This window comes from Chlamydotis macqueenii, unplaced genomic scaffold, assembly GCF_036417535.1.
Source record: "Chlamydotis macqueenii isolate bChlMac1 unplaced genomic scaffold, bChlMac1.mat HAP1_SCAFFOLD_176, whole genome shotgun sequence".
NCBI lineage: Eukaryota > Metazoa > Chordata > Aves > Otidiformes > Otididae > Chlamydotis > Chlamydotis macqueenii.
In genome coordinates this window covers 229,596-301,513 of record NW_028239071.1, presented here as the reverse complement: position 1 = coordinate 301,513, position 71,918 = coordinate 229,596, and the positions used below count along the sequence as shown (strand labels likewise).

Genomic DNA, 71,918 nt, shown 5'->3' with positions numbered 1-71,918 from the left:
ACCTGGGCGCCCACTGAAATAAAACCCCGAAAAATAACAAACGTCGGACGATTCCTCCCACACCGAAAGTGCCAGCAACTCAAGCTCTTGCTGCCTGTCACCAGACTTTGGCAGTGCATCTACAGCACCACAGACATCGGGGTTCTGAGCTTTCTTTGACCAACAGGGCTTCGACGTTTACCACCAGCTGAACCTGGGCACCCGCTGAGAAAAATAAAAGAAAAATCACGAACATCGGACAATTGCTCCCACACTGAAAGTGCCAGTCAGTCAAGCTCTTGCTGGTCCTCACCGGCCATTCCCAGCGCATCTACAACACCACAGACATCGGGGCTCCGGGCTTTCCCTGACCAACAGGGCTTCGACGTTTACCACCAGCTGCACCTGGGCGCCCACTGAAATAAAACCCCGAAAAATCACGAACGTCGAACGATTGCTCCAACACCAAAAGTGCCAGCAACTCAAGCCCTTGCTGCTCCTCCCCGGCCATTGGCAGCGCATCTACAGCACCACAGATATCGGGGCTCCGGGCTTTCCCTGACCAACAGGGCTTCGAAGTTTACCACCAGCTGCACCTGGGCGCCCACTGAAATAAAACCCCGAAAAATCACGAACGTCGAACGATTGCTCCAACACCAAAAGTGCCAGCAACTCAAGCCCTTGCTGCTCCTCCCCGGCCATTGGCAGCGCATCTACAGCACCACAGATATCGGGGCTCCAAGCTTTCCCTGACCAACAGGGCTTCGACGTTTACCACCAGCTGAACCTGGGCGCCCAGTGAATAAAAACCCTGAAAAAATCACAAACGTCCGACGATTGCTCCCACACCCAACGTTCCAGCCATTCAAGCTCTTGCTGCTACTCACCTCCCATTCCCAGCGCATCTACAGCACCACAGACATCGGGGCTCTGGGCTTTCCCTGACCAACAGGGCTTCGACATTTACCACCAGCTGAACCTGGGCGCCCACTGAAAAAAATAAACGAAAAATCATGAACATCGGACGATTGCTCCCACACCGAAAGTGCCAGCAACTCAAGCTCTTGCTGCTACTCACCGGACTTTGGCAGTGCATCTACAGCACCACAGACATCGGGGTTCTGCGCTTTCCCTGACCAACAGGGCTTCGACGTTTACCACCAGCTGCACCGGGGCGCCCACTGAAAAAAATAAACGAAAAATCACGAACATCGGACGATTGCACCCACACCGAAAGTGCCAGCAACTCAAGCTCATGCTGCTCCTCACCGGCCATTCCCAGCGCATCTACAGCACCACAGACATCGGGGCTCCGGGCTTTCCCTGACCAACAGGGCTTTGACGTTTACCACCAGCTGCACCTGGGCGCCCACTGAAAAAAAATCCCGAAAAATCACGAACGTCGGACGATTGCTCCCACACCGAAAGTGTCAGCCTGTGAAGCTCTTGCTGCTCCTCACCAGCCATTCCCAGCGCATCTACAGCACCACAGACATCGGGGCTCCGGGCTTTCCCTGACGAACAGGGCTTCGACGATTACCACCAGCTGCACCTGGGCGCCCACTGAAAAAAATAAACGAAATATCACGAACATCAGACGATTGCTCCCACACCGAAAGTGCCAGCCAGTCAAGCTCTTGTTGCTCCTCCCCGGGCATTCCCAGCACATCTACAGAACCACAGACATCGGGGCTCCGGGCTTTCCCTGACCAACAGGGCTTCGACATTTACCATCAGCTGCACCTGGGCGCCCACTGAAAAAAATAAACGAAAAATCACGAACATCAGACGATTGTTCCACACCAAAAGTGCCAGCCAGTCAAGCTCTTGCTGCTTCTCAGCGGCCGTTGCCAGCGCATCTACAGCACCACAGACATCGGGGCTCCGGGCTTTCCCTGACCAACAGGGCTTAGAAGTTTACCACCAGCTGCACCTGGGCGCCCACTGAAATAAAACCCCGAAAAATCACGAACGTCGGACGATTGCTCCCACACCAAAAGTGCCAGCAACTCAAGCTCTTGCTGCTCCTCACCGGCCATTCCCAGCGCATCTACAGCACCACAGATATCGGTGCTCCGAGCTTTCCCTGACAAACAGGGCTTCGACATTTACCACCAGCTGAACCTGGGCGCCCACTGAAAAAAATAAACGAAAAATCATGAACATCGGACGATTGCTCCCACACCGAAAGTGCCAGCAACTCAAGCTCTTGCTGCTACTCACCGGACTTTGGCAGTGCATCTACAGCACCACAGACATCGGGGCTCCGGGCTTTCCCTGACCAACAGGGCTTTGACGTTTACCACCAGCTGCACCTGGGCGCCCACTGAAAAAAAATCCCGAAAAATCACGAACGTCGGACGATTGCTCCCACACCGAAAGTGCCAGCCTGTGAAGCTCTTGCTGCTCCTCACCGGCCATTCCCAGGGCATCTACAGCACCACAGACATCGGGGCTCCGGGCTTTCCCTGATGAACAGGGCTTCGACGATTACCACCAGCAGCACCTGGGCGCCCACTGAAAAAATAAACGAAAAATCACGAACATCAGACGATTGCTCCCACACCAAAAGTGCCAGCCAGTCAAGCTCTTGCTGCTCCTCCCCGGCCGTTGCCAGCGCATCTACAGCACCACAGACATCGGGGCTCCGGGTGTTCCCTGACCAACAGGGCTTAGAAGTTTACCACCAGCTGCACCTGGGCGCCCACTGAAATAAAACCCCGAAAAATCACGAACGTCGGACGATTGCTCCCACACCCAAAGTGCCAGCAACTCAAGCTCTTGCTGCTCCTCACCGGCCATTCCCAGCGCATCTACAGCACCACAGATATCGAGGCTCCGGGCTTTCCCTGACCAACAGGGCTTCGACGTTTACCACCAGCTGAACCTGGGCGCCCACTGAAATAAAACCCCGAAAAATAACAAACGTCGGACGATTCCTCCCACACCGAAAGTGCCAGCAACTCAAGCTCTTGCTGCCTGTCACCAGACTTTGGCAGTGCATCTACAGCACCACAGACATCGGGGCTCCGGGCTTTCTCTGACCAACAGGGCTTCGACGTTTACCACCAGCTGAACCTGGGCACCCGCTGAGAAAAATAAAAGAAAAATCACGAACATCGGACAATTGCTCCCACACTGAAAGTGCCAGTCAGTCAAGCTCTTGCTGCTCCTCACCGGCCATTCCCAGCGCATCTACAACACCACAGACATCGGGGCTCCGGGCTTTCCCTGACCAACAGGGCTTCGACGTTTACCACCAGCTGCACCTGGGCGCCCACTGAAATAAAACCCCGAAAAATCACGAACGTCGAACGATTGCTCCAACACCAAAAGTGCCAGCAACTCAAGCCCTTGCTGCTCCTCCCCGGCCATTGGCAGCGCATCTACAGCACCACAGATATCGGGGCTCCGGGCTTTCCCTGACCAACAGGGCTTCGAAGTTTACCACCAGCTGCACCTGGGCGCCCACTGAAATAAAACCCCGAAAAATCACGAACGTCGAACGATTGCTCCAACACCAAAAGTGCCAGCAACTCAAGCCCTTGCTGCTCCTCCCCGGCCATTGGCAGCGCATCTACAGCACCACAGATATCGGGGCTCCAAGCTTTCCCTGACCAACAGGGCTTCGACGTTTACCACCAGCTGAACCTGGGCGCCCACTGAAATAAAACCCCGAAAAATAACAAACGTCGGACGATTCCTCCCACACCGAAAGTGCCAGCAACTCAAGCTCTTGCTGCTACTCACCGGACTTTGGCAGTGCATCTACAGCACCACAGACATCGGGGCTCCGGGCTTTCCCTGACCAACAGGGCTTCGATGTTTACCACCAGCTGCACCTGATTGCCCACTGAAAAAAAACCCTGAAAAATCAAAAACGTCGGACGATTGATCCCACACCGAAAGTGCCAGCAACTCAAGCTCTTGCTGCTCCTCACCGGCCAATGGCAGCGCGTCTACAGCACCACAGACATCGGGGCTCTGGGCTTTCCCTGACCAACAGGGCTTCGACTTTTAACACCAGGTGAACCTGTGCGCCCCCTGAAAAAAAAACCCCAAAAATCACAAATGTCGGACGATTCCTGCCACACCTTAAATGCCAGCCTGTCAAGCTCTTGCTGCTCCTCACCGCACATTCCCAGCGCATCTACAGCACCACAGATATCGGGGCTCCGGGCTTTCCCTGACCAACAGGGCTTCGACGTTTACACCCAGCTGCACCTGGGAGCCCACTGAAAAAAACCCCGAAAAATCACGAACGTCGGACGATTCCTCCCACACCGAAAGTGCCAGCAACTCAAGCTCTTGCTGCTCCTAAGCGGCCATTGGCAGTTCATCTACAGCACCACAGACATCGGGGTTCTGCGCTTTCCCTGAACAACAGGGCTTCGACGTTTACCACCAGCTGCACCTGGGCGCCCACTGAAAAAAATAAACGAAAAATCACGAACATCGGACGATTGCTCCCACACCGAAAGTGCCAGCCAGTCAAGCTCTTGCTGCTCCTCACCGGCCATTCCCAGCGCACCTACAGCACCACAGACATCAGGGCTCCGGGCTTTCCCTGACCAACAGGGCTTCGACGTTTACAACTAGCTAAACCTGGGCTCCCACTAAAAAAAAATCCCGAAAAATCAGAAACGTTCGACGATTCCTCGCACACCGAAAGTGCCAGCCTGTCAAGCTCTTGCTGCTCCTCCCCGGCCATTGGCAGCGCATCTACAGCACCACAGATATCAGGGCTCCGGGCTTTCCCTGACCAACAGGGCTTCGACGATTACCACCAGCTGCACGTGGCCGCCCACTGAAAAAAATAAATGAAAATTCACGAACATCGGACGATTACTCCCACACCGAAAGTGCCAGACAGTCAAGCTCTAGCTGCTCCTCACCGGCCATTCCCAGCGCATCTACAGCACCACAGATATCGGGGCTCCGGGCTTTCCCTGACCAACAGGGCTTCGACGTTTACCACCCGCTGCACCAGGGCTCCCACTGAAATAAAACCCCGAAAAATCACGAACATCGGACGATTCCTCCCACACCGAAAGTGCCAGCAACTCAAGCTCTTGCTGTTCCTCACCAGCCATTGGCAGCGCATCTACAGCACCACAGACATCGGGGCTCTGGGCTTTCCCTACCCAACAGGGCTTCGACGTTTACCACCAGGTGAACCTGGGCGCCCAGTGAATAAAAACCCTGAAAAAATCACAAACGTCCGACGATTGCTGCCACACCCAACGTTCCAGCCATTCAAGCTCTTGCTGCTACTCACCTCCCATTCCCAGCGCATCTACAGCACCACAGACATCGGGGCTCTGGGCTTTCCCTGACCAACAGGGCTTCGACATTTACCACCAGCTGAACCTGGGCGCCCACTGAAAAAAATAAACGAAAAATCATGAACATCGGACGATTGCTCCCACACCGAAAGTGCCAGCAACTCAAGCTCTTGCTGCTACTCACCGGACTTTGGCAGTGCATCTACAGCACCACAGACATCGGGGCTCCGGGCTTTCCCTGACCAACAGGGCTTTGACGTTTACCACCAGCTGCACCTGGGCGCCCACTGAAAAAAAATCCCAAAAAATCACGAACGTCGGACGATTGCTCCCACACCGAAAGTGCCAGCCTGTGAAGCTCTTGCTGCTCCTCACCGGCCATTCCCAGCGCATCTACAGCACCACAGACATCGGGGCTCCGGGCTTTCCCTGACCAACAGGGCTTCGACGTTTACCACTCGCTGAACCTGGGCTCCCACTGAAAAGAACCCCGAAAAATCACTAACATCGGACGATTGCTCCCACACCCAACGTTCCAGCCAGTCAAGCTCTTGCTGCTCCTCCCCGGCCACTGGCAGCGCATCTACAGCACCGCAGATATCGGGGCTCCGGGCTTTCCCTGACCAACAGGGCTTCGACGTTTACCACCAGCTGCACCTGGGCGCCCCCTGAAAAAAAATCCCGAAATATCACGAACGTCGGACGATTCCTCCGACACCGAAAGTGCCAGCAACTCAAGCTCTTGCTGCTACTCACCGGACTTTGGCAGTGCATCTACAGCACCACAGACATCGGGGCTCCGGGCTTTCCCTGACCAACAGGGCTTCGACATTTACCACCAGCTGCACCTGCGTGCCCACTGAACAAAATAAACGAAAAATCACGAACATCGGACGATTGCTCCCACACCGAAAGTGCCAGCAACTCAAGCTCTTGCTGCTACTCACCAGACTTTGGCAGTGCATCTACAGCACCACAGACATCGGGGTTCTGCGCTTTCCCTGACCAACAGGGCTTCGACGTTTACCACCAGCTGAACCTCGGCGCCCACTGAAAAAAATTAAAGAAAAATCACGAACGTCGTACAATTGCTCCCACAGCAAAAGTGCCAGCCAGTCAAGCTCTTGGTGCTCCTCACCGGCCACTGGCAGCGAATCTACAGCACCACAGACATCGGGACTCTGGGCTTTCCCTGACGAACCGGGCTTCGACATTTACCACCAGCTGCACCTGGGTGCCCACTGAAAAAAAAACCCCCGAAATCACAAACATCGGACGATTCCTGCCACACATTAAATGCCAGCCTGTCAACCTCTTGCTGCTCCTCCCCGGCCATTCCCAGCGCATGTACAATACCACAGACATCAGGGCTCCGGGCTTTCCCTGACCAACAGGGCTTCGACGTTTACCACTCGCTGAACCTGGGCTCCCACTGAAAATAACCCCGAAAAATCACGAACGTCGGACGATTGCTCCCACACCAAAAGTGCCAGCCAGTCAAGCTGTTGCTGCTCCTCACCGGCCACTGGCAGCGAATCTACAGCACCACAGACATCGGGGCTCCGGGCTTTCCCTGACCAACAGGGCTTCGACGTTTACCACCAGCTGCACCTGGTTGCCCACTGAAAAAAAACCCTGAAAAGTCAAAAACGTCGGACGATTGCTCCCACACCGAAAGTGCCAGCCAGTCAAGCTCATGCTGCTCCTCACCGGCCATTCCCAGCGCATCTACAGCACCACAGACATCGGGGCTCCGGGCTTTCCCTGACCAACAGGGCTTCGACGTTTACCACCAGCTGAACCTGGGCGCCCACTGAAATAAAACCCGAAAAATCACGAACGTCGGACGATTGCTCCCACACCGAAAGTGCCAGCCAGCCAAGCTCTTGCTGCTCCTCACCGGCCATTGGCAGCGCATCTACAGCACCACAGACATCGGGGCTCTGCGCTTTCCCTGACCAACAGGGCTTCGACATTTACCACCAGCTGCACCTGGGCGCCCACTGAAAAAAACCCCGAAAAATCACGAACGTCGGACAATTGCACCCACATCGAAAGTGCCAGCATGTCAGCCTCTTGCTGCTCCTCACCGGCCATTGGCAGCGCATCTACAGCACCACAGACATCGGGGCTCGGGGCTTTCCCTGACCAACAGGGCTTCGACGTTTACCACCAGCTGAACCTCGGCACCCACTGAAAAAAATAAACGAAAAATCACGAAGATCAGACGATTGCTCCCACACCGAAAGAGCCAGCAACTCAAGCTCATGCTGCTACTCACCGGACTTTGGCAGTGCATCTACAGCACCACAGACATCGGGGCTCCGAGCTTTCCCTGACCAACAGGGCTTCAACGTTTACCACCAGCTGAACCTGGGCGCCCAGTGAAAAAAACCCCGAAAAATCACGAACGTCAGACGATTGCACACACATCGAAAGTGCCAGCATGTCAGACTCTTGCTACTCCTCAGATCCCATTCCCAGCGCATCTACAGCACCACAGACATCGGGGTTCTGCGCTTTCCCTGAACAACAGGGCTTCGACATTTACCAACAGCTGCACCTGGGCGCCCACTGAAATAAAACCCCGAAAAATCACGAACGTCGGACGATTGCTCCCACAACCAAAGTGCCAGCAACTCAAGCTCTTGCTGCTACTCACCGGACTTTGGCAGTGCATCTACAGCACCACAGACATTGGGGTTCTGCGCTTTCCCTGACGAACAGGGCTTCGACGTTTACCACCAGCTGAACCTGGGCGCCCACTGAAAGTAAAACCCCGAAAAATCACGAACGTCGAACGATTGCTCCCACACCAAAAGTCCCAGCCAGTCAAGCTCTTGCTGCTCATTACCGGCCATTGGCAGCGCATCTACAGCACCACAGACATCGGGGCTCCGGGCTTTCCCTGACCAACAGGGCTTCGACGTTTACCACCAGCTGAACCTGGGCGCCAACTGAAATAAAACCCCGAAAAATCACGAACGTCAAACGATTGCTCCCACACCAAAAGTGCCAGCCAGTCAAGCTCTTGCAGCTACTCACCGGACTTTGGCAGTGCATCTACAGCACCACAGACATCGGGGTTCTGCGCTTTCCCTGAACATCAGGGCTTCGAAGTTTACCACCAGCTGCACCTGGTTGCGCACTGAAAAAAAACCCTGAAAAATGACGAACGTCGGACGATTGCTCCCACACCGAAAGTGCCAGCTAGTCAAGCTCTTGCTGCTCCTCACCGGACAGTGGCAGCGCATCTACAGCACCACAGACATCGGGGCTCCGGGCTTTCCCTGACCAACAGGGGTTCGACGTTTACCACCAGCTGCACCTGGGTGCCCCCTGAAAAAAAAACCCCCAAAATCACAAATGTCAGACGATTCCTGCCACACCTTAAATGCCAGCCTGTCAAGCTCTTGCTGCTCCTCACCGCCCATTCCCAGCGCATCTACAGCACCACAGACGTCGGGGCTGTGGACTTTCCTTGACCAACAGGGCTTCAACGTTTACCACCAGCTGAACCTGGGCGCCCAGTGAAAAAAATAAAAGAAAAATCACGAACATCGGACGATTGCTCCCACACCGAAAGTGCCAGCAACACAAGCTCTTGCTGCTCCTCACCGCCCATTCCCAGCGCATCTACAGCACCACAGACATCGCGGCTCTGGGCTTTCCCTGACCAACAGGGCTTCAACGTTTACCACCAGTTGCACCTGGGGGCCCACTGAAAAAAAACCCCGAAAAATCACGAACGTCGGACGATTGCTCCCACACTGAAAGTGCCAGCCTATCAAGCTCTAGCTGCTCCTCACCAGCCATTCCCAGCGCATCTACAGCACCACAGACATCGGGGCTCTGGGCTTTCCCTGACCAACAGGGCTTAGAAGTTTACTACCAGCTGAACTTGGGCGCCCACTGGAAAAAAAATCCCCAAATATCACAAACGTCGGACGACTGCTCCCACACCAAAAGTGCCAGCCAGTCAAGCTCTTGCTGCTACTCACGGGAGTTTGGCATTGCATCTACAGCACCACAGACATCGGGGTTCTGCGCTTTCCCTGACGAACAGGGCTTTGACGTTGACCACTCACTGAACCTGGGCTCCCACTGAAAAGAACCCCGAAAAATCACGAACGTCGGACGATTGCACCCACATCGAAAGTGCCAGCATGTCAGCCTCTTGCTGCTCCTCACCGGCCACTGGCAGCGCATCTACAGCACCACAGACATCGGGGCTCTGGGCTTTCCCTGACCAACAGGGCTTCGACGTTTACCACCAGCTGGACCTGGGTACCCCCTGAAAAAAATAAACGAAAAATCACGAAGATCAGACGATTGCTCCCACACCGGAAGTGCCAGCCAGTCAAGCTCTTGCTGCTCCTCACCGGCCATTCCCAGCGCATCTACAGCACCACAGACATCGGGGCTCTGGGCTTTCCCTGACCAACAGGGCTTCGACATTTACCACTAGCTGCACCTGGGCGCCCACTGAAAGTAAAACCCCGAAAAATCACGAACGTCGGACGATTGCTCCCACATCAAAAGTGCCAGCAACTCAAGCTCTGGCTGCTGCTCACCGGCCATTGCCAGCGCATCTACAGCACCACAGACATCGGGGCTCCGGGCTTTCCCTGACCAACAGGGCTTCGACGTTTACCACCAGCTGAACCTGGGCGCCCAGTGAATAAAAATCCCCAAAAATCACAAACGTCCGACGATTGCTCCCACACCCAACGTGCCAGACAGTCAAGCTCTTGCTGCTCCTCACCAGCCATTGGCAGCGCATCTACAGCACCACAGAGATCGGGGCTCCAGGCATTCCCTGACCAACAGGGCTTCGACGTTTACCACCAGCTGCACCTGGGCTCCCACTGAAATAAAACCCCGAAAAATCACGAATGTCGGATGATTGCTCCCACACCAAAAGTGCCAGCAACTCAAGCTCTTGCTGCTCCTCACCTCCCATTCCCAGCGCATCTACAGCACCACAGACATCGGGGCTCTGGGCTTTCCCTGACAAACAGGGCTTCGACGTTTACCACCAGCTGCACCTGGGCGCCCACTGAAATAAAAGCTCGAAAAATCACGAACATCGGACGATTACTCCCACACCAAAAGTGCCAGCAACTCAAACTCTTGCTGCTCTTCACCGGAGTTTGGCAGTGCATCTACAGCACCACAGACATCGGGGTTCTGCGCTTTCCCTGACCAACAGGGCTTCGACGTTTACCACCAGCTGAACCTGGGCGCCCGCTGAAAAAAATAAAAGAAAAATCACGAACGTCGGACGATTGCTCCCACAGCAAAAGTGCCAGCCAGTCAAGCTCTTGCTGCTCCTCACCAGCCATTCCCAGCGCATCTACAGCACCACAGACATCGGGGCTCCGGGCTTTCCCTGACCAACAGGGCTTCGACGTTTACCACCAGCTGCACCTGGTTGCCCACTGAAAAAAAAACCCTGAAAAATCAAAAACGTCGGACGATTGATCCCACACCGAAAGTGCCAGCCAGTCAAGCTCTTGCTGTTCCTCACCGGCCATTGGCAGCGCATGTACAGCACCACAGACATCGGGGCTCTGGGCTTTCCCTGACGATCAGGGCTTCGACGTTTACCATCAGCTGCACCTGGGCGCCCACTGAAAAGAACCCCGAAAAATCACGAACATCGGACGATTGCTCCCACACCGAAAGTGCCAGCAACTCAAGCTCTTGCTGCTCCTCACCGGCCACTGGCAGCGCATCTACAGCACCACAGACATCGGGGCTCCGGGCTTTCCCTGACGAACCGGGCTTCGACATTTACCACCAGCTGCACCTGGGTGCCCCCTGAAAAAAAAACCCCCAAAATCACAAACGTCGGACGATTCCTGCAACACCTTAAATGCCAGCCTGTCAAGCTCTTGCTGCTCCTCACCGGCCATTCCCAGCGCATCTACAACACCGCAGACATCGGGGCTCCGGGCTTTCCCTGACCAACAGGGCTTCGACGTTTACCACTCGCTGAACCTGGGCTCCCACTGAAAAGAACCCCGAAAAATCACGAACATTGGACGATTGCTCCCACACCGAAAGTTCCAGCCAGTCAAGCTCTTGCTGCTCCTCCCCGGCCACTGGCAGCGCATCTACAACACCACAGACATCGGGGCTCCGAGCTTTCCCTGACGAACAGGGCTTCGACGTTTACCACTCGCTGCACCTGGGCTCCCACTGAAAAGAACCCCGAAAAATCACGAACATCGGACGATTGCTCCCACACCGAAAGTGCCAGCCAGTCAAGCTCTTGCTGCTCCTCCCCGGCCACTGGCAGCGCATCTACAGCACCACAGACATCGGGGCTCCGAGCTTTCCCTGACCAACAGGGCTTCGACGTTTACCACCAGCTGCACCTGGGCGCCCACTGAAATAAAACCCCGAAAAATCACAAACGTCGGACGATTCCTCCCCCACAGAAAGTGCCAGCAACTCAAGCTCTTGCTGTTCCTCACCGGACTTTGGCAGTGCATCTACAGCACCACAGACATCACGGCTCCGGGCTTTCCCTGACCAACAGGGCTTCGACGTTTACCACCAGCTGCACCTGGGCGCCCACTGAAATAAAACCCCGAAAAATCACGAACGTCGGACGATTGCTCCCACAACGAAAGTGCCAGCCAGTCAAGCCCTTGCTGCTCCTCCCCGGCCATTGGCAGCGCATCTACAGCACCACAGACATCGTGGCTCCGGGCTTTCCCTGACCAACAGGCCTTCGATATTTACCACCAGCTGCACCTGGTTGCCCAGTGAAAATAAACCCTGAAAAATGACGAACGTCGGACGATTGCTCCCACACCAAAAGTGCCAGCCAGTCAAGCTCATGCTGCTCCTCACCGGACAGCGGCAGTGCATCTACAACACCACAGACATCGGGGCTCCGGGCATTCCCTGACGAACAGGGCTTCGACGTTTACCACTCGCTGCACCTGGGCTCCCACTGAAAAGAACACCGAAAAATCACGAACGTCGGACGATTGCTCTCACACCAAAAGTGCCAGACAGTCAAGCTCTTGCTGCTGCTCACCGGCCATTGCCAGCCCATCTACAGCACGACAGACATCGGGGCTCCGGGCTTTCCCTGACGAACAGGGCTTCGACGTTTACCACCCGCTGCAGCTGGGCGCCGACTGAAATAAAACCCCGAAAAATCACGAACGTCGGACGATTGCTCCCACAACAAAAGTGCCAGCCAGTCAAGCTCTTGCTGCTCCTCACCAGCCATTGGAGGCGCATCTACAGCACCACAGACATCGGGGCTCCGGGCATTCCCTGACCAACAGGGCTTCGACATTTACCACCAGCTGCACCTGGGCGCCCACTGAAATAAAACCCCGAAAAATCACGAACGTCGGACGATTCCTCCCACACCGAAAGTGCCAGCCAGTCAAGCTCATGCTGCGACTCACCTCCCATTCCCAGCGCATCTACAGCACCACAGACATCGGGGCTCCGGGCTTTCCCTGACCAACAGGGCTTCGACGTTTACCACCAGCTGCACCTGGGGGCCCACTGAAATAAAACCCCGAAAAATCACGAACGTCGGACGATTCCTCCCACACCGAAAGTGCCAGCAACTCAAGCTCTTGCTGCTCCTCACCGGCCATTCCCAGCGCATCTACAGCACCACAGACATCGGGGCTCCGGGCTTTCCCTGACCAACAGGGCTTCGAAGTTTACCACCAGCTGCACCTGGGCGCCCACTGAAAAAAAATCCCGAAAAATCACGAACGTCGGACGATTCCTCCCACACCGAAAGTGCCAGCAACTCAAGCTCTTGCTGCTACTCACCGGACTTTGGCAGTGCATCTACAGCACCACAGACATCGGGGTTCTGCGCTTTCTTTGACCAACAGGGCTTCGACGTTTACCACCAGCTGAACCTGGGCACCCGCTGAGAAAAATAAAAGAAAAATCACGAACATCGGACAATTGTTCCCATAGCAAAAGTGCCAGCCAGTCAAGCTCTTGCTGCTCCTCACCGGCCATTCCCAGCCCATCTACAGCACCACAGACATCGGGGCTCCGGGCTTTCCCTGACCAACAGGGCTTCGACGTTTACCACCAGCTGAACCTGGGCGCCCAGTGAATAAAAATCCCCAAAAATTACAAACGTCCGACGATTGCTCCCACACTGAAAGTGCCAGCAACTCAAGCTCTTGCTGCTCCTCACCGCCCATTCCCAGCGCATCTACAGCACCACAGACATCGGGGATCCGGGCTTTCCCTGACCAACAGGTCTTCGACGTTTACCACCAGCTGCACCTGTGCGCCCACTGAAAGTAAAACCCCGAAAAATCACGAACGTCGGACGATTGCTCCCACACCGAAAGTGCCAGCCAGTCAAGCTGTAGGTGCTCATCACCTTCCATTCCCAGCGCATCTACAGCACCACAGACATCGGGGCTCCGAGCTTTCCCTGACCAACAGGGCTTCGACATTTACCACCAGCTGCACCTGGGCTCCCACTGAAAGTAAAACCGCGAAGAATCACGAACGTCGGACGATTGCTCCCACACCGAAAGTGCCAGCCAGTCAAGCTCTTGCTGCTCCTCACCGGACAGTGGCAGCGCATCTACAGCACCACAGACATCGGGGCTCCGGGCTTTCCCTGACGAACAGGGCTTCGACGTTTACCACCAGCTGCACCTGGGCTCCCACTGAAATAAAACCCCGAAAAATCACGAACGTCGGACGATTGCTCCCACACCAAAAGTGCCAGCAACTCAAGCTCTTGCTACCCCTCCCCGGCCATTCCCAGCGCATCTACAGCACCACAGACATCGGGGCTCCGGGCTTTCCCTGACCAACAGGGCTTCGACGTTTACCACCAGTTGCACCTGGGCACCCACTGAAAAAAAAAAACCCCCAAAATCACAAACATCAGACGATTGCTCCCACACCGAAAGTGCCAGCCAGTCAAGCTCTTTGTGCTCCTCACCGGTCATTGGCGGCGCATCTACAGCACCACAGACATCGGGGCTCCGGGCTTTCCCTGACCAACAGGGCTTCGACGTTTACACCCAGCTGCACCTGGGCGCCCACTGAAATAAAACCCCGAAAAATAACAAACGTCGGACGATTCCTCCCACACCGAAAGTGCCAGCAACTCAAGCTCTTGCTGCTCCTCACCGGACTTTGGCAGTTCATCTACAGCACCACAGACATCACGGCTCCGGGCTTTCCCTGACCAACAGGGCTTCGACGTTTACCACCAGCTGCACCTGGGCGCCCACTGAAATAAAACCCCGAAAAATCACGAACGTCGGACGATTGCTCCCACAACGAAAGTGCCAGCCAGTCAAGCTCTTGCTGCTCCTCACCGGCCATTGGCAGCGCATCTATAGCACCACAGACATCGTGGCTCCGGGCTTTCCCTGACCAACAGGCCTTCGATATTTACCACCAGCTGCACCTGGTTGCCCAGTGAAAATAAACCCTGAAAAATGACGAACATCGGACGATTGCTCCCACACCAAAAGTGCCAGCCAGTCAAGCTCATGCTGCTCCTCACCGGACAGTGGCAGTGCATCTACAACACCACAGACATCGGGGCTCCGGGCATTCCCTGACGAACAGGGCTTCGACGTTTACCACTCGCTGCACCTGGGCTCCCACTGAAAAGAACACCGAAAAATCACGAACGTCGGACGATTGCTCTCACACCAAAAGTGCCAGACAGTCAAGCTCTTGCTGCTGCTCACCGGCCATTGCCAGCCCATCTACAGCACGACAGACATCGGGGCTCCGGGCTTTCCCTGACGAACAGGGCTTCGACGTTTACCACCAGCTGCACCTGGGCGCCCACTGGAAAAAATAAACGAAATATCACGAACATCAGACGAGTGCTCCCACACCGAAAGTGCCAGCCAGTCAAGCTCATGCTGCTTCTCACCAGCAATTCCCAGCGCATCTACAGCACCACAGACATCGGGGCTCCGGGCTTTCCCTGACCAACAGGGCTTCGACGTTTACCACCCGCTGCAGCTGGGCGCCCACTGAAATAAAACCCCGAAAAATCACGAACGTCGGACGATTGCTCCCACAACAAAAGTGCCAGCCAGTCAAGCTCTTACTGCTCCTCACCAGCCATTGGAGGCGCATCTACAGCACCACAGACATCGGGGCTCCGGGCATTCCCTGACCAACAGGGCTTCGACATTTACCACCAGCTGCACCTGGGCGCCCACTGAAATAAAACCCCGAAAAATCACGAACGTCGGACGATTCCTCCCACACCGAAAGTGCCAGCCAGTCAAGCTCATGCTGCGACTCACCTCCCATTCCCAGCGCATCTACAGCACCACAGACATCGGGGCTCCGGGCTTTCCCTGACCAACAGGGCTTCGACGTTTACCACCAGCTGCACCTGGGCGCCCACTGAAATAAAACCCCGAAAAATCACGAACGTCGGACGATTCCTCCCACACCGAAAGTGCCAGCAACTCAAGCTCTTGCTGCTCCTCACCGGCCATTCCCAGCGCATCTACAGCACCACAGACATCGGGGCTCCGGGCTTTCCCTGACCAACAGGGCTTCGAAGTTTACCACCAGCTGCACCTGGGCGCCCACTGAAAAAAAATCCCGAAAAATCACGAACGTCGGACGATTGCTCCCACACCGAAAGTGCCAGCAACTCAAGCTCTTGCTGCTACTCACCGGACTTTGGCAGTGCATCTACAGCACCACAGACATCGGGGTTCTGCGCTTTCTTTGACCAACAGGGCTTCGACGTTTACCACCAGCTGAACCTGGGCACCCGCTGAGAAAAATAAAAGAAAAATCACGAACATCGGACGATTGTTCCCATAGCAAAAGTGCCAGCCAGTCAAGCTCTTGCTGCTCCTCACCGGCCATTCCCAGCCCATCTACAGCACCACAGACATCGGGGCTCCGGGCTTTCCCTGACCAACAGGGCTTCGACGTTTACCACCAGCTGCACCTGATTGCCCACTGAAAAAAAACCCTGAAAAATCAAAAACGTCGGATGATTGATCTCACACCGAAAGTGCCAGCAACTCAAGCTCTTGCTGCTACTCACCGGCCATTGGCAGCGTATCTACAGCACCACAGACATCGGGGCTCCGGGCTTTCCCTGACCAACAGGGCTTCGACTTTTAACACGAGCTGAACCTGGACGCCCCCTGAAAAAAAAACCCCAAAAATCACAAATGTCGGACGATTCCTGCCACACTTTAAATGCCAGCCTGTCAAGCTCTTGCTGCTCCTCACCGGCCATTGGCAGCGCATCTACAGCACCACAGACATCGGGGCTCCGGGCTTTCCCTGACCAACAGGGCTTCGACGTTTACCACCAGCTGAACCTGGGCGCCCAGTGAATAAAAATCCCCAAAAATCACAAACGTCCGACGATTGCTCCCACACTGAAAGTGCCAGCAACTCAAGCTCTTGCTGCTCCTCACCGCCCATTCCCAGCGCATCTACAGCACCACAGACATCGGGGATCCGGGCTTTCCGTGACCAACAGGGCTTCGACGTTTACCACCAGCTGCACCTGTGCGCCCACTGAAAGTAAAACCCCGAAAAATCACGAACGTCGGACGATTGCTCCCACACCGAAAGTGCCAGCCAGTCAAGCTGTAGGTGCTCATCACCTTCCATTCCCAGCGCATCTACAGCACCACAGACATCGGGGCTCCGGGCTTTCCCTGACCAACAGGGCTTCGACATTTACCACCAGCTGCACCTGGGCGCCCACTGAAAGTAAAACCGCGAAGAATCACGAACGTCGGACGATTGCTCCCACACCGAAAGTGCCAGCCAGTCAAGCTCTTGCTGCTCCTCACCGGCCATTGCCAGCGCATCTACAGCACCACAGACATCGGGGCTCCGGGCTTTCCCTGACGAACAGGGCTTCGACGTTTACCACCAGCTGCACCTGGGCTCCCACTGAAATAAAACCCCGAAAAATCACGAACGTCGGACGATTGCTCCCACACCAAAAGTGCCAGCAACTCAAGCTCTTGCTACCCCTCACCGGCCATTCCCAGCGCATCTACAGCACCACAGACATCGGGGCTCCGGGCTTTCCCTGACCAACAGGGCTTCGACGTTTACCACCAGTTGCACCTGGGCACCCACTGAAAAAAAAAAACCCCCAAAATCACAAACATCAGACGATTGCTCCCACACCGAAAGTGCCAGCCAGTCAAGCTCTTTGTGCTCCTCACCGGTCATTGGCGGCGCATCTACAGCACCACAGACATCGGGGCTCCGGGCTTTCCCTGACGAACAGGGCTTCGACGTTTACACCCAGCTGCACCTGTGCGCCCACTGAAATAAAACCCCGAAAAATAACAAACGTCGGACGATTCCTCCCACACCGAAAGTGCCAGCAACTCAAGCTCTTGCTGCTCCTCACCGGACTTTGGCAGTTCATCTACAGCACCACAGACATCGGGGTTCTGCGCTTTTCCTGACCAACAGGGCTTCGACGTTTACCACCAGCTGCACCTGGGCGCCCACTGAAAAAACTAAACGAAAAATCACGAACATCGGACGATTGCTCCCACACCGAAAGTGCCAGCCTGTCAAGCTCTTGCTGCTCCTCACCGCCCATTCCCAGCGCATCTACAGCACCACAGACATCGGGGCTCCGGGCTTTCCCTGACCAACAGGGCTTCGACATTTACCACCAGCTGCACCTGGGCTCCCAATGAAATAAAACCCCGAAAAATCACGAACGTCGGACGATTGCTCCCACACCGAAAGTGCCAGCCAGTCAAGCTCTTGCTGTTCCTCACCGGACAGTGGCAGTGCATGTACAGCACCACAGACATCGGGGCTCCGGGCTTTCCCTGACCAACAGGGCTTCGACGTTTACCACTCGCTGAACCTGGGCTCCCACTGAAAAGAACCCCGAAAAATCACGAATGTCGGACGATTGCTCCCACACCAAAAGTGCCAGACAGTCAAGCTCTTGCTGCTCCTCACCGGCCATTCCCAGCGCATCTACAGCACCACAGACATCACGGCTCCGGGCTTTCCCTGACCAACAGGGCTTCGACGTTTACAACTAGCTAAACCTGGGCTCCCACTAAAAAAAAATTCTGAAAAATCAGAAACGTCCGACGATTACTCGCACACCGAAAGTGCCAGCCTGTCAAGCTCTTGCTGCTCCTCACCGCCCATTCCCAGCGCATCTACAGCACCACAGATATCGAGGCTCCGGGCTTTCCCTGACCAACAGGGCTTCAACGTTTACCACCAGCTGAACCTGGGCTCCCACTGAAAAAAAACCCCGAAAAATCACGAACGTCGGACATTTACTCCCACACCGAAAGTGCCAGCCTGTCAAGCTCTTGCTGCTCCTCCCCGGCCATTGGCAGCGCATGTACAGCATCACAGATATCGGGGCTCCAAGCTTTCCCTGACCAACAGGGCTTCGGGCTTCCCCTGACCAACAGGGCTTCGAAGTTTACCACCAGCTGCACCTGGGCGCCCACTGAAATAAAACCCCGAAAAATCACGAACGTCGGACGATTGCTCCCACACCGAAAGTGCCAGCAACGCAAGGTCTTCCTGCTCCTCACCGGCCATTGGCAGCGCATCTACAGCACCACAGACATCGGGAGTCCGGGCTTTCCCTGACCAACAGGGCTTCGACATTTACCATCAGCTGCACCTGGGTGCCCACTGAAAAAAATAAACGAAAAATCACAAACATCGCACGATTGCTCCCACACCGAAAGTGCCAGCCAGTCAAGCTCTTGCTGCTCCTCACCGGCCATTCCCAGCGCATCTACAGCACCACAGACATCGGGGCTCTGGGCTTTCCCTGACGAACAGGGCTTCGACGTTTACCACCAGCTGCACCTGGGCTCCCACTGAAATAAAACCCCGAAAAATCACGAACGTCGGACGATTGCTCCCACACCAAAAGTGCCAGCAACTCAAGCTCTTGCTACCCCTCACCGGCCATTCCCAGCGCATCTACAGCACCACAGACATCGGGGCTCCGGGCTTTCCCTGACCAAGAGGGCTTCGACGTTTACACCCAGCTGCACCTGGGTGCCCACTGAAATAAAACCCCGAAAAATAACAAACGTCGGACGATTCCTCCCACACCGAAAGTGCCAGCAACTCAAGCTCTTGCTGCTCCTCACCGGACTTTGGCAGTTCATCTACAGCACCACAGACATCGGGGTTCTGCGCTTTTCCTGACCAACAGGGCTTCGACGTTTACCACCAGCTGCACCTGGGCGCCCACTGAAAAAACTAAACGAAAAATCACGAACATCGGACGATTGCTCCCACACCGAAAGTGCCAGCCTGTCAAGCTCTTGCTGCTCCTCACCGCCCATTCCCAGCGCATCTACAGCACCACAGATATCGGGGCTCCGGGCTTTCCCTGACCAACAGGGCTTCGACATTTACCACCAGCTGCACCTGGGCTCCCAATGAAATAAAACCCCGAAAAATCACGAACGTCGGACGATTGCTCCCACACCGAAAGTGCCAGCCAGTCAAGCTCTTGCTGTTCCTCACCGGACAGTGGCAGTGCATGTACAGCACCACAGACATCGGGGCTCCGGGCTTTCCCTGACCAACAGGGCTTCGACGTTTACCACTCGCTGAACATGGGCTCCCACTGAAAAGAACCCCGAAAAATCACGAACGTCGGACGATTGCTCCCACACCAAAAGTGCCAGACAGTCAAGCTCTTGCTGCTCCTCACCGGCCATTCCCAGCGCATCTACAGCACCACAGACATCACGGCTCCGGGCTTTCCCTGACCAACAGGGCTTCGACGTTTACAACTAGCTAAACCTGGGCTCCCACTAAAAAAAAATCCTGAAAAATCAGAAACGTCCGACGATTACTCGCACACCGAAAGTGCCAGCCTGTCAAGCTCTTGCTGCTCCTCACCGCCCATTCCCAGCGCAACTACAGCACCACAGATATCGAGGCTCCGGGCTTTCCCTGACCAACAGGGCTTCAACGTTTACCACCAGCTGAACCTGGGCTCCCACTGAAAAAAAACCCCGAAAAATCACGAACGTCGGACATTTACTCCCACACCGAAAGTGCCAGCCAGTCAAGCTCTTGCTGCTCCTCACCGGCCATTGGTAGCGCATCTACAGCACCACAGACATCGGGGCTCCGGGCTTTCCCTGACGAACAGGGCTTCGACGTTTACCACCAGCTGCACCTGGGCTCCCACTGAAATAAAACCCCGAAAAATCACGAACGTCGGACGATTGCTCCCACACCAAAAGTGCCAGAAACTCAAGCTCTTGCTACCCCTCACCGGCCATTCCCAGCGCATCTACAGCACCACAGACATCGGGGCTCCGGGCTTTCCCTGACCAACAGGGCTTCGACGTTTACACCCAGCTGCACCTGGGCGCCCACTGAAATAAAACCCCGAAAAATAACAAACGTCGGACGATTCCTCCCACACCGAAAGTGCCAGCAACTCAAGCTCTTGCTGCTACTCACCGGACTTTGGCAGTTCATCTACAGCACCACAGACATCGGGGTTCTGCGCTTTTCCTGACCAACAGGGCTTCGACGTTTACCACCAGCTGCACCTGGGCGCCCACTGAAAAAACTAAACGAAAAATCACGAACATCGGACGATTGCTCCCACACCGAAAGTGCCAGCCTGTCAAGCTCTTGCTGCTCCTCACCGGCCATTCCCAGCGCATCTACAGCACCACAGACATCGGGGCTCCGGGCTTTCCCTGACCAACAGGGCTTCGACATTTACCACCAGCTGCACCTGGGCTCCCAATGAAATAAAACCCCGAAAAATCACGAACGTCGGACGATTGCTCCCACACCGAAAGTGCCAGCCAGTCAAGCTCTTGCTGTTCCTCACCGGACAGTGGCAGTGCATGTACAGCACCACAGACATCGGGGCTCCGGGCTTTCCCTGACCAACAGGGCTTCGACGTTTACCACTCGCTGAACATGGGCTCCCACTGAAAAGAACCCCGAAAAATCACGAACGTCGGACGATTGCTCCCACACCAAAAGTGCCAGACAGTCAAGCTCTTGCTGCTCCTCACCGGCCATTCCCAGCGCATCTACAGCACCACAGACATCACGGCTCCGGGCTTTCCCTGACCAACAGGGCTTCGACGTTTACAACTAGCTAAACCTGGGCTCCCACTAAAAAAAAATCCTGAAAAATCAGAAACGTCCGACGATTCCTCGCACACCGAAAGTGCCAGCCTGTCAAGCTCTTGCTGCTCCTCACCGCCCATTCCCAGCGCATCTACAGCACCACAGATATCGAGGCTCCGGGCTTTCCCTGACCAACAGGGCTTCAACGTTTACCACCAGCTGAACCTGGGCTCCCACTGAAAAAAAATCCCGAAAAATCAGAAACGTCGGACATTTACTCCCACACCGAAAGTGCCAGCCTGTCAAGCTCTTGCTGCTCCTCCCCGGCCATTGGCAGCGCATGTACAGCATCACAGATATCGGGGCTCCAAGCTTTCCCTGACCAACAGGGCTTCGGGCTTCCCCTAACCAACAGGGCTTCGAAGTTTACCACCAGCTGCACCTGGGCGCCCACTGAAATAAAACCCCGAAAAATCACGAACGTCAGACGATTGCTCCCACACCGAAAGTGCCAGCAACTCAAGGTCTTCCTGCTCCTCACCGGCCATTGGCAGCGCATCTACAGCACCACAGACATCGGGAGTCCGGGCTTTCCCTGACCAACAGGGCTTCGACATTTACCATCAGCTGCACCTGGGTGCCCACTGAAAAAAATAAACGAAAAATCACAAACATCGCACGATTGCTCCCACACCGAAAGTGCCAGCAACTCAAGCTCTTGCTGCTCCTCACCGGCCATTCCCAGCGCATCTACAGCACCACAGATATCGGGGCTCCGAGCTTTCCCTGACCAACAGGGCTTCGACGTTTACCACCAGCTGAACCTGGGCGCCCACTGAAATAAAACCCCGAAGAATAACAAACGTCGGACGATTCCTCCCACACCGAAAGTGCCAGCAACTCAAGCTCTTGCTGCTACTCACCGGACTTTGGCAGTGCATCTACAGCACCACAGACATCGGGGTTCTGCGCTTTCTTTGACCAACAGGGCTTCGACGTTTACCACCAGCTGAACCTGAGAACCCGCTGAGAAAAATAAAAGAAAAATCACGAACATCGGACGATTGCTCCCATACCGAAAGTGCCAGCCAGTCAAGCTCTTGCTGCTCCTCACCGGCCATTCCCAGCGCATCTACAGCACCACAGACATCAGGGTTCTGCGCTTTCCCTGAACAACAGGGCTTCGACATTTACCATCAGCTGCACCTGGGCGCCCACTGAAAAAAATAAACGAAAAATCACGAACATCGGACGATTGCTCCCACAGTGAAAGTGCCAGCCTGTCAAGCTCTTGCTGCTTGTCCCCGGCCATTGGCAGCGCATCTACAGCACCACAGACATCAGGGCGCCGGGCTTTCCCTGACCAACAGGGCTTCGACATTTACCACCAGCTGCAGCTGGGCGCCCACTGAAAAAAAAACCCGAAAAATCATGAACATCGGACGATTCCTCCCACACCGAAAGTGCCAGCAACTCAAGCTCTTGCTGCTACTCACCGGACTTTGGCAGCGCATCTACAGCACCACAGACATTGGGGTTCTGCGCCTTCCCTGACCAACAGGGCTTCGACGTTTACCACCAGCTGCACCTGGGTGCCCCCTGAAAAAAAAATCCCAAAAATCACAAACGTCCGACGATTCCTCCCACACCGAAAGTGCCAGCCTGTCAAGCTCTTGCTGCTTGTCCCCGGCCATTGGCAGCGCATCTACAGCACCAGAGACATCGGGGCTCTGGGCTTTCCCTGACCAAGAGGGCTTCGATGTTTACCACCAGCTGCAAATGGGCGCGCACTGGAAGTAAAACCCGGAAAAATCACGAATGTCGGACGATTGCTCCCACACCGAAAGTGCCACCCAGTCAAGCTCTTGCTGCTCCTAAGCGGCCATTGGCACCGCATCTACAGCACCAAAGACATCGGGGCTCCGGGCTTTCCCTGACCAACAGGGCTTCGACGTTTACCACCAGCTGAACCTGGGCGACCTCTGAAAAAAAATCCACGAAAAATCACGAACATCGGACGATTGCTCCCATACCTAAAGTGCCAGCCTGTCAAGCTCTTGCTGCTCCTCACCAGCCATTCCCAGCGCATGTACAGCACGACAGACATCGGGGCTACGGGCTTTCCCTGACAAACAGGGCTTCGACGATTACCACCCGCTGCACCTGGGCGCCCACTGAAATAAAACCCCGAAAAATCACGAACGTCGGACGATTGCTCCCACAGCGAAAGTGCCAGCAACTCAAGCTCTTGCTGCTCCTCACCGGACTTTGGCAGTGCATCTACAGCACCACAGACATCGGGGTTCTGTGCTATCCCTGACCAACAGGGCTTCGACGTTTACCACCAGCTGCACCTGGGCGCCCACTGAAAAAAATAAAAGAAAAATCACGAACATCGGACGATTGCTCCCACACCGAAAGTGCCAGCCAGTCAAGCTCTTGCTGCTCCTCACCGGCCATTGGCAGCGCATCTACAGCACCACAGACATCGGGGCTCCGAGCTTTCCCTGAACAACAGGGCTTCGACATTTACCACCAGCTGCACCTGGTTACCCACTGAAATAAAACCCTGAAAAATCAAAAACGTCAAACGATTGCTCCCACACTGCAAGTGCCAGCAACTCAAGCTCTTCCTGCTACTCACCTCCCATTCCCAGCGGATCTACAACACCACAGACATCGGGGCTCCGGGCTTTCCCTGACCAACAGGGCTTCGACGTTTACCACCAGCTGAACCTGGGCGCCCAGTGAATAAAAATCCCCAAAAATCACAAACGTCCGACGATTGCTCCCACACCGAAAGTGCCAGCCTGTCAAGCTCTTGCTGCTACTCACCGGACTTTGGCAGTGCATCTACAGCACCACAGACATCGGGGTTCTGCGCTTTCTTTGACCAACAGGGCTTCGACGTTTACCACCAGCTGAACCTGGGCACCCGCTGAGAAAAATAAAAGAAAAATCACGAACATCGGACGATTGCTCCCATAGCAAAAGTGCCAGCCAGTCAAGCTCATGCTGCTCCTCACCGGCCATTCCCAGCCCATCTACAGCACCACAGATATCGGGGCTCCGGGCTTTCCCTGACCAACAGGACTTCGACGTTTACCACCAGCTGAACCTGGGCGCCCAGTGAATAAAAATCCCCAAAAATCACAAACGTCCGACGATTGCTCCCACACCCAAAGTGCCAGACAGTCAAGCTCTTGCTGCTCCTCACCGGCCATTCCCAGCGCATCTACAGCACCACAGACATCGGGGCTCCGGGCTTTCCCTGACCAACAGGGCTTCGACGTTTACCACCAGCTCAACCTGGGCGCCCATTGAAAGTAAAACCCCGAAAAATCACGACAGTCGGACGATTGCTCCCACACCGAAAGTGCCAGCAACTCAAGCTCCTGCTGCTACTCACCGGACTTTGGCAGTGCATCTACAGCACCACAGACATCGGGGCTCCGGGCTTTCCCTGACCAACAGGGCTTCGACATTTACCATCAGCTGCACCTGGGCGCCCACTGAAAAAAATAAACGAAAAATCACGAACATCGGACGATTGCTCCCACAGTGAAAGTGCCAGCAACTCAAGCTCTTGCTGCTCCTCACCGGCCATTGGCAGCGCATCTACAGCACCACAGACATCGGGGCTCCGGGCTTTCCCTGACCAACAGGGCTTCGACGTTTACCACTCGCTGCACCTGGGCTCCCACTGAAAAGAACCCCGAAAAATCACAAACGTCGGATGATTGCTCCCACACCAAAAGTGCCAGCAACACAAGCTCTTGCTGCTCCTCACCGCCCATTCCCAGCGCATCTACAGCACCACAGACATCGGGGCTCCGGGCTTTCCCTGACCAACAGGGCTTCGACATTTACCACCAGCTGCAGCTGGGCGCCCACTGAAAAAAAACCCGAAATATCATGAACATCGGACGATTGCTCCCACACCGAAAGTGCCAGCAACTCAAGCTCTTGCTGCTCCTCACCAGCCATTGGCAGCGCATCTACAGCACCACAGACATTGGGGTTCTGCGCCTTCCCTGACCAACAGGGCTTCGACGTTTACCACCAGCTGCACCTGGGTGCCCCCTGAAAAAAAAATCCCAAAAATCACAAACGTCCGACGATTCCTCCCACACCGAAAGTGCCAGCCTGTCAAGCTCTTGCTGCTTGTCCCCGGCCATTGGCAGCGCATCTACAGCACCACAGACATCGGGGCTCTGGGCTTTCCCTGACCAACAGGGCTTCGATGTTTACCACCAGCTGCAAATGGGCACGCACTGGAAGTAAAACCCGGAAAAATCACGAATGTCGGACGATTGCTCCCACACCGAAAGTGCCACCCAGTCAAGCTCTTGCTGCTCCTAAGCGGCCATTGGCAGCGCATCTACAGCACCAAAGACATCGGGGCTCCGGGCTTTCCCTGACCAACAGGGCTTCGACCTTTACCACCAGCTGAACCTGGGCGACCTCTGAAAAAAAATCCACGAAAAATCACGAACATCGGACGATTGCTCCCACACCGAAAGTGCCAGCCTGTCAAGCTCTTGCTGCTCCTCACCAGCCATTCCCAGCGCATCTACAGCACCACAGACATCGGGGCTACGGGCTTTCCCTGACAAAAAGGGCTTCGACGATTACCACCCGCTGCACCTGGGCGCCCACTGAAAAGAACCCCGAAAAATCACAAACGTCGGATGATTGCTCCCACACCAAAAGTGCCAGCAACACAAGCTCTTGCTGCTCCTCACCGCCCATTCCCAGCGCATCTACAGCACCACAGACATCTAGGCTCCGGGCTTTCCCTGACCAACAGGGCTTCGACGTTTACCACCAGCTGCACCTGGGCGCCCACTGAAAAAAATAAAAGAAAAATCACGAACATCGGACGATTGCTCCCACACCGAAAGTGCCAGCCAGTCAAGCTCTTGCTGCTCCTCACCGGCCATTGGCAGCGCATCTACAGCACCACAGACATCGGGGCTCCGAGCTTTACCTGAACAACAGGTCTTCGACATTTACCACCAGCTGCACCTGGTTACCCACTGAAATAAAACCCTGAAAAATCAAAAACGTCAAACGATTGCTCCCACACTGCAAGTGCCAGCAACTCAAGCTCTTCCTGCTACTCACCTCCCATTCCCAGCGCATCTACAACACCACAGACATCGGGGCTCCGAGCTTTCCCTGACCAACAGGGCTTCGACGTTTACCACCAGCTGCACCTGGGCGCCCACTGAAATAAAACCCCGAAAAATAAAAAACGTCGGACGATTCCTCCCACACCGAAAGTGCCAGCAACTCAAGCTCTTGCTGCTACTCACCGGCCATTGGCAGCGCATCTACAGCACCACAGACATCGGGGCTCCAGGCTTTCCCTAACGAACCGGGCTTCGACATTTACCACCAGCTGCACGTGGGTTCCCCCTGAAAAAAAAAACCCCAAAAATCACAAATGTCAGACGATTCCTGCCACACATTAAATGCCAGCATGTCAAGCTCTTGCTGCTCATCACCGCCCATTTCCAGCGCATCTACAGCACCACAGACATCGGGGCTCCGGGCTTTCCCTGACCAACAGGGCTTCGACGTTTACCACCAGCTGAACCTGGGCGCCCACTGAAATAAAACCCCGAAAAATCACGAACGTCGGACGATTCCTCCCACATCAAAAGTGACAGCAACACAAGCTCTTGCTGCTCCTCACCGGCCATTCCCAGCGCATCTACAGCACCACAGACATCGGGGTTCTGCGCTTTCCCTGACCAACAGGGCTTCGACGTTTACCACCAGTTGCACCTGGGCGCCCACTGATAAAAATAAACGAAAAATCACAAACATCGGACGATTGCTCCCACACCGAAAGTGCCAGCCAGTCAAGCTCTTGCTGCTCCTCACCGGAATTTGGCAGCCCATCTACAGCACCACAGATATCGGGGCTCCGGGCTTTCCCTGACCAACAGGGCTTCGACGTTTACCACGAGCTGCACCTGTGTGCCCACTGAAAGTAAAACCCCGAAAAATCACGAACATCGGACGATTGCTCCCACAACGAAAGTGCCAGCCAGTCAAGCTCTTGCTGCTCCATACCGGCCATTGGCAGCGCATCTACAGCACCAAAGACATCGGGGCTCTGGGCTTTCCCTGACCAACAGGGCTTCGACGTTTACCACCAGCTGAACCTGGGCGCCCAGTGAATAAAAATCCCCAAAAATCACAAACGTCCGACGATTGCTCCCACACCGAAAGTGCCAGCAACTCAAGCTCTTGCTGCTACTCACCGGACTTTGGCAGTGCATCTACAGCACCACAGACATCGGGGTTCTGCGCTTTCTTTGATCAACAGGGCTTCGACGTTTATCACCAGCTGAACCTGGGCACCCGCTGAGAAAAATAAAAGAAAAATCACGAACATCGGACGATTGCTCCCATAGCAAAAGTGCCAGCCAGTCAAGCTCTTGCTGCTCCTCACCGGCCATTCCCAGCCCATCTACAGCACCACAGACATCGGGGCTCCGGGCTTTCCCTGACCAACAGGGCTTCGACGTTTACCACCAGCTGAACCTGGGCGCCCAGTGAATAAAAATCCCCCAAAATCACAAACGTCCGACGATTGCTCCCACACCCAAAGTGCCAGACAGTCAAGCTCTTGCTGCTCCTCACCGGCCATTGGCAGCGCATCTACAGCACCACAGACATCGGGAGTCCGGGCTTTCCCTGACCAACAGGGCTTCGACATTTACCATCAGCTGCACCTGGGTGCCCACTGAAAAAAATAAACGAAAAATCACAAACATCGCACGATTGCTCCCACACCGAAAGTGCCAGCAACTCAAGCTCTTGCTGCTCCTCACCGGCCATTCCCAGCGCATCTACAGCACCACAGATATCGGGGCTCCGAGCTTTCCCTGACCAACAGGGCTTCGACGTTTACCACCAGCTGAACCTGGGCGCCCACTGAAATAAAACCCCGAAGAATAACAAACGTCGGACGATTCCTCCCACACCGAAAGTGCCAGCAACTCAAGCTCTTGCTGCTACTCACCGGACTTTGGCAGTGCATCTACAGCACCACAGACATCGGGGTTCTGCGCTTTCTTTGACCAACAGGGCTTCGACGTTTACCACCAGCTGAACCTGAGAACCCGCTGAGAAAAATAAAAGAAAAATCACGAACATCGGACGATTGCTCCCATACCGAAAGTGCCAGCCAGTCAAGCTCTTGCTGCTCCTCACCGGCCATTCCCAGCGCATCTACAGCACCACAGACATCAGGGTTCTGCGCTTTCCCTGAACAACAGGGCTTCGACATTTACCATCAGCTGCACCTGGGCGCCCACTGAAAAAAATAAACGAAAAATCACGAACATCGGACGATTGCTCCCACAGTGAAAGTGCCAGCAACTCAAGGTCTTCCTGCTCCTCACCGGCCATTGGCAGCGCATCTACAGCACCACAGACATCGGGGCTCCGGGCTTTCCCTGACCAACAGGGCTTCGACGTTTACCACTCGCTGCACCTGGGCTCCCACTGAAAAGAACCCCGAAAAATCACAAACGTCGGATGATTGCTCCCACACCCAAAGTGCCAGCAACACAAGCTCTTGCTGCTCCTCACCGGCCATTGGCAGCGCATCTACAGCACCACAGACATCGGGGCTCCGGGCTTTCCCTGACGAACAGGGCTTCGACGTTTACCACCAGCTGAGCCTGGGCGCCCACTGAAAGTAAAACCCCGAAGAATCACGAACGTCGGACGATTGCTCCCACACCGAAAGTGCCAGCCTGTCAAGCTCTTGCTGCTTGTCCCCGGCCATTGGCAGCGCATCTACAGCACCACAGACATCAGGGCGCCGGGCTTTCCCTGACCAACAGGGCTTCGACATTTACCACCAGCTGCAGCTGGGCGCCCACTGAAAAAAAAACCCGAAAAATCATGAACATCGGACGATTCCTCCCACACCGAAAGTGCCAGCAACTCAAGCTCTTGCTGCTACTCACCGGACTTTGGCAGCGCATCTACAGCACCACAGACATTGGGGTTCTGCGCCTTCCCTGACCAACAGGGCTTCGACGTTTACCACCAGCTGCACCTGGGTGCCCCCTGAAAAAAAAATCCCAAAAATCACAAACGTCCGACGATTCCTCCCACACCGAAAGTGCCAGCCTGTCAAGCTCTTGCTGCTTGTCCCCGGCCATTGGCAGCGCATCTACAGCACCACAGACATCGGGGCTCTGGGCTTTCCCTGACCAAGAGGGCTTCGATGTTTACCACCAGCTGCAAATGGGCGCGCACTGGAAGTAAAACCCGGAAAAATCACGAATGTCGGACGATTGCTCCCACACCGAAAGTGCCACCCAGTCAAGCTCTTGCTGCTCCTAAGCGGCCATTGGCACCGCATCTACAGCACCAAAGACATCGGGGCTCCGGGCTTTCCCTGACCAACAGGGCTTCGACGTTTACCACCAGCTGAACCTGGGCGACCTCTGAAAAAAAATCCACGAAAAATCACGAACATCGGACGATTGCTCCCATACCGAAAGTGCCAGCCTGTCAAGCTCTTGCTGCTCCTCACCAGCCATTCCCAGCGCATGTACAGCACGACAGACATCGGGGCTACGGGCTTTCCCTGACAAACAGGGCTTCGACGATTACCACCCGCTGCACCTGGGCGCCCACTGAAATAAAACCCCGAAAAATCACGAACGTCGGACGATTGCTCCCACAGCGAAAGTGCCAGCAACTCAAGCTCTTGCTGCTCCTCACCGGACTTTGGCAGTGCATCTACAGCACCACAGACATCGGGGTTCTGTGCTATCCCTGACCAACAGGGCTTCGACGTTTACCACCAGCTGCACCTGGGCGCCCACTGAAAAAAATAAAAGAAAAATCACGAACATCGGACGATTGCTCCCACACCGAAAGTGCCAGCCAGTCAAGCTCTTGCTGCTCCTCACCGGCCATTGGCAGCGCATCTACAGCACCACAGACATCGGGGCTCCGAGCTTTCCCTGAACAACAGGGCTTCGACATTTACCACCAGCTGCACCTGGTTACCCACTGAAATAAAACCCTGAAAAATCAAAAACGTCAAACGATTGCTCCCACACTGCAAGTGCCAGCAACTCAAGCTCTTCCTGCTACTCACCTCCCATTCCCAGCGGATCTACAACACCACAGACATCGGGGCTCCGGGCTTTCCCTGACCAACAGGGCTTCGACGTTTACCACCAGCTGAACCTGGGCGCCCAGTGAATAAAAATCCCCAAAAATCACAAACGTCCGACGATTGCTCCCACACCGAAAGTGCCAGCCTGTCAAGCTCTTGCTGCTACTCACCGGACTTTGGCAGTGCATCTACAGCACCACAGACATCGGGGTTCTGCGCTTTCTTTGACCAACAGGGCTTCGACGTTTACCACCAGCTGAACCTGGGCACCCGCTGAGAAAAATAAAAGAAAAATCACGAACATCGGACGATTGCTCCCATAGCAAAAGTGCCAGCCAGTCAAGCTCATGCTGCTCCTCACCGGCCATTCCCAGCCCATCTACAGCACCACAGATATCGGGGCTCCGGGCTTTCCCTGACCAACAGGACTTCGACGTTTACCACCAGCTGAACCTGGGCGCCCAGTGAATAAAAATCCCCAAAAATCACAAACGTCCGACGATTGCTCCCACACCCAAAGTGCCAGACAGTCAAGCTCTTGCTGCTCCTCACCGGCCATTCCCAGCGCATCTACAGCACCACAGACATCGGGGCTCCGGGCTTTCCCTGACCAACAGGGCTTCGACGTTTACCACCAGGTCAACCTGGGCGCCCATTGAAAGTAAAACCCCGAAAAATCACGACAGTCGGACGATTGCTCCCACACCGAAAGTGCCAGCAACTCAAGCTCCTGCTGCTACTCACCGGACTTTGGCAGTGCATCTACAGCACCACAGACATCGGGGCTCCGGGCTTTCCCTGACCAACAGGGCTTCGACATTTACCATCAGCTGCACCTGGGCGCCCACTGAAAAAAATAAACGAAAAATCACGAACATCGGACGATTGCTCCCACAGTGAAAGTGCCAGCAACTCAAGCTCTTGCTGCTCCTCACCGGCCATTGGCAGCGCATCTACAGCACCACAGACATCGGGGCTCCGGGCTTTCCCTGACCAACAGGGCTTCGACGTTTACCACTCGCTGCACCTGGGCTCCCACTGAAAAGAACCCCGAAAAATCACAAACGTCGGATGATTGCTCCCACACCAAAAGTGCCAGCAACACAAGCTCTTGCTGCTCCTCACCGCCCATTCCCAGCGCATCTACAGCACCACAGACATCGGGGCTCCGGGCTTTCCCTGACCAACAGGGCTTCGACATTTACCACCAGCTGCAGCTGGGCGCCCACTGAAAAAAAACCCGAAATATCATGAACATCGGACGATTGCTCCCACACCGAAAGTGCCAGCAACTCAAGCTCTTGCTGCTCCTCACCAGCCATTGGCAGCGCATCTACAGCACCACAGACATTGGGGTTCTGCGCCTTCCCTGACCAACAGGGCTTCGACGTTTACCACCAGCTGCACCTGGGTGCCCCCTGAAAAAAAAATCCCAAAAATCACAAACGTCCGACGATTCCTCCCACACCGAAAGTGCCAGCCTGTCAAGCTCTTGCTGCTTGTCCCCGGCCATTGGCAGCGCATCTACAGCACCACAGACATCGGGGCTCTGGGCTTTCCCTGACCAACAGGGCTTCGACGTTTACCACCAGCTGCACCTGGGCGCCCACTGAAATAAAACCCCGAAAAATAAAAAACGTCGGACGATTCCTCCCACACCGAAAGTGCCAGCAACTCAAGCTCTTGCTGCTACTCACCGGCCATTGGCAGCGCATCTACAGCACCACAGACATCGGGGCTCCAGGCTTTCCCTAACGAACCGGGCTTCGACATTTACCACCAGCTGCACGTGGGTTCCCCCTGAAAAAAAAAAACCCAAAAATCACAAATGTCAGACGATTCCTGCCACACATTAAATGCCAGCATGTCAAGCTCTTGCTGCTCATCACCGCCCATTTCCAGCGCATCTACAGCACCACAGACATCGGGGCTCCGGGCTTTCCCTGACCAACAGGGCTTCGACGTTTACCACCAGCTGAACCTGGGCGCCCACTGAAATAAAACCCCGAAAAATCACGAACGTCGGACGATTCCTCCCACATCAAAAGTGACAGCAACACAAGCTCTTGCTGCTCCTCACCGGCCATTCCCAGCGCATCTACAGCACCACAGACATCGGGGTTCTGCGCTTTCCCTGACCAACAGGGCTTCGACGTTTACCACCAGTTGCACCTGGGCGCCCACTGATAAAAATAAACGAAAAATCACAAACATCGGACGATTGCTCCCACACCGAAAGTGCCAGCCAGTCAAGCTCTTGCTGCTCCTCACCGGAATTTGGCAGCCCATCTACAGCACCACAGATATCGGGGCTCCGGGCTTTCCCTGACCAACAGGGCTTCGACGTTTACCACCAGCTGCACCTGTGTGCCCACTGAAAGTAAAACCCCGAAAAATCACGAACATCGGACGATTGCTCCCACAACGAAAGTGCCAGCCAGTCAAGCTCTTGCTGCTCCATACCGGCCATTGGCAGCGCATCTACAGCACCAAAGACATCGGGGCTCTGGGCTTTCCCTGACCAACAGGGCTTCGACGTTTACCACCAGCTGAACCTGGGCGCCCAGTGAATAAAAATCCCCAAAAATCACAAACGTCCGACGATTGCTCCCACACCGAAAGTGCCAGCAACTCAAGCTCTTGCTGCTACTCACCGGACTTTGGCAGTGCATCTACAGCACCACAGACATCGGGGTTCTGCGCTTTCTTTGACCAACAGGGCTTCGACGTTTATCACCAGCTGAACCTGGGCACCCGCTGAGAAAAATAAAAGAAAAATCACGAACATCGGACGATTGCTCCCATAGCAAAAGTGCCAGCCAGTCAAGCTCTTGCTGCTCCTCACCGGCCATTCCCAGCCCATCTACAGCACCACAGACATCGGGGCTCCGGGCTTTCCCTGACCAACAGGGCTTCGACGTTTACCACCAGCTGAACCTGGGCGCCCAGTGAATAAAAATCCCCCAAAATCACAAACGTCCGACGATTGCTCCCACACCCAAAGTGCCAGACAGTCAAGCTCTTGCTGCTCCTCACCGGCCATTGGCAGCGCATCTACAGCACCACAGACATCGGGGCTCCGGGCTTTCCCTGACCAACAGGGCTTCGACGTTTACCACCAGCTCAACCTGGGCGCCCATTGAAAGTAAAACCCCGAAAAATCACGACAGTCGGACGATTGCTCCGACACCGAAAGTGCCAGCAACTCAAGCTCCTGCTGCTACTCACCGGACTTTGGCAGTGCATCTACAGCACCACAGACATCGGGGTTCTGCGCTATCCCTGAAAAACAGGGCTTCGATATTTACCATCAGCTGCACCTGGGCGCCCACTGAAAAAAATAAACGAAAAATCACGAACATCGGACGATTGCTCCCACAGTGAAAGTGCCAGCAACTCAAGCTCCTGCTGCTCCTCACCGGCCATTGGCAGCGCATCTACAGCACCACAGACATCGGGGCTCCGGGCTTTCCCTGACCAACAGGGCTTCGACGTTTAGCACCCGCTGCACCTGGGCTCCCACTGAAAAGAACCCCGAAAAATCACAAACGTCGGATGATTGCTCCCACACCAAAAGTGCCAGCAACACAAGCTCTTGCTGCTCCTCACCGGCCATTGGCAGCGCATCTACAGCACCACAGACATCGGGGCTCCGGGCTTTCCCTGACAAACAGGGCTTCGACGTTTACCACTCGCTGCACCTGGGCTCCCACTGAAAAGAACCCCGAAAAATCACAAACGTCGGATGATTGCTCCCACACCAAAAGTGCCAGCAACACAAGCTCTTGCTGCTACTCACCGCCCATTGGCAGCGCATCTACAGCACCACAGACATCGGGGCTCCGGGCTTTCCCTGACCAACAGGGCTTCGACGTTTACCACCAGCTGCACCTGGGTGCCCACTGAAAAAAAAACCCCGAAGAATCACGAACGTCGGACCATTGCTCCCACACCGAAAGTGCCAGCCTGTCAAGCTCTAGCTGCTCCTCACCGCCCATTCCCAGCGCATCTACAGCACCACAGACATCGGGGCTCCGGGCTTTCCCTGACCAACAGGGCTTCGACATTTACCACCAGCTGCAGCTGGGCGCCCACTGAAAAAAAACCCGAAAAATCATGAACATCGGACGATTGCTCCCACACCGAAAGTGCCAGCAACTCAAGCTCTTGCTGCTCCTCACCAGCCATTGGCAGCGAATCTACAGCACCACAGACATTGGGCTTCTGCGCCTTCCCTGACCAACAGGGCTTCGACATTTACCACCAGCTGCACCTGGGTGCCCCCTGAAAAAAAAAACCCAAAAATCACAAACGTCCGACGATTCCTCCCACACCCAAAGTGCCAGCCTGTCAAGCTCTTGCTGCTTGTCCCCGGCCATTGGCAGCGCATCTACAGCACCACAGACATCGGGGCTCTGGGCTTTCCCTGACCAACAGGGCTTCAATGTTTACCACCAGCTGCAAATGGGCGCGCACTGGAAGTAAAACCCTGAAAAATCACGAACGTCAAACGATTGCTCCCACACCGAAAGTGCCACCCAGTCAAGCTCTTGCTGCTCCTCACCGGCCATTGGCACCGCATCTACAGCACCAAAGACATCGGGGCTCCGGGCTTTCCCTGACCAACAGGGCTTCGACGTTTACCACCAGCTGAACCTGGGCGACCTCTGAAAAAAAATCCACGAAAAATCACGAACATCGGACGATTGCTCCCACACCGAAAGTGCCAGCCTGTCAAGCTCTTGCTGCTCCTCACCAGCCATTCCCAGCGCATCTACAGCACCACAGACATCGGGGCTCCGGGCTTTCCCTGACAAACAGGGCTTCGACGATTACCACCCGCTGCACCTGGGCGCCCACTGAAATAAAACCCCGAAAAATCACGAACGTCGGACGATTGCTCCCACAGCGAAAGTGCCAGCAACTCAAGCTCTTGCTGCTCCTCACCGGACTTTGGCAGTGCATCTACAGCACCACAGACATCGGGGTTCTGCGCTTTCCCTGACCAACAGGGCTTCGACGTTTACCACCAGCTGAACCTGGGCGCCCACTGAAAAAAATAAAAGAAAAATCATGAACATCGGACGATTGCTCCCACACCGAAAGTGCCAGCCAGTCAAGCTCTTGCTGCTCCTCACCGGCCATTGGCAGCGCATCTACAGCACCACAGACATCGGGGCTCCGAGCTTTCCCTGAACAACAGGGCTTCGACATTTACCACCAGCTGCACCTGGTTACCCACTGAAATAAAACCCTGAAAAATCAAAAACGTGAAACGATTGCTCCCACACTGCAAGTGCCAGCAACTCAAGCTCTTCCTGCTACTCACCTCCCATTCCCAGCGCATCTACAACACCACAGACATCGGGGCTCCGAGCTTTCCCTGACCAACAGGGCTTCGACGTTTACCACCAGCTGCACCTGGGCGCCCACTGAAATAAAACCCCGAAAAATAAAAAACGTCGGACGATTCCTCCCACACCAAAAGTGCCAGCAACTCAAGCTCTTGCTGCTACTCACCGGACTTTGGCAGCGAATCTACAGCACCACAGACATTGGGGTTCTGCGCTTTCCCTGACCAACAGGGCTTCGACGTTTACCACCAGCTGCACCTGGGCGCCCACTGAAAAAAAATCCCGAAAAATCACGAACGTCGGACGATTGCTCCCACACCGAAAGTGCCAGCCAGTCAAGCTCTTGCTGCTCCGCACCGGCCGTTCCCAGCGCATCTACAGCACCACAGATATCGGGGCTCCGGGCTTTCCCTGACCAACAGGGCTTCGAAGTTTACCACCAGCTGCACCTGGGCGCCCACTGAAATAAAACCCCGAAAAATCACGAACGTCGAACGATTGCTCCAACACCAAAAGTGCCAGCAACTCAAGCCCTTGCTGCTCCTCCCCGGCCATTGGCAGCGCATCTACAGCACCACAGATATCGGGGCTCCAAGCTTTCCCTGACCAACAGGGCTTCGACGTTTACCACCAGCTGCACCTGGGCGCCCACTGAAATAAAACCCCGAAAAATAACAAACGTCGGACGATTCCTCCCACACCGAAAGTGCCAGCAACTCAAGCTCTTGCTGCTACTCACCGGACTTTGGCAGTGCATCTACAGCACCACAGACATCGGGGCTCCGGGCTTTCCCTGACCAACAGGGCTTCGACGTTTACCACCAGCTGCACCTGATTGCCCACTGAAAAAAAACCCTGAAAAATCAAAAGCGTCGGACGATTGATCTCACACCGAAAGTGCCAGCAACTCAAGCTCTTGCTGCTCCTCACCGGCCAATGGCAGCGCATCTACAGCACCACAGACATCGGGGCTCTGGGCTTTCCCTGACCAACAGGGCTTCGACTTTTAACACCAGGTGAACCTGTGCGCCCCCTGAAAAAAAAACCCCAAAAATCACAAATGTCGGACGATTCCTGCCACACCTTAAATCCCAGCCTGTCAAGCTCTTGCTACTCCTCACCGCACATTCCCAGCGCATCTACAGCACCACAGATATCGGGGCTCCGGGCTTTCCCTGACCAACAGGGCTTCGACGTTTACCACCAGCTGCACCTGGGAGCCCACTGAAAAAAACCCCGAAAAATCACGAACGTCGGACGATTCCTCCCACACCGAAAGTGCCAGCAACTCAAGCTCTTGCTGCTACTCACCGGACTTTGGCAGTTCATCTACAGCACCACAGACATCGGGGTTCTGCGCTTTCCCTGAACAACAGGGCTTCGACGTTTACCACCAGCTGCACCTGGGCGCCCACTGAAAAAAATAAACGAAAAATCACGAACATCGGACGATTGCTCCCACACCGAAAGTGCCAGCCTGTCAAGCTCTTGCTGCTCCTCACCGGTCATTCCCAGTGCATCTACAGCACCACAGACATCGGGGTTCTGCGCTTTCCCTGACCAACAGGGCTTCGACGATTACCACCAGCTGCACCTGGGCGACCTCTGAAATAAAACCCCGAAATATAACAAACGTCGGACGATTGCTCCCACACCGAAAGTGCCAGCCAGTCAAGCTCTTGCTGTTCCTCACCGGCCATTGGCAGCGCATCTACAACACCACAGACATCGCGGCTCCGGGCTTTCCCTGACCAACAGGGCTTTGACGTTTACCACCAGTTGAACCTGGGCGCCCACTGAAAAGAACCCCGAAAAATCACGAACGTCGGACGATTGCTCCCACACCGAAAGTGCCAGAAACTCAAGCTCTTGCTGCTCCTCCCCGGCCATTGGCAGCGCATCTACAGCACCACAGACATCGGGGCTCCGGGCTTTCCCTGACCAACAGGGCTTCGACGTTTACCACCCGCTGCACCTGGGCGCCCACTGAAAAAAATAAACGAAAAATCACGAACGTCGGACGATTGCTCCCACACCGAAATTGCCAGCCCGTCAAGGTGTAGGTGCTCCTCACCAGCCATTCCCAGCGCATCTACAACACCACAGACATCGGGGCTCCGGGCTTTCCCTGACCAACAGGGCTTCGACATTTACCACCAGCTGCACCTGGGCGCCCAGTGAATAAAAACCCTGAAAAAATCACAAACGTCCGACGATTGCTCCCACACCCAACGTTCCAGCCATTCAAGCTCTTGCTGCTACTCACCTCCCATTCCCAGCGCATCTACAGCACCACAGACATCGGGGCTCTGGGCTTTCCCTGACCAACAGGGCTTCGACATTTACCACCAGCTGAACCTGGGCGCCCACTGAAAAAAATAAACGAAAAATCATGAACATCGGACGATTGCTCCCACACCGAAAGTGCCAGCAACTCAAGCTCTTGCTGCTACTCACCGGACTTTGGCAGTGCATCTACAGCACCACAGACATCGGGGTTCTGCGCTTTCCCTGACCAACAGGGCTTCGACGTTTACCACCAGCTGCACCGGGGCGCTCACTGAAAAAAATAAACGAAAAATCACGAACATCGGACGATTGCTCCCACACCGAAAGTGCCAGCAACTCAAGCTCTTGCTGCTCCTCACCGGCCATTCCCAGCGCATCTACAGCACCACAGACGTCGGGGCTCCGGGCTTTCCCTGACCAACAGGGCTTTGACGTTTACCACCAGCTGCACCTGGGCGCCCACTGAAAAAAAATCCCGAAAAATCACGAACGTCGGACGATTGCTCCCACACCGAAAGTGCCAGCCTGTGAAGCTCTTGCTGCTCCTCACCAGCCATTCCCAGCGCATCTACAGCACCACAGACATCGGGGCTCCGGGCTTTCCCTGACGAATAGGGCTTCGACGATTACCACCAGCTGCACCTGGGCGCCCACTGAAAAAAATAAACGAAATATCACGAACATCAGACGATTGCTCCCACACCGAAAGTGCCAGCCAGTCAAACTCTTGTTGCTCCTCCCCGGGCATTCCCAGCACATCTACAGCACCACAGACATCGGGGCTCCGGGCTTTCCCTGACCAACAGGGCTTCGACATTTACCATCAGCTGCACCTGGTTAACCACTGAAAAAAAACCCTGAAAAATCACGAACGTTGGACGATTACTCCCACACCGAAAGTGCCAGCCTGTCAAGCTCTTGCTGCTCCTCCCCGGCCATTGGCAGCGCATCTACAGCACCACAGATATCGGGGCTCCGAGCTTTCCCTGACCAACAGGGCTTCGACGTTTACCACCAGCTGCACCGGGGCGCCCACTGAAAAAAAACCGCAAAAATCACGAACGTCGGACGATTGCACCCACATCGAAAGTGCCAGCATGTCAGCCCCTTGCTGCTCCTCACCGGCTATTGGCAGCGCATCTACAGCACCACAGACATCGGGGCTCCGGGCTTTCCCTGACGAACAGGGCTTCGACATTTACCACCAGCTGCACCTGGGTGCCCCCTGAAAAAAAAACCCCAAAAATCACAAATGTCGGACGATTCCTGCCACACCTTAAATGCCAGCCTGCCAAGCTCTTGCTGCTCCTCACCGGCCATTCCCAGCGCATCTACAGCACCACAGACATCAGGGCTCTGGAGTTTCCCTGACCAACAGGGCTTCGACGTTTACCACCAGCTGCACCTGGGCTCCCACTGAAAAAAAACCCTGAAAAATCAAAAACGTCGGACGATTGCTCCCACACCAAAAGTGCCAGCAACTCAATCTCTTGCTGCTCCTCACCGGCCATTGGCAGCGCATCTACAGCACCACAGACATCGCAGCTCTGGGCTTTCCCTGACGAACCGGGCTTCGACATTTACCACCAGCTGCACCTGGGTGCCCCCTGAAAAAAAAACCCCAACAATCACAAATGTCGGACGATTCCTGCCACACCTTAAATGCCAGCCTGTCAAGCTCTTGCTGCTACTCACCGGCCATTCCCAGTGCATCTACAGCACCACAGATATCGGGGCTCCGGGCTTTCCCTGACCAACAGGGCTTAGAAGTTTACTACCAGCTGAACCTGGGCGCCCACTGGAAAAAAAATCCTTAAATATCACAAACGTCGGACGATTGCTCCCACACCGAATGTCCCAGCCAGTCACGCTCTTGCTGCTCCTCACCGGCCATTGGCCGCGCATCTACAGCACCACAGACATCGGGGCTCTGGGCTTTCCCTGACCAAAGGGGCTTCGACGTTTACCACCAGCTGAACCTGGGCGCCCACTGAAATAAAACCCCGAAAAATCACAAACGTCGGACGATTACTCCCACACCAAAAGTGCCAGCCAGTCAAGCTCTTGCAGCTACTCACCGGACTTTGGCAGTGCATCTACAGCACCACAGACATCGGGGTTCTGCGCTTTCCCTGACCAACAGGGCTTCGACGTTTACCACTCGCTGAACCTGGCCTCCCACTGAAAAGAACCCCGAAAAATCACGAACGTCGGACGATTGCTCCCACACCGAAACTGCCAGCCAGTCAAGCTCTTGCTGCTCCTCCCCGGCCATTGGCAGCGCATCTACAGCACCACAGACATCGCGGCTCCGGCTGAGCCGATTCGTGTCCTTCTTGAACAAGGAGATTTATGTGATGGGTGCCATCCTGTTCTCGAATCCTTGCTCCTTTTAATCACTCCCTCCCTCCCTCGAGATAATGTGAGACTGTTTCTTGCTCCAAACCAGACTTCCCCCTCCCACTAATTGCTTCTTCAAACTATATGGTTAGAAAGTTACTGGTTTTATACCCTTCATCTTTATGAGCCCCCCCCCGCTCCCTCCTTTCGCAGTCCTGCATGCCATTTTTACATAGCCAGGTGCCTGTGGCTGACCTTGTGTATTTAATGTAACTTTCTTGTGGCCGACTTTGTGTATTTCATATAACTCTCCATTGTTCTGACAAGGTTTGATGAACAAACAGCTCACAGTTTATTACACTGCCCCCCAAAATGTGCTCTTGCCCCCGAAAGTGGCCTCCTGCCCCACAACTGGGCCTTCTACCCCCTCAAAATGGCGTCCTGCCCCCCAAAATGCTCTCTCACCCCCAAAAGTGGCCTCCTGCTCCACAACTGGGCCTCTTACCCCCTCAAAATGGCGTCCTGCCCCCCAAAATGCTCTCTCACCCCCAAAGGGGCCTCCTGCCCCACAACTGGGCCTTCTACCCCCCCAAAATGGCGTCGTGCCCCCCAAAATGCGCTCTCGCCCCCGAAAGTGGCCTCCTGCCCCACAACTGGGCCTTCTACCCCCCCAAAATGGCGTCGTGCCCCCCAAAATGCGCTCTCGCCCCCAAAAGTGGCCTCCTGCCCCACAACTGGGCCTTCTACCCCCCCAAAATGGCGCCGTGCCCCCCAAAATGCGCTCTCACCCCAAAGTGGTCTCCTGCCCCCCAACTTGCGGGGGGGGGGGGTCGCCGAGCTCCCGCGCATGCGCGCACAGCTGGACCGTGAGGGGCGGGAGACCGGCGTGGAGCCGGTTGGGGGGGCGTGGGCGCATGCGCGCTGAGGGGCGGCGGGCGCGCCGGTGGCGGAGAGAAGGCAGGAAGCAGGAAGCAGGAAGCAGGAAGCGGCAGCGCCGCGGCGTTTTTATTGGCGGGGAGAGCGGCGGGGGCGAGGCCCGGCTCCGGTAACGGCACCGCGGGGGCGGGGGGCGCCCGGGGGGTTTGGGGTCCGGGGTGGGGGGAGACGGGGGATTTTGGGGGGGGGTCCCAAACCGTTCTAGGGGGATCCGGGGGGGGGGGGGTTGGGGGTCCCGGGATGGGGGGGTCGGGGGTATGGGGGGGGGGCTTGGGGGGCGGAGTCCCAAAGGGTTTGGGGGGGGGGTCAGAGGGGTTCTTGGGGGGAGGGTGGGGGGTTTGGGGTCCGGGGTGGGGGATTTTGGGGGGGTGGGGGGGCTTTGAGAGGGTGGGGGGGTTCCCAAACCGTTCTAGGGGGATCCCGGGGGGAGGGGGTTGGGGGTCCCGGGATGGGGGGGTCGGGGGTATGGGGGGGGGGGGCTTGGGGGGCGGAGTCCCAAAGGGTTTAGGGGGGGGTCAGAGGGGTTCTTGGGGGGAGGGTGGGGGGTTTGGGGTCCGGGGTGGGGGATTTTGGGGGGGTGGGGGGGGCTTTGAGAGGGTGGGGGGGGGGTCCCAAACCGTTCTAGGGGGATCCCGGGGGCAGTTGGGGGTCCCGGGGGGGGGGGAATTTGGGGGGGGGGGCCTCAAACCATTTCGGGGCATGCCGGGGGGGGTGCTTAGGGGGTCTAGGGGTCCTGGGTGCGGGATTTTAGGGGGGGTCCCGGATGGGGGGTGGGGGGGGATTTGGGGGGATGGAGCGCGGTCCCGGGGGGGGTCCCCCCCCCCCCCCCAGGCTGCCGCGGGACAGGCTGCGGCCCCGCCCCCCGTCCCCCGAGGCCGCGCTGGAGAGCGAGGCGGTGCGGGAGCGCGACAGCCGCGTCATGGCCGCCGCCGCCACTGCGGGGAGGGGGGGGCCCAGGGCCGCGCCCCGCCCCTCCCCTCCCCGGCCACGCCCACCCCCCTCCCTCCCACCCCGGGCCACGCCTCCCCCGGGCGCCAGGTGGTGCCCTGGGCCACGCCCCCTCCTCCCCCGTGCCACGCCCCCTCCTCCCCCCCCGGGCCACGCCCCCTCCTCCCCCCCCGGGCCACGCCCCCTCCTCCCCCCCCGGGCCACGCCCCCTCCTCCCCCCCGGGCCACGCCCCCTCCTCCCCCCCGGGCCACGCCCCCTCCTCCCCCCCGGGCCACGCCCCCTCCTCCCCCCCGGGCCACGCCCCCGCCTCCCCCCGGGCCACGCCCCCTCCTCCCCCCCGGGCCACGCCCCCTCCTCCCCCCCGGGCCACGCCCCCTCCTCCCCCCCGGGCCACGCCCCCTCCTCCCCCCCGGGCCACGCCCCCTCCTCCCCCCGGGCACGCCCCCTCCTCCCCCCCGGGCCACGCCCCATCCTCCCCCCGGGCCACGCCCCCTCCTCCCCCGGCCACGCCCCCTCCTCCCCCCCGGGCCACGCCCCCTCCTCCCCCCGGGCCACGCCCCCTCCTCCCCCCCGGGCCACGCCCCCTCCTCCCCCCCGGGCCACGCCCCCGCCTCCCGGAACTGCATTTAATTGCCCTGGGTGGAGGGGGGAGGTGATGTTAATTAGAACTGAGGAGCGTTAATTAAGCCTCAGGTCAATTAATTCCTGCCTCACAGCAGCTAATTACTCCCGCCAGGTCCAGGTTAATTAATTGCACCGCTAATTACCCCCCCCCCGGTGTAATTAACTCCCCCGCCTCAGCTGAGTTTTCCCCTTCCAGCACGCAAACGAGCCCCCCACCCCGGCGGTAATTAATTATGCAGAGCGGCTTAATTACCCGCCCCGAGCGCTAATTACCCCCCCAGGAGTGTTAATTAGCGGTGGCTCGTTAGGCGGTACTCACGGTAGCCCATGCCCTGCAGGAAGTACTTGAAGGCCTCGGTGAGCTTGGCCGGCTGCGCGGGTGGGGCCGTGACCTCCGACCCCTCCCCGGTGACCTCTGACCCCTGGCTGACCTCTGACCTCGCGACCCCGGTAAGGCCTGGTCCCCCTCCCCCCTCAGCAGTCCTCTGACCCCCCGTGACCTCTGACCCTCTGTGACCCCATGGGGGGGTGTCATGTGACCTCAGAGGAGGCCCGGTGACATCACAGGAGGCCCGGTGACATCACCAGTGACGTCACTCACCATGGCGTCCTTGTGGGGGGAGTTGTCGCCCACCACCAGCAGCACCGGGCAGCTGGGGGGGCAAAGGTCAGGGGTCGCGGGGGGTCACGGGGGGTCACGGGGGTCACGTGGGGTCAGGGGTCACTCACCGCAGGCTGTTGGCCCCGCTGCGCTGCAGGCCCAGGTCCCCGCGGCTGCAAGGGGGGTGTCCCAGTTCATCCTAGTGCCTCCCAGTTTGATCCCAGTTCCCCCTATTTTCTCCCCAGTTCCCTCCCAATTCTCTCCAGTCCCTCCCAGTTCCCTTCCAGTTCCCCTCAGCTCAATCCCAGTTGCTCCCAGTCCCTCCCAGCCCCCCGGTACCCCCCCAGCTCCATCCCAGTTCAATCCCAATTCCTCCCAGTTTGATCCAGTTTCCCCAGTACCCTCCCACTCCATCCCAGTCTGATCCCAGTGCCCCCAAATCCCATCCCAGACCCCCCCCAGTCCCCTCCCAGTCCCTCCCAGCCCCCCCAGTTCCATCCCAGTCCCCCCGGTTCAATCCCAGTTCAATCCCAGTGCTCCTAGCCCAATCGCAGTCCCTCCCAGCCCCCCCAGTTCCATCCCAGTCCCCCCCGGTTCAATCCCAGTTCAGTCCCAGTCCTCCTAGCCCAGTCCCAGTCCCTCCCAGTTCCCTCCCAATCCCCCCCGGTTCAATCCAGTTCAATCCCAGTCCCCCCCAGTCCCCTCGCAGTCCCCCCCAGTCCCCCCCCAGTCCCCTGCCAGTCCCCCCCAGTCCCCCCCAGTCCCCCCCCAGTCCCCACCAGTCCCCCCAGTTCCATCCCAGTCCCCCCCCAGTTCAATCCCAGTGCTCCTAGCCCAGTCCCAGTCCCCCCCCAGTTCCCTCCCAGTCCCCCCCGGTTCAATCCCAGTTCAATCCCAGTTCGATGCCAGTCCTCCTAGCCCAATCCCAGTCCCTCCCAGCCCCTCCCAGCCCCCCCAGTTCCCTCCCAGTCCGCCCCGGTTCAATCCCAGTTCAGTCCCAGTCCTCCTAGCCCAGTCCCAGTCCCCCCCCAGTCCCTCCCAGTCCCTCCAAGTCCCTCCCAGTCCCTCCCAGTCCCCCGCAGTCCCCTCCCAATCCCCACCAGTCCCCCCAGTTCCATTCCAGCCCCTCCCAGTTCCCTCCCAGTTCAATCCCAGCTCGATCCCAGTGCTCCGAGGGCAGTCCCAGTGCCCCGCAGCTCCGCCGCAGCGCCCCAGTTTGCCCAGTACCTGTTGTACATGGCCCAGAGCAGGGGGGCGTTGGGCGCCGCCCCCAGCCGCCGCCGGGCCTGCTGCACCGGGGGAGGGGCGGCCGCCAGCTCCTCCTGCGGCCTGCGCGTCACAGCCCCGCCCCCGCCCCGCCCCTGCCCCGCCCCTGCCACGCCCCCGTGTCACAGCCCCGCCCCCGCCCCGCCCCCACCCTGTGACCCACAAGTGACCCTCCCCCAACCCTTAACTGAGCTCCCTGACCCATAAGTGCCCCCCCCGACCCACAAGTGGCCCTTGGGGCCTCCAGGTGGACTCTGGGCCCCCCAAGTGCCCCCCACAGGCCCCCCAAGTGCCCCCAGGCCCCCCAAGTGCCCCTTGAGGGCCCCCAAAACTGACCCCAAGACCCACAAGTGGCCCTCCCCAGACCCCCAAGCGCCCCCGGAGCCACAAGTGGCCCCCCACGGGACCCCCAAGTGCCCCCCCGCCCGACCTGCGTGAAGAGGTGCGCCAGGATGAGCTCGCTGCTGGAGGACGTCAGGCCCGACAGCTGGGGGGGCACCCGTGGGACCCACGGCGACCCACGGCGACCCACCGCGATCCACCGGCACCCACAGACACCGTAGGGACCCACCGCGACCCACAGCGACCCACAGACACCGTAGGGACCACAGCGACCCACGGCGACCCACGGCGACCCACAGACACCCACAGACACCGTAGGGACCCACAGCGACCCACAGCGACCCACAGACACGACAGTGACCCACAGTGACCCACAGCGACCCACAGCGACCCACAGACACCACAGCGACCCACAGCGACCCACAGACACCGTAGGGACCCACCGTGACCCACAGCGACCCACAGTGACCCACAGACACCGTAGGGACCCACAGCGGCCCACAGCGACCCACGGCGACCCACAGACACCGTAGGGACCCACAGCGACCCACAGCGACCCACAGACACCGTAGGGACCCACAGCGACCCACAGCGACCGTAGGGACCCACCACGACCCACAGCGACCCACAGACACCGTAGGGACCCGCAGCGACCCACGGCGACCCACAGACACCGTAGGGACCCACAGCGACCCACAGCTACCGTAGGGACCCACAGCGACCCACAGCCGCCCACCAACACCGTAGGGACCCACAGCGACCCACAGCCACCCACAGACACCGTAGGGACCCACAGTGACCCACGGCCGCCCACCGCCACCCACAGCGACCCACGGCGACCCATAGGGACCCACAGTGAGCCACACGCGACCCCAAGCGACCCACAGCGCCGCGGGGCCAGCAGCAGGGAACCCCCCCCAAACCCCGCCCCCTTCTGCCCCACCCCTCTCCCCATTAGCCCTCCCCACCCGCCGGCCCCGCCCACCTTGTGCGCCACCCAATCCACCCAGCCCTTGGCGCGGGGGTTGATGTTGATCAGCACCAGCCCCTCCACCGCCTCGGGGTGCAGCAGCTGTGGGGCAGGGCCAGACCCATAGCGCCCCACGGCCACGCCCTCCCACCCCATAGCGACCCCCCAGCCCCATAGCGACCCCCCAGCCCCACAGCCACGCCCCCCGAGAGCCCCCAGCGACCCACAAGTGCCAAACCAAGAGACCCCACTAACCTCCTCCAGCCCCATAGCGCCCCACGGCCACGCCCCCCCAGCCCCATAGCGACCCCCCAGCCCCATAGCGACTCCCCAGCCCCATAGCGACGCCCCCCTGCCCCATAGTGACCCCCCAGCCCCACAGCCGAGCCCCCAACCCCCCAGCGACCCACAAGTGCCCAGAGACCCCACTAACCTTCTCCAGCCCCATAGCGCCCCACGGCCACGCCCCCCCGCCCCATAGCGACCCCCCAGCCCCATAGCGAACCCCCTGCCCCATAGCGATGCCCCCCGACAGCCCACAACCCCCTAGCGACCCACAAGTGCCCAACCAAGAGACCCCACTAACTTCCTCCAGACCCATAGCGCCCCATGGCCATGCCCCCTGCCCCATAGCGACCCCCCCTGCCCCATAGCGACCCCCCAGCCCCACAGCCACGCCCCCGAGAGCCCCCAGCGACCCACAAGTACCCAACCAAGAGACCCCACTAACCTCCTCCAGCCCCATAGCGCCCCACGGCCATGCCCCCCCGCCCCATAGCGACCCCCCAGCCCCATAGCGACCCCCCAGCCCCATAGCCAAGCCCCCAACCCCCAGCGACCCACAAGTGCCCAGAGACCCCACTAACCTCCTCCAGCCCCATAGCGCCCCACGGCCATGCCCCCCCGCCCATAGCGACCCCCCAGCCCCATAGCGACCCCCCAGCCCCACAGCCGAGCCCCAACCCCCCAGCGACCCACAAGTGCCCAGAGACCCCACTAACCTTCTCCAGCCCCATAGCGCCCCACGGCCACGCCCCCCCGCCCCATAGCGACCCCCCAGCCCCATAGCGAACCCCCTGCCCCATAGCGATGCCCCCGACAGCCCACAACCCCCTAGCGACCCACAAGTGCCCAACCAAGAGACCCCACTAACTTCCTCCAGCCCCATAGCGCCCCATGGCCATGCCCCCCTGCCCCATAGCGACCCCCCCTGCCCCATAGCGACCCCCCAGCCCCACAGCCACGCCCCCCGAGAGCCCCCAGCGACCCACAAGTACCCAACCAAGAGACCCCACTAACCTCCTCCAGCCCCATAGCGCCCCACGGCCATGCCCCCCCGCCCCATAGCGACCCCCCCAGCCCCATAGCGACCCCCCAGCCCCATAGCCAAGCCCCCAACCCCCCAGCGACCCACAAGTGCCCAGAGACCCCACTAACCTCCTCCAGCCCCATAGCGCCCCACGGCCATGCCCCCCCGCCCCATAGCGACCCCCCCAGCCCCATAGCGACCCCCCAGCCCCATAGCCAAGCCCCCAACCCCCCAGCGACCCACAAGTGCCCAGAGACCCCACTAACCTCCTCCAGCCCCATAGCGCCCCACGGCCACGCCCCCCAGCCCCATAGCGACCCCCCAGCCCCATAGCGACCCCCCAGCCCCACAGCCACACCCCCCCTGCCCCATAGCGACCCCCCCGCCCCATAGCGACCCCCCCAGCCCCACAGCCACGCCCCCCAGCCCCACAGAACCTCCCCCGAGATTCCCGCAGCCCTGCATTCCCCCAAATCTGCCCCCCACCCTGCCCCACATCTCACCCCAAATTTAGCCAGGACGAAGGCGCCGGCGCCCACCCCGATGCCCACGACGCTGGCGATGCTGGGGGGGTGGGCGGGGTCAGGCCGGTGCTGGCCCCGCCCCCCCGTCCCGTCCCGCTACGGGTCAGGGGCCCCCTCCCCGCCCCACAGCGCCGTGGGGCGCCCCCCCGCCCACTCACTTGAGGTGCCGGAGGACGCAGGGGACGATTTCGGCCAGTTGCTCCAGGGAGGGGTACTGGTACCTGCGGGGGAGGGGCGGGGGGCGGGGGGGGAGGGGCGACAGGGGGAGGGGCAAGGGGTCAATCGGGGGTCGAGGTGGGGGGAGGGCGGGCGAGGGGACCAATGAGGTGAAGCGATGGCGGTTGGGGGGGGGGAGGGGTGCGTAGGGTGATGCTGCGATGTGATGGCGGTCGAGGTGGGGGGACGGGGGGGCGGGGGGTCAACTGGGGGGGGGGGAGGGGTGGGGGGGTCAACAGAGAGACGACAGGGTCAACTGGGGGTTAATGGGGGCAACTGGGGGTTAGTGGGGGGCAACTGGGGGTTAATGGGGGTCAGTGGGGTCAACTGGGGGTTAATGGGGGCAACTGGGGGTTAGTGGGGGGCAACTGGGGGTTAATGGGGGTCAGTGGGGTCAACTGGGGGTTAATGGGGGCAACTGGGGGTTAATGGGGGTCAACTGGGGGTTAGTGGGGGGCAACTGGGGGTTAATGGGGGTCAGTGGGGTCAACGGGGGGTTAATGGGGGTCAACTGGGGGTTAATGGGGGTCAACGGGGGGCTTATGGGGGGCAACTGGGGGTTAATGGGGGAAACTGGGGGTCAATGGGGGGCAACTGGGGGTCAATGGGGGCAACTGGGGGTTAATGGGGGTCAACAGGGGGTCAACTGGGGGTTAATGGGGGCAACTGGGGGTTAATGGGGGTCAATGGGGGGCTTATGGGGGGCAACTGGGGGTTAATGGGGGCAACTGGGGGTTAATGGGAAGCAACTGGGGGTCAATGGGGGCAACTGGGGGTTAATGGGGGTCAACAGGGGGTTAACTGGGGGTTAATGGGGGTCAGTGGGGTCAACTGGGGGTTAATGGGGGTCAACTGGGGGTTAATGGGGGTCAACGGGGCGTCAACTGGGGTTTAATGGGGGTCAACTGGGGGTTAATGGGGGTCAACGGGGGGTCAACTGGGGTTTAATGGGGGTCAACTGGGGGTTAATGGGGGTCAACTGGGGGTTAATGGGGTCAATGGGGGGTCAATGGGGGTCAACTGGGGGTTAATGGGGGTCAACTGGGTGTTAATGGGGGCAACCAGGTGTTACTGGGGGTCACTGGGGGTTAATGGGGGTCAACTGGGGGTTAATGGGGGTTAACAGGCGTCAATGGGGGTCAACTGGGGGTTAATGGGTGCAACTGGGGGTTAATGTGGGGCAACTGGGCCTTAATGGGGGTCAACGGGGGTCAATGGGGGTCAACTGGGGGTTAATGCGGGCAACTGGGGATTAATGGGGGTCAACGGGGGGTTAATGGGGGTCAGTGGGGTCAACTGGGGGTCACTGGGGGTCAATGGGGGTCAACGGGGGGTCAATGGGGGTCAACTAGGGGTTAATGGGGGTCAACGAGGGGTTAATGGGGGCAACTGGGGGTTAATGGGGGTCAGTGGGGTCAACGGGGGGTCAATGGGGGTCAACAAGGGGTTAATGGGGGCAACTGGGGGTTAATGGGGGTCAGTGGGGTCAACGGGGGGTTAATGGGGGTCAACTGGGGGTTAATGGGGGTCAACGGGGGTTAATGGGGGCAACTGGGGGTTAATGGGGGTCAACGGGGGGTTAATGGGGGCAACTGGGGGTTAATGGGGGTCAGTGGGGTCAACGGGGGGTTAATGGGGGTCAATGGGGGTCAACTGGGGGTTAATGGGGGCAACTGGGGGTTAATGGGGGTCAGTGGGGTCAACTGGGGGTTAATGGGGGCAACTGGGGGGTTAATGGGGGTCACTGGGATCAACTGGGGGGGTCCGTGGGGTCAACTGGGGGGGCAGTGGGGTCAACCGGGTCGTCAGAGGGGTCAACGCAGTCAACTGGGAGTCACTGGGGTCAACTGGGGGGGCAGTGGGGTCAACAGGGGGGTCAGTGGGGTCAACCTGGGGGTCACTGGGGTCAACTGGGGGGGCAGTGGGGTCAACTGGGGGGGCAGTGGGGTCAACGCAGTCAACTGGGAGTCACTGGGGTCAACTGGGGGGAGCGGAAGAGGGGAGTGCAGACGCACCCCGGGGGGTAGGGCGGGGCGCCCACCTCCATGCCGGGGGGGTCGAGGTGGACGAGCAGGGAGTGGCTGGCGACCTCCCGCATCTCGGGGTGGGCGAAGAGCGGGGCGAAGCACGAGGCGTCTGCGGGGGAGGGGCGCGGCGGGAGAGGGGGAAGGGGGCGGGACTCACGCGTGTGGCCCACGTCCGGCAGCATCAGCAGGGCGGGGCGACCAGGGCGGGGCGCGCCTTCCAGCGCCACGTGAACAGGCCCCAACGGCGTCTCCAACACCGCCCCCTGCTGGCCGGGAGGACCGGACACCGGAACGGGGAGTGGTCGCCGCCACACCCCCCACAGGTTCGCCCCCAAAATCTCGCGATTTCCCCCAAGATTCCCACCTTTTGCCCGCCAAATCCCGCATTTTTGCCCCAAATTACCCCATTTCGCACCAAAATTCCCCCATTTTGCCCCAAAATCTAACGATTCCCCCCAAATTCCCCCATTTTGCCCCCCAAATCCCGCATTTTTGCCCCAAATTCCCCCATTTCACACCAAAATCCCACATTTTGCCCCCAAAATCCCGGGATTTCACCCCAAATTCCCACATTTTGCCCCCAAAATCCCCCATTCTTGCCCAAAATTCCCGCATTTCGCACCAAAATCCCACATTTTGCCCCCAAAATCCCGTGATTTCCCCCAAATTCCCACAATTTGCCCCCCAAATCCGCATTTTTGCCCAAATTCCCGCATTTCACACCAAAAGCCCACATTGTTGCCCCAAAATCCTGGAATTTCCCCCCAAATTCCCACATTTTGCCCCACAAATCCCCCATTTTTCCCCCCAAATTCCCGCATTCCGCACCAAAATCCCACATTTTGCTCCCAAAATCCTGTGATTTCCCCAAATTCCCCCATTTTGCCCCCCAAATTCCCGCATTTTTGCCCCAAATTCCCGCATTTTTACCCCAAATTCCCCCATTTCGCACCAAAATCCCACATTTTGCCCCCAAAAGCCCGTGATTTCCCCCAAATTCCCCCGTTTCGCCCCCCAAATTCCCGCATTTTTGCCCCAAATTCCCACATTTTGCCCCAAATTCCCACATTTTGCCCCAAATTCCCCCATTTCGCACCAAAATCCCACATTTTGCCCCCAAAATCCCGTGATTTCCCCCAAATTCCCCCGTTTCGCCCCCCAAATCCCCCATTTTTGCCCCAAATTCCCGCAGTTCGCACCAAAAGCCCACATTTTGCCCCAAAATCCAGGAATTTCCCCCCAAATTCCCCCATTTTGCCCCCCAAATCCCCCATTCTTGCCCCAAATTCCCCCATTTCGCACCAAAATTCCCACATTTTGCCCCAAATTCCCCCATTTTGCACCAAAATCCCACATTGTTGCCCCAAAATCCCGCGATTTCCCCCCAAATTCCCCCGTTTTGCCCCCAAATGCCGCATTTTTGCCCAAAATTCCCACATTTCGCATCAAAATCCCACATTTTGCTCCCAAAATGCTGTGATTTCCCCATATTCCCCCATTTTGCCCCCCAAATCCTGCATTTTTGCCCCAAATTCCCCCATTTTCCACCATAATTCCCACATTTTGCCCCAAATTCCCCCATTTCGCACCAAAATCCCACATTGTTGCCCCAAAATCCCGTGATTTCCCCCCAAATTCCCCCGTTTTGCCCCCAAATGCTGCATTTTTGCCCAAAATTCCCACATTTTACACCAAAATCGCACATTTTGCCCCCAAAATCCCCCATTTTTGCCCCAAATTCCCGCATTTTAGCCCCAAATCCCGCTTTTTTGCCCCAAATTCCCCCATTTTGCACCAAAATTCCCACATTTTGCCCCAAATTCCCCCATTTCACACCAAAATCCCCCATTTTGCCCCCAAAATCCCCCATTTTTCCCCCAAATTCCCGCATTTCGCACCAAAATCCCACATTTTGCTCCCAAAATGCTGTGATTTCCCCAAATTCCCCCATTTTGCCCCAAATTCCCGCATTTTTGCCCCAAATTCCCCCATTTCACACCAAAATCCCACATTTTGCCCCCAAAATCCCGCAATTTCCCCCCAAATTCCCCCATTTTGCCCCCAAAATCCCACATTTTTGCCCCAAATTCCCCCATTTCGCACCAAAATCCCACATTGTTGCCCCAAAATCCCGCGATTTCCCCCCAAATTCCCCCGTTTCGCCCCCAAATGCCGCATTTTTGCCCAAAACTCCCACATTTCACACCAAAATCCCACATTTTGCCCCCAAAATCCCCCATTTTTCGCCCAAATTCCTGCATTTTTGCCCCAAATCCCGCTTTTTTGCCCCAAATTCCCCCATTTTTCACCAAAATCCCACATTTTGCCCCAAATTCCCCCATTTCACACCAAAATCCCCCATTCTTGCCCCAAATTCCCCCATTTCGCACCAAAATCCCACATTGTTGCCCCAAAATCCCGTGATTTCCCCCCAAATTCCCCCGTTTTGCCCCCAAATGCCGCATTTTTGCCCAAAACTCCCACATTTCACACCAAAATCCCACATTTTGCCCCCAAAATCCCCCATTTTTCGCCTAAATTTCTGCATTTTTGCCCCAAATCCCGCTTTTTTGCCCCAAATTCCCCCATTTTTCACCAAAATCCCACATTTTGCCCCAAATTCCCCCATTTCACACCAAAATTCCCACATTTTGCCCCAAATCCCCCCATTTCACACCAAAATCCCACATTTTGCCCACTGAAAAGGGAAGCTAGGGAAGGAATTTGTCCTGTCATAGAGCGGTTCATAGAACTAAGACTACTAAAAGAATGTGAGTCAGAATTCAATACACCTGTACTTCCAGTTAAGAAACCTGATGGGTCCTATAGGATAGTTCAAGACTTAAGAGCCATCAACAAAATAACAGAGGACCTGTGGTAGCTAACCCCTATACCCTATTAACCATGCTAAAACCTGATTTAGCTTGGTTTACGGTCCTAGATTTAAAAGATGCTTTCTTTTGCCTCCCTCTCCATGAAGCCAGCCAGAAAATTTTTGCTTTTGAATGGGAAAATCCCAAAAGTGGTCGAAAGACCCGGCTCACATGGACGGTGTTGCCGCAGGGTTTTAAAAATAGCCCCACAATTTTTGGGAATCAGCTAGCAAAGGACTTGGAATCATGGGAACCACCATCAGAAGAAGGGAAGGTGTTACAATATGTAGACGACCTTCTTATTGCAACCAGAACCAAAGAATCCTGTGTCATTTGGACCGTGAGTCTGTTAAATTTCCTGGGACTACAGGGATATCGGGTTTCTAAGAAAAAGGCACAGGCGTTGTTACAACCCCAGGTCACGTACCTGGGGTACGAGATCAGTGCCGGACAACGGATCCTAGGACAAGCCCGGAAAGAGGCCATATGCCAAAGCCCCCGACCACAAACTATAAAGGAACTACGGACATTCTTAGGAATGACGGGTGGTGCCAACTTTGGATATGTGATTATGGTCTGCCTGTTAAGCCACTCTATTCCCTGATAGCAGCTAACCAAAAGGATCTCCAGTGGGATGCTGAGTCAGATCGAGCCTTCCAGCAGCTGAAGAAAGCCCTGATGTCGGCATCGGCATTGGGACTTCCTGATGTGAGTAAGCCATTTTTTCTATTTTCCCACGAAAAACAAGGAATGGCACTAGGAATATTGGCACAAGATTTGGGACCATACAGACGGGCGGTAGCATACTTCTCCAAACAGCTGGATGCCGCTGCGAAAGGGTGGCTGTTCTGGTTTTGTTAGTGGGGGGGGGCCTAAGGTGGCAGCTTCTGTAGGAAACTGCTAGAAGTCGCTCCCCTTTGTTCAGTGGACTCGGCCGGGCCTAGAGCGGACCCACTGCTGGCCAAGGCCAAGCCAATTGGTAGCAGAATGTCCCGTGATAACGCCTCTGCGATAATGTATTTAAATAGGGGAAAACAGAAAAAAAAAAAAAAAGGGAGAGATGTGAAGCAGCTGAGCGGGGGGCAGAGAGGGGGAAGCGCGAGCCTTGTGGGCCTTGCAGGCCTCACCCTCTGGCCTCCCGCCGGGCAGCCGACTGGGCCCAACTCGGCCCGGCCTGGCTGCAAGAAGTGGAGAGGAGCAGTTGAAGTGAATAAGATGTAAAAAGGATCCTGAGAGGCGTCTGCCAGCCTGTTGTGAGGAACGGCTGCAGACGCCAAGGTCAGTGAAGGAGGAGGGGGAGGAGTAATGCGGCTCCTGGCCAAGATTCCTCTGCAACTCGTGGTGACGACCATGGTGGAGCAGGTTGTCCCCCTGCAGCCCATGGAGGTCCACGGAGGGGCAGAGATCCACCTGCAGCCCGTGGAGGACCCCACGCCGGAGCAGGTGGAGGCCTGAAGGAGGCTGTGCCCCGTGGAGGGCCCGCTGGGACAGCTGTTCTAGAGGGACTGTGTTGGATACCTGGAGTATCAGGGACACTTAGTGAACAATCCAGACCGAATGGAATTGTTATGTTTGTGAGCAGCAGGCCTCAAGGACATCACTGAAGCCGCTTGTGAGAAAGTAATGAAGCCGCCTGTAAGAAAGTACTGAAGCCACCTGTGAGAAAATAATGAGGCCGCCTGTGAGAAAGTAATGAAGCTTCCTGTGAGAAAGTAAACGAAGCAACCTTGAAGAAGATCGTAAACAACTCTGAGAAAGTGAAAACATGAAAAGTACGGGACTTTCAGGTTAACGGGACTTTCCAGATTAGCTAACTGCAAGTAGGAAGGATATGCAAATGTAACTATTAGAGCTTAAGCCAATCACGCAATGACTAGTAGGCATATTTTATCTTAGCAATATAAATATGTGCACCCGGGACTAATAAATCGAACTACGCTTATTACTCATATTGAGTCTTTTGTCGTACGTTCCTCCGTCGCTCGCAAATGGCGCCCGAACAGGGACTACTAGAAGACACTGCTATCGGAGTGGCGGAGGCAGAGAAGCACCGGGAGCAGCGACCGGGGGGCAAGATCGACTACGCATTTGTCCTTCAGATGCGACGATCCGGAGCCTGAACCGTTGAAACAGGGGTTCGCCGTCTGCCAGGGCTACAGGACAAGCTGCAAAAAAGGGGTGCCTTAATCAGGGAGCACCAATAGTGAGTACTTAATCAGGGAGTAAAAGGGGTGCCTTAATCAGGGAGCACCAATTGTGAAACTGCCGGCAATAATGGAAAAGGAGGTAGCCCTAGAATTATTATGCTCTCTATGAGAGGACTGAGTTATGACTCGGCCGTCCTAGAAGCTTTGCTGCAGTGGGCAAAGAAAAGGGAATTAATCCCCACAGTTGATGATCCTTTTGAACTCCCGACACAGGAAAAGATAGGAAAAAAGCTGTGGGATGAAATAAGTAAGGGATCTCCACCGTGTGGAAGCTAATTAACGAAACATTGATAAGCATGAAAGCCGAGCGTCCAGTTGCTGCATCTGCTTTTGCGGCCTTAACTCCAGCCGACGGGTCCACCTCCACTACCAGCATGCTGTTCTTGGGTTTAACGAGCCCTGCCGCCGCCCCGGCTCGTGCTGAGGGTGGGGGGGTTCGAGCCCCAGCAAGGACTCCAGGAACTGCAGCCACAGCCCCTATAACTATAGATATGCGGGCACCAGAGGGAAAAACTGCCAAAGGCTTTTCACCACCATCAGACGTACCACCGCCAGGCACCCCGCCACGCTGCGCCAGTGCAGACTCAGAGTCACGAGCCTTTTCGCCGGCACCAACAGCTCTGGTTTATCCCCCGTTACCACCTTCTTCCCTGCCACCACGGCGTGAGGAGGAGGGGGATGAACATTCATCTGGCTCCAAGGACGCACAGCTGGAAGAGACGCTAAAAAGACTGGAAGCCCTAGAGATTCGCCTAGAAGTGTCACTGGGAAACTTGTCAACTCCTTCGCCTGTGCCGCATCGAGACCTGTCAGCATCCAACCTATTCATTCCGAACGGAGCATCGGGTGAGATCAGTCTTTTTGCACCTTTGCAAGGGACGCCGGCGGGAGGGGCCGGGGTTTTGAATCCGATAGTGCAGTGGAAAGAGGTGATTCGAGATGCTTTGATAGAAGGAGAGCCTTTTCCTATGGCATTTCCAGTTGTGACTGATAATACTGGGAAAAGTGTGTGGAAAGCATTAGACTGGAAAATATTGAAGGAAGCTAAAAGTGCAGTTACTCAGTATGGGCTAAAATCATCATATGCTCAATCTGTGTTGCAGCATATTTTTTCATCACAGTTGTTAGCTCCTTATGATATTAGAATGATTGTCCAGGTCGCAGCAGCTGCAGTTCTTTCAGTACTGGCAGGCTGCTTGTGATAGGGCAGCTGCAACGCCTCGACAACAGGGTGATCCATTATTCGGGGTGCAAACTCAAATGCTGATGGGAGCGGGACACTACACACGATCTGATTGGCAAGCGCAATTTGCTACCGAAGTGTTACAACTGGGCCAAGATTTGGCTTATAGAGCGCTTGCTAGGGTGCACGATGAAAAGTCTGGACCTGCCTTTACATCAAGAAGACAAGGTCCCACAGAACCATATGGGAAATTTATTGATCGGTTGCACACTGCAATTATGGCTCACCCTGATCTGGATGATGACATGAAAGCAAAGTTCTTAGATATGCTTGCCTTTAATAATGCTAATAAAAAAAAAAAAAAAAAACAAAAAACAAACCCAAAAAACTAAGAGAGCCCTCAGTGTGCTGCCAAAAGGATCTAGTACAGGGCAACTGCTGGAAGCTGCTGAGCGAATGTTAGAACAAGAAAAGGCTACAGTCATGGCTGCTGCTGTAGGTGCAGCCGTTAAACCGTTGATATCAATAAAGCGGCGCGTGATTAACTGTCTGTAACCCCCATTCCCTCTTTCCCCCCCCCCGCCCCCCATCCCTGTCCCGCTAAGGGGGCAGGGGAGGGAGGTGGAGATGGTGTTAAGCCTGGGAAGAGGGAGGGGTGGGGGGAGGTTGTCTTGCTCCCTTTTTCCTTATCCTGCTTTGGTTTTAGTGATGGTCTGTTTTGCTTGTAGCGGTGGCTTTAAGGATCCCTCCCTATTCTTGTCTTAAACCTCAGGTTTTAGTTTTCTTTCCTCTTATATGTCTGGGCCACAGCCGCCGCCAGGCGCCCCCACCCCCCCGCCCCTGACATGGTTAACAGATACTCCTGTCTGAGTCGAGCTTTGTATAAGTGGAAGGACCGTTCCCTCTTATAACATGGGGGAAGGGATACGCTTATGTCTTTACAGGAGCAGTAAACAAGTGGATCCTTGTCTGTATCATCTGCGGGTATTTCAGAGCATGTTTGGTTGACCTGCCAGATACCGGTAGGACGGCAACTCTGTGTAAAACAGCAGCAACCACAAGTGCTGAGTGCTAAAACTACAAAAGATGGAACTTTTTGGGATCAGTAAAGATGGACTTCTATTTTTTTTTAACTATTCAAGAGCTAATGTTTCTAGAGGGGTAATGATTGTAAATGCTTTAAGATCTATACATTGCAACGACACAGCATGACGTAATCATGCGAGCACATATCAAAATCCAGACAGCATAAAAGACCTAAACGAAGCATACATAGCATTGAATCTGGTTGCCAAGATAATACAGAGTTTTGGAAACTAAGTAAAATTATTGCTGCTTCAGTCTTTACACCTGGTGTGGCAAGTGCCTAGGCATTAACTATGCTAAATAAATTGGACTGTTGGCTTGCTAAGCAAATAAATACAACTGTATCGGCACTATCAACGCTGTTAACTGATGTAGATTCTATATACTATGCTACTTTACAAAACAGAACCGCTGTTAGCCTGCAGAGCACATATTTGACGGGCCTTGTTGCATGCGCTGGCCACGCATGCAGCAACGTCTAGTCAGTACTCTTTCACTGAATCTGCTGAGGGTATAAACAGAGGTGGCTCGGAGCGAAGGGGAGAGGACAGACCCAGAGCACACTTTATTTACAACAGGGGACGCCCTGAAGGTGCTGCGCCTGCCTCCCTTCTCTGCTCTGACCCGGCTGATAAACATCCTCTTGCTCAGCGGTGTCTTTGGCATAGTTGGGTTAGTAACAGAATAGATCAGCAATAGATTTTTTTTATTATTAGCACAAAATCATGGTTGTCAGGATTTTGATGGGCTTTGCTGCATGAATCTGTCTGATCATTCGGAATCTATTCACAAAAGTATTCAAAACTTGCAAAAAGGAGTACAAAAACAGCAACAAAGTGATGGTTTTGATATATTCAGACATCTTTTGGTGACTTGATATAAGCTTGTTACTAATAGCTGTAGGATGCTTATTCATTCCTTTTATATATGTATTTTGATCTATAATTCTGTGTCTTAAAATGTGTGCAAACTTTAATAGATAAAGCGTTGAAACAAGCCTCTTCTCCTAAACAAAGAAGGGGGAGATGTGGTATTTCGCTGAGCCAGTATGGTATCAGTGAAAGCACACTGACCTTGGGGGAGGAATGCAATCATGCTCTCAGGAAGAAAGCCATGGAATGAGAAGGGAAGCTTTAAGATACAAAACATTGTTAGCAGAATTTATGGCTTGTTTCAACAGAGGCCTGCAGAAAACTAGTCATTGCTCTTGTAGATAAGAAAGTTACTGGAGTTGTTATATCCATAATAGTAGAAAAATGTTATAGTAGAAAATTACTAGAAGGTACTGAAACTTAGCTTTGCTTTGTAATCATGAATATGCATAAACATGTGATCAGTAATTTTATTAACTAAGCTTGTGTGTGGCATAACTGGGTGGTTGCTGTCCTTGGTTAAAATCGGAATTATGATACTAGGCATCATATTAGGCATAACATACCATGCTTGCAAAAAATGATTAACAACTCAATACAGACAATCTGGCTCATAAAAAAAAAAAAAAAAAAAAAAAAAAGAAGAAAAGGGAGATTCAGTAGAGGCCTACATGAACCTAGTTGATATTGTAGTAAAATAAGGTCAGGAGTACCAAAAAGAGCCATAGGAGGACCATGTTATTTTGGAAAATTGATAATGTTTGCTCCACCTATGAGAACATTACGGAATCACACTCGAGCAAGAAGATCGCTAAAAGTATTGACTCCCCATTGTGACGGCAATTTAACCCTGTTGGGTACAGCTGAGCGGATAGCATTATCTTTATTTGTTCCTTGGGCAGCAACTGCAAAAGCTTTAGCTAACTTAAATAAATTAGCTTGTTGGGCACAAAAGCAAATGAATTTAACCTCTAGCATGTTATCAGGATTATTAGAAGACATGGATAGTATGCGTCATGATATTTTTGCAGAATCTAGCAGCCATTGATTTTTTGTTATTAGCGCATAAGTGGGTCTGGATTGTTCAAAACAAAAAGGGGGATTTGTTGGATACCTGGAGTATCAGGGACACTTAGTGAACAATCCAGACCGAATGGAATTGTTATGTTTGTGAGCAGCAGGCCTCAAGGACATCACTGAAGCCGCTTGTGAGAAAGTAATGAAGCCGCCTGTAAGAAAGTACTGAAGCCACCTGTGAGAAAATAATGAGGCCGCCTGTGAGAAAGTAATGAAGCTTCCTGTGAGAAAGTAAACGAAGCAACCTTGAAGAAGATCGTAAACAACTCTGAGAAAGTGAAAACATGAAAAGTACGGGACTTTCAGGTTAACGGGACTTTCCAGATTAGCTAACTGCAAGTAGCAAGGATATGCAAATGTAACTATTAGAGCTTAAGCCAATCACGCAATGACTAGTAGGCATATTTTATCTTAGCAATATAAATATGTGCACCCAGGACTAATAAATCGAACTACGCTTATTACTCATATTGAGTCTTTTGTCGTACGTTCCTCCGTCGCTCGCAGGACTGCACCCCGTGGAAGAGATGACCCACGCCGGAGCAGTTTCACGGAGGACTGTGGACATGGGAGGGACCCCACGCTGGAGCAGAGGAGGAATGCAAGGAGTTCTTCCCCCGACAATGACACAGAGGCATAAAACAACGCGTGATGAACTGACTGCGACCCCCATTCCCCCCCCCCCGCCCCCGACCCCCCCCTCCATGCCGCTCGGGAGGGGAAGGTAGTAGAGATAATGTTAAGCCCGGGAAGAGGGAGGGGTGGGGGGAGGTTATCTTGTTCCCTGTCTCATTCTCCTGCTAGTTTTAGAAATAAATGAGTGTTTTTCCCCAAGTCGAGTCTGTTTTGCCTGTAACGGTAACTTTACAAATTTCTTCCCGTCCTTATCTCAAACCTCGAGCCGTTTTTCTTATATCATCTCCTCCTATTCTCTCGGAGGGTGGGGGGAGCGAGAGAGAGACTGTGTAGTCTGGTCCTGATCAGGGCTGAACTGCGACAGTGGCCCAGCTGTCTGAGAGCAGTAGCAGCTGTCATTCTAAACATTCAAGAAGCCTGAAAGTTCACTCTAGGCCAGAAAATGACTGTCCTAGTTTCCCAGACTGTATCTGCGGTCCTTGAAGCAAAAGGAGGGCATTGGCTTTCCCCACAAAGGTTCCTGAAATATCAAGCTATAATGGTTGAACAGGATGATGTTGAAATCGTGACCACAAACATCATCAATCCGGCCTCATTCCTTGATGGGAACATCGGGGAGCCGGTGAGTCATGACTGCTTGGAAACAATTGAAACCATGTATTCTAGTCGAACGGATCTTAAAGATGTCCCTGTCGATGGAGCCGAACATTGGTTCACCGATGGAAGCAGCTATATGTTAAATGGAAGGCGACATTCCGGATATGCTGTTACCACTTTTGAAAAGGTGATAGAGTCCAGGCCACTATCAGCCGACGTCTCAGCCCAAAAGGCCGAGATCATAGCCCTTACCTGAGCCCTGGAGAGAGCCCAGGGAAGGACTGTAAACATTTGGACTGACCCTAAATATGCCTTTGGGGTGGTACATGCCCATGGAGCAATATGGAAGGAAAGAGGACTGTTAAATTCTCATGGAAAAACCATCAAACACGCAGAAGGGATTTTGAAAATCCTGAATGCAGTCCAGCTTCCCAAAAAGGTGGCAATTATGCATATTAAAGCACACCAGAAAGTGAGCACAGAATTGGAAAGAGGAAATGAGCTGGCAGATAGGGAAGCAAAACAAGCAGCTAGAGAAACAATCAAGGTAGAGGGTGCGCTAATACCTGATGGACAGGTATTTCTAGAAGGTAAACCAGAATACACAAAGGAAGTCGGCAAACTTATTAATGATCTAAAGGGGTCATATAATGAGGAAGGGTGGGCCAATTACTACCCCTCACACGGGAGGGTAGTAATTCCCTCCTACATGATATGGTCAGTAGTCCGAGAAGAACATAGAAAAAGACACTGGGGGGAGGGGGGGGCAGAAGCCCTATATAAAGATCTCATCAGGAACATAATAGCGCGAAACTTAGCCACTACCGTTAGACAAGTAACTCAACAATGTGATCTTTGTCTCCAGACTAATCCTAAAGTTGTAAAAGAGCCGAAACTTGAAAAAATCGGAAAGGGGAATGGTCCGGGACAACGTTGGCAGATTGATTTCTCAGAACTCCCTAGAAAAGGGGGGTATCGATACTTATTAGTACTTACGGATACCTTTTCAGGCTGGCCAGAAGCTTTCCCGTGCGTAACTGCTAAAGCCTGGGAAGTAACCAAAATACTGCTCCAGGAAATAGTACCTAGGTTTGGAGTCGCAGCAGTAATGTCATCGGATAGAGGACCACATTTTGTGTCCAGAATAGTACAAGCAATTAGCCACCATCTAGGGATAGAGTGGCAATTACATACCTCTTACCGACCACAATCAAGTGGCCAGGTGGAGAAAATGAATCACCCAATCAAACAACAGATTGTCAAGTTGGGTCAGGAAACTAATCTAACTTTACCATTAGCTCTTATACGAATACGAACCAGACCAAGAGCAAGAGAAGGGCTTAGTCCATTCGAAATTCTATATGGACGACCCTATGGGGTACAAAAGGGAACGTCTTCACAAATTGGTGAAGAAATAATGACCTCCTATATGGTGGCACTAAACAAACAATTAAAAAGAATTGAAAAACATGCAATGGGAACACGTAGTAGGGGTCTGGATGGGCCTGTTCACGATATACAACCAGGGGACTATGTATATGTTAAATCTCTTACAGAAAAAACTCTGGAACCACAGTGGGCCGGACCTTTTCAAGTCCTCCTCACCACCTACACGGCAATTAAGGTAAAGGGACAGAACTCCTGGATACACCATACTCGGATCAAGAGAGCCTCTGCAACCTTGTGGAAAGTAACTCCAGACAACAACGAAGACTTGAGACTTAAACTCGTTCGAACGGATAAGGGCGGGAACAATGTGGGTAACAAGTAAGTGAGCCAAAAGCAGTAGTGAACCGGAGGGACACCACAGCAAACGATACCGGACAAAGAAACCGGGACCGGCCAGTAACTAATCTCGCCCAAATCTGTCATCGGTGCAGTTTATATCTTATTTGTCATTTTATTATAGGAAATATAAAACCCATTTTAGCAGGTCACCAAAGGCAGTACATTATCTACAGAAGTAGCTGTACTAATCCACTAGACCAACTAAATCCTAAAATGACCAATTGTTTAATTGGAATTGTGATTGGGCTTACAATATTTTCCTGCATCTTACCACTAACTTGTAATCAAAAGGACACCAAATGGCCGTGGTCTCACGCCTCCCTTGGGTTTACAGGAAGCATGGGACCACCTTTTAAACGGTCGGGCTTAAACTTGGCCACTGTGGTTATGCACAAAATGGAAATGTACTCAGGGCATGAGTGGGGCTGGGACATTGGCAACAGGGATCCTTAATACTATGGTGCACCCCGTTGTGATCTTATTGATTAGCTTAGGAGTTTTATTAATATTAACTATTGTGCTGTACCTATGGGTTTGGAGACTGTTTAAGAAAGTAACACTGTCGTAGTTCAGCCCCTATCAGGACCAGACTACGCAGTCTCTCTCTCACTCCTCCCACCCTCCGAGAGAACAGGGGGAGATAACGTAAGGAAAAACGGCTCGAGGTTTGAGATAAGGACAGGGAGAAATCCTTAAAGTTACCATCACGGGCAAAACAGCCTCCTCTTGGGGAAAACTATTCATTTATTACTACAAACAGCAAGATAATGAGACAGAGAACAAGATAACCTCCCTCCACCCCTCCCTCTTCCCAAGCTTAACATTATCTCTACTACCTTCCCCCCCCCGAGTGGCACAGGAGGGGGAAGAGGGAATGGGGATTGCGGTCAGTTCATCACGCGTTGTTTTACGCTGCTGCTTCATGGTTGGGGGAAGAACTCCTCACATTCCTCCCCTGCTCTGTTGTGGGGTCCCACCCGTACGCCACAGTCCTTCCTGAAACTGCTCCGGCATGGGTCATCTCTTCCACGGGGTGCAGTCTCTCCAGAACAGCTGTCCCAGCGGGCCCTCCATGGGCCACAGCTGCCTTCAGGCATCCACCTCCCCCAGTACGGGATCCTTCACGGGCTCCAAGTGGATCTCTGCCCCTCCGTGGACCTCCATGGGCTGCAGGGGGACAACCTGCTCCACCATGGTCGTCACCACAGGCTGCAGGGGAATCTTGGCCAGGAGCCACATTACTCCTCCCCCTCCTTCTGAACTGACCTGGGCATCTGCAGCCGTTCCTCACAACAGGCTGGTAGATGTCTCTCAGGATCCTTTTTACATCTTATTCACTTCTCCTCTCCTCTCCACTTCCTGCAGCCGGGCCGGACCAATTCGGGCCCAGTCAGCGGCTTGGCGAGAGGCCAGAGGGTGAGGCCTGCAAGGCCCATAAGGCCTGCGCCTCCCTCTCTGTGCCTCTGCCCCCCGCTCAGCTGCTTCACATCTCTCCCTTTTTTTTTTTTTTCTGTTTTCCCCTATTTAAATACGTTATCGCAGAGGCGTTATCAGGGGACATTCTGCTACCAATTGGCTTGGCCTTGGCCAGCAGCGGGTCCGCTCTAGGCCCGGCCGAGTCCACTGAACAAAGGGGAGCGACTTCTAGCAGTTTCCTACAGAAGCTACCACCTTAGGCCCCCCCGTCACTAAACAAAACCATGTATGATGCTTCATATCATTCAGGGAAACTGTTTAAGTAAAAGAATTTACTTAGTGTGATTAAAAGGGGGGATTGATATAGGGGACAATAAGTTAATCACAACTATATATGTATGCTCTTAAAGAATTGTTGTAGTTCAGCCCCGATCGGGACCAGACTACGCAGTCTCTCTCTCACTCCCCCCCCACCCTCCAAGAGAACAGGGGGAGATTTGGTAAACAAAAGAAAACCAGGAAAAAACCAAACCCGTGGGTTGAGATTGAACAAAAAGTAAATTTAACAGTAATGACAGAAGAAAACAAAACAGTGATGCAATACAAATATAGTATAATGGCTTACAACAAATCTCCACACCTAGTTTCTTCCACGTAGCAGGAGGCTCCTTTCACCACCCTCCTCACTTACATACTGAGCCCCAGCAGTTAGCTAATTAGTTAACTATCCCAGCCATAGGGGCTACCAGCTTCAGTACTCCACCCAGCTCAGGTAAATATTAACTCTATCCTAGCCAGAACCAGACAAGAATACAGTTATAAAACATAGTCACGTACCCATATAGCTTAGAGAAACAATTAATGGAAGAGGAAGTCTGTTTTTTTTTTCTTTTCCTGACGAAGGACTCATTTGTAAGGAGTGAGAAACAGTCCCTACTGCTCAGTGGGAAAAAATCTTAAAAATCCTGAACCTTTTGTTACATGGTGACCAGCTCTGAATACCCTTGCTGCTCCTCACCGGCTCTTGCTACCACACATACAGGCTCCAAACTCTGGGGCTCCGGGCTTTCCTAGACCACCAGGACAGGGTGGTAAAGATCTACAGGCGTAAAAAAAATCTACAGGCCAGGAAACATTGGGGCTCCGGGATTTCCTAGACCACCAGGACTCCGACGTTTAACACCAGCTCGAGCTGTCCGCCTAGTGTTAAACCACAGCTTAAAAATGGTGAATGTCAGACAGCTGCTCCCACACCAGAAGTGTCAGCTCTGGAATGTCTTGCTGCTTCTCACCAGCTCTAGGCACCACATCTACAGGCTCACAAACATTGGGGATCCGGCATTTCCTGGGACACCAGGACTCCGACGTCTACCATCACCTCAACTCAGCAGTCCCTTTTGAAAAAAATCTTAAAAATCACAAACGTCAGAAGACTGCTCCCACACCAGAAGTGACATTTCTGAAAGCTCTTGCTTCTCCCGCCCGGCTCTTGCCACCGCATCTACAGGCTCACAAATATTGGGACTGCGAGATTTCCTAGAACACCAGCACTCCAACGTTTACCACGGTGTACTTATGGCCGCCCAGTGAAAACACTCTTATATATCATGAACGTTGGATGATAGATCCCACACCAGAAGTGCCAGCTCTGAAAACCCCTCAGTGGCTCTTGCCACCGCATCTACAAGCCCAGCAACACTGGGGCTCCGTTCTTTCCTAGACAATCAGGAATCTGACTTTTGCCACCATGTACACCAGTAAACTTTCAGAGGTGGCACCTTTGGTGTTAAAGCAATCGTCTGAGTTCGTGATTTTTAAGATTTATTTCTCACTGTGCAGCAGCTCTAGGTGATGGTAAGTGTCAGAGTCCTGCTGGTGGAGGAAAGCCCAGAGACTCAATGTTTCTGAGCCTGTAGATGTGGTGGGAAGAGTCGGTGAGGAGCAGCAAGAACTTTTAGAGCAGGCATTTCAGGTGTTGGAGTAATTGTCTGACTTCCTTCTGTGCGGCTGGTTCCAAGTTGACGGTAACTGCCAGCGTGCTAGCTGTGTAGGACAGTGAAGAGGCTGACACGTGTGTGTCCGTAGAGCTGCTAGAAAGCGTACGTGAAGAGCAGGAAGGGCTTTCAGAGCAGCCGGTTCTCGTCTTGGACAGTCGCCACACATCCGCACTTTTAGTGCCTCAGAACCCCGGACAGCTTGCAAAACACGGCTGTAACTGTCCCAGCGCAAGCTGTTCAGGAAAGCACAGAAATGCGATGTTCGCGTGCTTTTAGCGCTGCTCACAAGAAGCCTCCGGAGCAGGCACTTCTCGTGCGGCAACAACTATGCCTTCTACGATCTTTCCTAGCCTCTTTTCGTCCGGGCAGTCGGCTTTAGCTGATGTGAAGTGTTGGTGGGGAAATCATCCAGAGAAGAGTCGCAATGCTTCTGGGCTGTTAGCAAGAGCTTTCCTTGCTGACCCTTTTCACGTTGGAGATTAGCTGGACATTTGCCGGTTTAGTGCCTTGTTTCTTCTGCGCAGCTTGCACAAAGCTCATTGCGGCTTTCGCGGTTCGAGTTGTGCATCGCCGGAGCTCTGCGAGAAAGAGCAAGAGAAGAGCCGCGAAAGCTCCGAGTGCGGCCAGCTCACGTGTAGCCGCGAATGTGCGCTGTTCGCCGGTTGCAGGGCGAGTGCCTTCTGCGCGGCTGCTTCCAAGTTGACGGTAACTGCCAGCGTGCTAGCTGTGTAGGACAGTGAAGAGGCTGACGCGTGTGTGTCCGTAGAGCTGCTAGAAAGCGTACGTGAAGAGCAGGAAGGGCTTTCAGAGCAGCCGGTTCTCGTCTTGGACAGTCGCCACACATCCGCACTTTTAGTGCCTCAGAACCCCGGACAGCTTGCAAAACACGGCTGTAACTGTCCCAGCGCAAGCTGTTCAGGAAAGCACAGAAACGCGATGTTCGCGTGCTTTTAGCGCTGCTCGCAAGAAGCCTCCGGAGCAGGCACTTCTCGTGCAGCAACAACCGTGCCTGCTACGATCTTTCCTAGCCTCTTTTCCTCCGGGCAGCCGGCTTGAGCTGATGTGAAGTGTTGGTGGGCAAATCATCCAGAGAAGCGTCGCAATGCTTCTGGGCTGTTAGCAAGAGCTTTCCTTGCTGACCCTTTTCACGTTGGAGATTAGCTGGACATTTGCCGGTTTAGTGCCTTGTTTCTTCTGCGCAGCTTGCACAAAGCTCATTGCGGCTTTCGCGGTTCGAGTTGTGCATCGCCGGAGCTCTGCGAGAAAGAGCGAGAGAAGAGCCGCGAAAGCTCCGAGTGCGGCCAGCTCGCGTGTAGCCGCGATGATGCGCTGTTCGCCGGTTGCAGGGCGAGTGCCTTCTGCGCGGCTGCTTCCAAGTTGACGGTAACTGCCAGCGTGCTAGCTGTGTAGGACAGTGAAGAGGCTGACGCGTGTGTGTCCGTAGAGCTGCTAGAAAGCGTACGTGACGAGCAGGAAGGGCTTTCAGAGCAGCCGGTTCTCGTCTTGCACAGTCGCCACACATCCGCACTTTTAGTGCCTCAGAACCCCGGACAGCTTGCAAAACACGGCTGTAACTGTCCCAGCGCAAGCTGTTCAGGAAAGCACAGAAACGCGATGTTCGCGTGCTTTTAGCGCTGCTCGCAAGAAGCCTCCGGAGCAGGCACTTCTCGTGCAGCAACAACCGTGCCTGCTACGATCTTTCCTAGCCTCTTTTCCTCCGGGCAGCCGGCTTGAGCTGATGTGAAGTGTTGGTGGGCAAATCATCCAGAGAAGAGTCGCAATGCTTCTGGGCTGTTAGCAAGAGCTTTCCTTGCTGACCCTTTTCACGTTGGAGATTAGCTGGACATTTGCCGGTTTAGTGCCTTGTTTCTTCTGCGCAGCTTGCACAAAGCTCATTGCGGCTTTCGCGGTTCGAGTTGTGCATCGCCGGAGCTCTGCGGGAAAGAGCGAGAGAAGAGCCGCGAAAGCTCCGAGTGCGGCCAGCTCGCGTGTAGCCGCGAATGTGCGCTGTTCGCCGGTTGCAGGGCGAGTGCCTTCTGCGCGGCTGCTTCCAAGTTGACGGTAACTGCCAGCGTGCTAGCTGTGTAGGACAGTGAAGAGGCTGACGCGTGTGTGTCCGTAGAGCTGCTAGAAAGCGTACGTGACGAGCAGGAAGGGCTTTCAGAGCAGCCGGTTCTCGTCTTGCACAGTCGCCACACATCCGCACTTTTAGTGCCTCAGAACCCCGGACAGCTTGCAAAACACGGCTGTAACTGTCCCAGCGCAAGCTGTTCAGGAAAGCACAGAAACGCGATGTTCGCGTGCTTTTAGCGCTGCTCGCAAGAAGCCTCCGGAGCAGGCACTTCTCGTGCAGCAACAACCGTGCCTGCTACGATCTTTCCTAGCCTCTTTTCCTCCGGGCAGCCGGCTTGAGCTGATGTGAAGTGTTGGTGGGCAAATCATCCAGAGAAGCGTCGCAATGCTTCTGGGCTGTTAGCAAGAGCTTTCCTTGCTGAGCCTTTTCACGTTGGAGATTAGCTGGACATTTGCCGGTTTAGTGCCTTGTTTCTTCTGCGCAGCTTGCACAAAGCTCATTGCGGCTTTCGCGGTTCGAGTTGTGCATCGCCGGAGCTCTGCGGGAAAGAGCGAGAGAAGAGCCGCGAAAGCTCCGAGTGCGGCCAGCTCGCGTGTAGCCGCGAATGTGCGCTGTTCGCCGGTTGCAGGGCGAGTGCCTTCTGCGCGGCTGCTTCCAAGTTGACGGTAACTGCCAGCGTGCTAGCTGTGTAGGACAGTGAAGAGGCTGACGCGTGTGTGTCCGTAGAGCTGCTAGAAAGCGTACGTGACGAGCAGGAAGGGCTTTCAGAGCAGCCGGTTCTCGTCTTGCACAGTCGCCACACATCCGCACTTTTAGTGCCTCAGAACCCCGGACAGCTTGCAAAACACGGCTGTAACTGTCCCAGCGCAAGCTGTTCAGGAAAGCACAGAAACGCGATGTTCGCGTGCTTTTAGCGCTGCTCGCAAGAAGCCTCCGGAGCAGGCACTTCTCGTGCAGCAACAACCGTGCCTGCTACGATCTTTCCTAGCCTCTTTTCCTCCGGGCAGCCGGCTTGAGCTGATGTGAAGTGTTGGTGGGCAAATCATCCAGAGAAGCGTCGCAATGCTTCTGGGCTGTTAGCAAGAGCTTTCCTTGCTGAGCCTTTTCACGTTGGAGATTAGCTGGACATTTGCCGGTTTAGTGCCTTGTTTCTTCTGCGCAGCTTGCACAAAGCTCATTGCGGCTTTCGCGGTTCGAGTTGTGCATCGCCGGAGCTCTGCGGGAAAGAGCGAGAGAAGAGCCGCGAAAGCTCCGAGTGCGGCCAGCTCGCGTGTAGCCGCGAATGTGCGCTGTTCGCCGGTTGCAGGGCGAGTGCCTTCTGCGCGGCTGCTTCCAAGTTGACGGTAACTGCCAGCGTGCTAGCTGTGTAGGACAGTGAAGAGGCTGACGCGTGTGTGTCCGTAGAGCTGCTAGAAAGCGTACGTGACGAGCAGGAAGGGCTTTCAGAGCAGCCGGTTCTCGTCTTGCACAGTCGCCACACATCCGCACTTTTAGTGCCTCAGAACCCCGGACAGCTTGCAAAACACGGCTGTAACTGTCCCAGCGCAAGCTGTTCAGGAAAGCACAGAAACGCGATGTTCGCGTGCTTTTAGCGCTGCTCGCAAGAAGCCTCCGGAGCAGGCACTTCTCGTGCAGCAACAACCGTGCCTGCTACGATCTTTCCTAGCCTCTTTTCCTCCGGGCAGCCGGCTTGAGCTGATGTGAAGTGTTGGTGGGCAAATCATCCAGAGAAGCGTCGCAATGCTTCTGGGCTGTTAGCAAGAGCTTTCCTTGCTGACCCTTTTCACGTTGGAGATTAGCTGGACATTTGCCGGTTTAGTGCCTTGTTTCTTCTGCGCAGCTTGCACAAAGCTCATTGCGGCTTTCGCGGTTCGAGTTGTGCATCGCCGGAGCTCTGCGGGAAAGAGCGAGAGAAGAGCCGCGAAAGCTCCGAGTGCGGCCGGCTCGCGTGTAGCCGCGAATGTGCGCTGTTCGCCGGTTGCAGGGCGAGTGCCTTCTGCGCGGCTGCTTCCAAGTTGACGGTAACTGCCAGCGTGCTAGCTGTGTAGGACAGTGAAGAGGCTGACGCGTGTGTGTCCGTAGAGCTGCTAGAAAGCGTACGTGACGAGCAGGAAGGGCTTTCAGAGCAGCCGGTTCTCGTCTTGCACAGTCGCCACACATCCGCACTTTTAGTGCCTCAGAACCCCGGACAGCTTGCAAAACACGGCTGTAACTGTCCCAGCGCAAGCTGTTCAGGAAAGCACAGAAACGCGATGTTCGCGTGCTTTTAGCGCTGCTCGCAAGAAGCCTCCGGAGCAGGCACTTCTCGTGCAGCAACAACCGTGCCTGCTACGATCTTTCCTAGCCTCTTTTCCTCCGGGCAGCCGGCTTGAGCTGATGTGAAGTGTTGGTGGGCAAATCATCCAGAGAAGCGTCGCAATGCTTCTGGGCTGTTAGCAAGAGCTTTCCTTGCTGACCCTTTTCACGTTGGAGATTAGCTGGACATTTGCCGGTTTAGTGCCTTGTTTCTTCTGCGCAGCTTGCACAAAGCTCATTGCGGCTTTCGCGGTTCGAGTTGTGCATCGCCGGAGCTCTGCGGGAAAGAGCGAGAGAAGAGCCGCGAAAGCTCCGAGTGCGGCCAGCTCGCGTGTAGCCGCGAATGTGCGCTGTTCGCCGGTTGCAGGGCGAGTGCCTTCTGCGCGGCTGCTTCCAAGTTGACGGTAACTGCCAGCGTGCTAGCTGTGTAGGACAGTGAAGAGGCTGACGCGTGTGTGTCCGTAGAGCTGCTAGAAAGCGTACGTGACGAGCAGGAAGGGCTTTCAGAGCAGCCGGTTCTCGTCTTGCACAGTCGCCACACATCCGCACTTTTAGTGCCTCAGAACCCCGGACAGCTTGCAAAACACGGCTGTAACTGTCCCAGCGCAAGCTGTTCAGGAAAGCACAGAAACGCGATGTTCGCGTGCTTTTAGCGCTGCTCGCAAGAAGCCTCCGGAGCAGGCACTTCTCGTGCAGCAACAACCGTGCCTGCTACGATCTTTCCTAGCCTCTTTTCCTCCGGGCAGCCGGCTTGAGCTGATGTGAAGTGTTGGTGGGCAAATCATCCAGAGAAGCGTCGCAATGCTTCTGGGCTGTTAGCAAGAGCTTTCCTTGCTGACCCTTTTCACGTTGGAGATTAGCTGGACATTTGCCGGTTTAGTGCCTTGTTTCTTCTGCGCAGCTTGCACAAAGCTCATTGCGGCTTTCGCGGTTCGAGTTGTGCATCGCCGGAGCTCTGCGGGAAAGAGCGAGAGAAGAGCCGCGAAAGCTCCGAGTGCGGCCAGCTCGCGTGTAGCCGCGAATGTGCGCTGTTCGCCGGTTGCAGGGCGAGTGCCTTCTGCGCGGCTGCTTCCAAGTTGACGGTAACTGCCAGCGTGCTAGCTGTGTAGGACAGTGAAGAGGCTGACGCGTGTGTGTCCGTAGAGCTGCTAGAAAGCGTACGTGACGAGCAGGAAGGGCTTTCAGAGCAGCCGGTTCTCGTCTTGCACAGTCGCCACACATCCGCACTTTTAGTGCCTCAGAACCCCGGACAGCTTGCAAAACACGGCTGTAACTGTCCCAGCGCAAGCTGTTCAGGAAAGCACAGAAACGCGATGTTCGCGTGCTTTTAGCGCTGCTCGCAAGAAGCCTCCGGAGCAGGCACTTCTCGTGCAGCAACAACCGTGCCTGCTACGATCTTTCCTAGCCTCTTTTCCTCCGGGCAGCCGGCTTGAGCTGATGTGAAGTGTTGGTGGGCAAATCATCCAGAGAAGCGTCGCAATGCTTCTGGGCTGTTAGCAAGAGCTTTCCTTGCTGAGCCTTTTC

The 71,918-nt window shown here is 55.5% G+C and overlaps 1 protein-coding gene across 1 annotated transcript; it reads right to left on the bottom strand.

Moving 5' to 3' along the window:
• Positions 1–42,212: 42,212 nt before the first annotated feature.
• LOC147596098 (protein NDRG2-like) lies at positions 42,213–50,552 on the bottom strand. Its single transcript, XM_086771666.1, has 11 exons — positions 50,451–50,552; positions 50,282–50,402; positions 48,209–48,271; positions 48,030–48,090; positions 46,233–46,319; positions 45,336–45,392; positions 44,867–44,961; positions 43,768–43,812; positions 43,624–43,691; positions 43,358–43,471; positions 42,213–42,400 (listed from the first exon to the last, which is right to left on the bottom strand). Exons 1-11 carry the CDS (start codon positions 50,473–50,475, stop codon positions 42,213–42,215), a joined length of 924 nt encoding a protein of 307 aa, XP_086627792.1. The 5' UTR covers positions 50,476–50,552.
• Positions 50,553–71,918: the final 21,366 nt, after the last annotated feature.

What these genes read in the sequence shown, in the direction of transcription:
- LOC147596098 (XM_086771666.1), bottom strand. Translation starts at nt 50,475, where the DNA reads ATGCTGCCGGACGTGGGCCACACGC. An exon ending in CTCTGGGCCATGTACAACAG is followed by an intron (nt 43,813 to 44,866) that starts GTACTGGGCAAA and finishes CCCCCCTTGCAG; the next exon opens with CCGCGGGGACCTGGGCCTGC. An exon ending in CATGGTGAGTGACGTCACTG is followed by an intron (nt 43,472 to 43,623) that starts GTGATGTCACCG and finishes TCGCGAGGTCAG; the next exon opens with AGGTCAGCCAGGGGTCAGAG.